Source organism: Coregonus clupeaformis, chromosome 39 (genome assembly GCF_020615455.1).
Source record: "Coregonus clupeaformis isolate EN_2021a chromosome 39, ASM2061545v1, whole genome shotgun sequence".
NCBI classification, from domain to species: Eukaryota; Metazoa; Chordata; class Actinopteri; order Salmoniformes; family Salmonidae; genus Coregonus; species Coregonus clupeaformis.
The window spans coordinates 15870255-15942343 of NC_059230.1; the positions used below are offsets into that span (position 1 = coordinate 15870255).

The following is a 72089-nucleotide window of genomic DNA, read 5'->3' on the forward strand; positions in this document are numbered from 1 at the left end:
ACAACGGATAAAGAACCCCCATCAACAAATGTAAAAGAGCGACGTGGATGGACGTGTCTAAAGTCGAGCGAGGCGCCACTCGACACGACGCGATTAGCTACTCAACTTGGGTGATTTACAAAAAGTATTTGCATAACTGCCCACGGATTCTCCAACTCAATTCCCTGTGCATAAACAAATCAAATCGAATATAAATAAGGCCATAAAAAGCAACAAGCCGAGCGGTTCCGCATGTTGTTTCCCTGGGACTTTGCCCTTGTGGGGAAGCACGACACATGTAATTGGATGTAATAAATAACAGTGGAGAGATGTAACTCTACAGTATATCTAGGACCTTTGTGGAGAGGAGAGGTTGTTTGATGTTGGGTTTGGGTGATTGATGCTAATGTTAATGCTAACGGGCGGCTGCTTTATTTGCTTCTTTAATCAAGGACAGTATCATCGAAGCCATTGCACTGACGTATAGGGATCCGAACGAATAGACGCAATGTAATAATCATAACATCGTTCAATAACCAGTTGCTCGCACAAGGGTGGGAACGAGGTGAATGGCTCATCCATGCGTGGGTGACAAACAAGCAGGAAAAAAGATCTGACAAGACATTTCACATTGCTTTTCCCCCTCCCCATGAGAGATAATGACAGACCCGTCATCCACCGAGCAGAAAGTTACACTTTTCACATCACAACACCAGGTGACAACCTGGCGGGCTCGCTCGGTGCACTCTGATTGGTTCCCTCTCTCAGGGATTGCTGACAGAAGTCAGGTAGCATAAAGAAGAGAGAACTGAATGAAGCGCAGGACACAGACACACAGCCATTGGCCATCAGTGGCCAGGGCACCTGGCTGGTAAAGTAATTAACCCTGCCGAGTGGTTGGCGTGGAAACCGCTGACTCCAAGTGTCCCACCCCCTCCCCCTAGTTCCCTTGGCGATGATGGGGTGTCAAATCCCTCCACATCCAGCTGCCTCCTGCCTCCTCAAATCACACCTATTAGAGCCAGCAGGCCCCGTGGTGACCCAGCTGGGCCACTGTGTCTGTCTGTCTAGGGTAGTGTGTGTGTGTGTGTCCAGGGTAGGAGGGGAGGGGGGGAGGGGGGCAGCTGGCTAGGCTGAAGCATGTGGAGCAAAGCATCTCACCACCACTCCCTGTGAGAATGTGATTAGATTGCAGTGCTGCCAAAATCACCACACTGGATCTCACACAAATTCACTGAGAGGCACATATAATCAGGCAGAGCTGTGCGTACACACACACACACACACACACACACACAGTGTTAACAAATACTATTTTAAACCAAACTACATTACTATTCTAAACAAATTGATACTAACATAAGGGTTGGGTATGGGTCGGGGATGTCTCTGTCAGAGATGTGGGGCTGAGATTAGTTTTGGCAGGCGCTGCACAGTGGTGACCATGGCCTAATTTGACCTGCCGTGGCGGAGGGACAAGTCCCCACTCACAGGGGGCAACAGCAAGCTAGCCTGGCAGCGTTCTGCTCTGAGACCACCACCTGGCAACTACTTGACAACCAAAAATAGCATATATAATGAGTCTCCCAGATAATCCTGTCATAGGGAGAGGAGCAAAAGCAACCCTAGATGTCAATCAATCCGTGAAATAAGATTGTTATATTGTTGAGGCTAGATGTGTTTCTATTCTTCTAGATCAGGGATGGTCAAGCCTTCTGGGGGGGGGCTATTGGGTGTGCAGGCTTTTGCATCAGCCATGCTCTAACACACTTGATTCAACTGCAGGACATTGATTCGCTGATGTGTTAGAGCAGGGCTGGAGCAAAAGCCTGCACACCCAATAGCTCTCCAGGAAGGGTTGGCCACCTCTGCTTTGGATATTGGAATGTCACGTCTGATACAAAGGAATTGGATAACAAAGTCAAGCCATATCTAATCAGTCTGAGTCTTAATGCAATTCGTTGTAGGGACCTGAAGTGTTAAACAACGTGCATAGCTACTTTCCTTTGCAAATGAGAATAGAAATATGTCTAATATAAATTATACTGGTAGTGAGACGCGGGAGGATTCTGACTTCCCACAGTGCAAGTGGCAGGCTGTGACAGACCATCAGGGATCAGTGCAGGGAGGGGGGGACGACGAAAAAAGTGAATTGTCAACTTCAATCCATGTCACAACTTCAGCAACCCTGTGAGAGCAGCTGAAATTGTTCACTTCTTCAATGCCCAGGGCTCTCTGAGCAGCAGTCATTTTGGTTGACTAGCACAGGGCAGGGCACGCATTGTAACCTAGGTTACCGTCTCACTTCTAGAAAATGACAACTATCAGCTCCACGCCACTGCTCAGAATAGAACAAATGTGCAGTTTTACTGTTTACTCTTGAGTAGTTACATTTCACACAGACATTAAAGTCAAATTAGGCAAGACACCGGAGGATGAGGAACCCCCTTATCGTGGTGAATTGGCATGCCGGTTAGGCGTTTCGCTAAAGCCCAAGGCGCCACGTCGCTTCACAATTTCATTAGCAGCAAATCCCATCTGCTTTATAAAGTCATCAGATTCCTCGAAACGCCTCGCCAATATGCCAAATAAGCTGGCTGGCAGCACTCTCTGTGTGTGTGTGTGTGTGTGTGTGTGTACTGCATACACGCCATGGCTTCCTGGGGTTCTATATTTTTTTCTTCCTCCTATTTTGTGTCAAAGATTAAAAATAGCAAGCAGCCTTCTGCAGAATAAGCACTTCATGGATTCTGGCTTTGATGCGGTTTGCTTGGAGAGGCCAGCTGCCACCTGAATGTGGGGAAAACTGAATCTGAATACCTTAGCAGGGTCTGGACTTTGGCTGTAAGAGTGTGTGTCTCAGAATTGTGGGGCAAGTACATGAAACTTTTTTGTGTGACAAAATGTGTCTGTGTGTTTATGTACAAAAGTGTAGTGCAACCGTGTGGATGAAGTAAGTGTGTGTGTGTGTGTGTGTGTGTGTGTGTGGTTATGCAGCTGGTAAACAAAGCTTTATAAGAGTAGACAACCATGACAATCAGTTCATTGTGAAAACAAGGACATTGACATTCCTCAGGCAGCACTGAGGCCCATATTGATTATAAAAGTCTGTGCTCCTATGCAACAACTTGGACATGTAACACTGCAAGATATGACATTCAAAAAACTAAGTCTGTCAAGCTCATTCAAATGGATTTTAAATTCAAAATTATTTATAAATATTCCATATAAGGCACATGCAGTCACAAGCCAACGTCTACTTTTCCATTAGAAACAGAATAAGAAAAGGGCTCCATAATTGATTAGTGACTAACTATAATCTATATACATAAAGCTATATCAATACAAAACAAATACATTAGTGTGTTTACAAACTCTGGACCAATGTTTTTCACAGATTTCCATGCAAATCTATTACATTAATCACACTAAACTCACAGTGGCTCCTGTATGTGGACAACAGTAAAAAATAAATAAATAAACACTCTCATTTAACTAGCAACCCTTAGGAATAAACAGGAAGCAAACAGCTGGGATTATCCTACCATGGAGGCAGTTTGGGGGGGGACTTTGCTATCTTTGCTAAATTACTCCTGTAGGACATTAGACTTGCAAGTGGATTGATTTCCAGATTGTCTGCTCTTTTCAGAGCAACAACACTATCTAGATGCAAAGTACACTCCAGGCTCTGACTGTCAATGGGAGGCTGAGGAAGTGTTTTCCCTATACATTCTATAGACTCACGCAATGAATGGCTGGGAGCACAAAAGGGGGGTTGGTCTACGTTGTGGAAATGTTGCTAGTCAGTAGTAAAGCAACCAAGATAAACATCACTTTTCAATGATTGTCGCTATGGCAACTGTCACTCTGTCCTGATTGACAGTGCAGGTCCCACCCATCTATGCCGCCCCAGTCTGGGGTCTTAAATATGGAAGCTGGCTTAGAGGCATCTTCTGTCTCAGGGAGTCCAGTAGGCTCCACTGCTTGAGCATGGCAGATCGAATGACCCGCCTCAAGGGTGTAGTCTATGGTAGCTTGCCTTACAGGCAGCTGTGGGAGGTTACCCAAGTCTGACTCCACCTCTAAGGGTGGGGCGTCGAGCGCCAGGGCCGCCTCCTCTCCCTCCTCCACTGTGGAGCCCAGCTCCTCGTCCTCTTCCACTTTCACCTCATGCCCCTCCTCCTCCACGGGACTCCGCCCCTCTTCCAGCTCCGAGGCTGCCTGCTCCTCCGACAGCGTCACAATCTCCACTCCCCGCCTGTCACTCAGGCAGACGCAGTTAGCCTCTGCCCTGTCACTGGGCTCGGGTGCGCCCTCCCCGCCAAAGCCATCTGCGCCAAAGTCACCGCCAGCTGTGGCCCGTTCCCACGACGACGCTCCCATTCTGTCGTCTAGTCACATTGGGAGAGAGGAGAAGAGTTCATTGTGGGAGTGTAGTTATAATGAAGATGTAACTCCCTCTAAACTCTACCTCTCGAGTGATAAACTGTCCTCCTGTAAAGCTACTGGGTGTCCAGGCATTTCCTCCTGCTTTGCTCCACAGCTGGTTCGGCTAATCAAGGTTGAAGAAGCCCATTGGTAAACTAGGTTGAGCTGTTCCTACTACATTGCTTATACAGTACCTAAACAGTCATATCGGGGCCAGTATTCATAAAGTGCCTCAGAGTAGGAGTACTGATCTAGGATCAGTTTTGCTTTTCAGATCATAATGAACAAGATCATATGGACAGAGGGGACCTGATCCTAGATCAGCACTTCAAACACCAACGGGTTCGGTGCTAGGGGATGCAGTCTGCTGATATTTGCATGTAGCAGTAATGCTTGATAGTGGTCAAAGACTGAGTGGTGACCCAACCAAATTCCTGTTGGTCCTTAATCCGCATGCTATATCCAACCAGCCTGGGTGTATGTAGAGCTGTGTAAATGGATAATGTATGAGTATAAGCTATGTAAATCAACCAAGTTAAGTGAGTGAGTCTGCGGTGTGAACGTTACGGACATGCAAAATAACTCCACATTACTCTGAGCACCTGTAAAAAGTTGATTGTTAAATCCTTCCTTTAAAATTGACAGAGAATTAAGATGACATTACAGGATTGCATAACTAACTACCCCAACTTTTCTTTGGAGTTGGGGGGCTGTGTCAATTGACAAAGTTATTTCAATAAATTGTGACTCAAGCACTTCCATGGCAACAGGCTAAACATAGCGACGCCCCCTGCTTCCTCTCCAAAATATTCTCCCATTCCGCAGATTACTGTCCCATATTTGTGAATGTTCAGTCAAAAAGGTTAAAGACAGACCGCAGAGTACACTTGCCCCCACAAGAGAGAGAAAAAAAATGTCACGCCAGCATCCATATTTATGGTGCCCCTCCTTCCAAAAACACACCCCAACTTTTTGAATGTCAGTGGACGAGAATTGTGCTCACATTTCCAAAATGCCATGGCATTTGAGGAGCATCAGGTACTTATCAGTCAGCACCAATGAGAGGCCAGCATTGGAGGAGAGGCGGGAAAGGGGACTGGGCGCAAAATGAAGAAGGCTGTGGGGAGAGGGGGATGGAGCTAATTACAGCGTTTTAGCCGCTGCCCAAGGGCGACGTTTAACGAACGGCGAAGCCCAGTTACACACAATTACACACTCACCTTTGGGTGGCTGCATTGCTGCATGCGTGTGGGGCTGAGGTGGGCACGGCATGATGCTGGGCGATAGGAGCTCGGTTCGCTGGCTCTCGCTCAGCGTAATGGTGTCTCGTCCCCCTGTTAACCCAACAACCCCACAGCGGAACAAGAGTTACCTTCCGGGGAATTTTTCCCCACCCTGTCAGAAAATAAAAATACCCAACAGACACAGATGCTAAAAACATGAGGGTGGTTTTCTAAAGGTACTTGTGTAAGCAGGTAAGGAAGGGGCATGCTTCTACACACAGATAAAGTCATAATCATCCAAATGCGCGCGCACACACGCACACACGCACACACACACACACACACACACACGCACACATGCACACACACACACACACACACACACAACTGTGCTCACAGGAAGTGGCTGCAGTTCCCTGTCATCAGTCTTCATTAGTGATGGCTGCATGCCTCCTGGGCTGACGCCATATGCTACTCACAGGGGACCGTGCACCGTATACCAGACATCACACACACACACACACACACACCCATGCACGCACAAACACACACACACACATTCACTCGACACAAACCACTTCTAGGGCCACTCAAGTGTGAAACACGAACAAAAACATTAAAACAAATATAAATAAAAACAGAAACAGAAGAATGCTAAAAATGGATGGCAGCATGTGAAACATGTTAACTATCAAGCATGAATGGGACACAAACACTTATGTTATGAATGCAGGGCACTGCTCATATTTTCTATAGTCACCAGGGGTTGGGGTCAATTCCACTTCACCTCAATCTATGGCAATGGATGCACATCGTACTTTGATTGGCTTGTGAAGTTTCCCCTTTTTCTTTCCTCGAAAGCTGTTTATGAAAAAGGACTCTGCAACTTCGTTTCTGTACATCTCATTTCACAAATTAGCATATTCGTATTTTAAAGAATGCCCATTGGGAAACATGCAATGGCAAGGCTCAGTATTACTTCAAACTTTCATCTGGACGCTAGCCCTCATACAGGCTGAGAGCCTTGCTCGTTCTGAGTTGAGAGGGCCTTTGGTGACTTGTGAGTTTCTCAGGCTGCTTTTTAAAGCCAGTAATAAAGTGGTGATTATGTATGCAGAGCAGGGCCTGTGCTGAACGCAGCAGGTCTTCAGCACACGCCGTGCTCAGGAGGAGGTATGGAGGAGTGGGTTTATACCCTCCTGACAGCTGCCCATCCATCCGTCCATTCCTCCTCTCACAGACACACACACACACGTGCACATGCGCATACACAAACACACAGAGATGAATAACTGCACAAACACACTCTTGTATACACTCATATACACAAAACACACCAAGGCACACACACACACACACACGCACGCACGCACGCACGCACTAAGAGACAGATATCCCATCTCGCACGCACATATGCATGAAGCCATTAATCCTGTAGCCTATTTCTGCCCAAACATATCCTACATACCTTCTCCTCACACATACTAAAACAAAGATAGTAGAGAGGTACCAAAATAAGTACTACCTCCACAAATAGAATTGCATCCACCTTTACACTGACACCCACACAATAACACCCAATACTGTAGGCCTATCTCCCTCATCCAAACAGACATCTGACATCTCTCTGGTACCCAGCTTCTCTAGTCCCTACAGTCACACCGGGGGGGGGTCACCCGTCTCCTATTTTGACAACAAGGCAGGTCTGTCACATCCGAGACACCGTCTTCGTGAGATGCCGGCCCGCGCCATCACTGACGTTAATCCGCGGAGAGGTGGCAACAACGACAGGGAAAAGTGAGGGAGAGAAATCTTTGTTCAAAAATACCTGGGTAATGATATGTCTTTCTATCAGGGCATTGCACCCTGTATCTTCTCCAGTGTAGTAGGCTGCTGTATATGCGAGTCTCGCCCCGTTTGCAATCGAGTCTGGTTGATGCGCCCAGACAGGCTTTCAGTCTGCATGTATTCCAGCGCTCATTGAACAGGGGATCGCTCCCTGGGGGGTTTGGGTAGTCGAGTCAATCACAAGTCTATTTGAGTGAATCGCTGTGTTTTTTTCTGTCCCTTTTAACTTGTCTTTCGGGAACAACGACGCATGGCACCTCTAATGTTTTGACTCGGGGCCTGCCCCCAATCGGCCCCTCTTTCTGTTGTTGTTTTTTCCTCGCCCCGTCGTGTCTGTCCATCTCGACAAAGCCACTCTCTCTCTTAATCTCCATCTCGTCCTCTCTCTCTGCCCCACGCCGGTTGTGGTGGTGGACAGAGTCATGAGGCACTTTGGGCCTCGTCTACAAATTCCCTAATAACAGCACATTCCCCTAAATGTGTTTGTAATGTGGGCAATCATTTTCAGTAATGGATGCTTGTCAGTTTTATGGCAGGGAGAATGACAGGCGAGCTTCATCGAGCTACAGCTCGCCGCCTAAATCCCGCCGGTGCACTTTAAACACAGCACAACACCCCCCTCTGGTGCACACTGGAGAAACTGTTCTATAATCTCAAGGTCTGACTGGCACGTCTCTGCATTGTACATTTGCTGTTCTTTCCATTAGATTGAGGGAAGCTATGTTAAGCTAGTTCAGGTATTTACTAATCATACGCTTAAAAAGTTACAGTCTATTTCAGTATTTGAAAGCAGTGGGAATTGCCCATTTATCAGGACTCTGGCTTGATGCTGTTATGGGATTTGTCCTTGCGGGGGAAATAGCTCCCCAAATTACCTGTCATTCATTACCAGTATTTTTGGAACGCATATATTTGTCCTGTTTCACTGCATGTTCAAGAGTTGTGTCACGGCAAGGGATCAGCCATTATTTACGGCGACCCTGGAGCAATTAGGGTTAAGTGCAGATAAACAGGGCTCAAGGGCAGATCGACAGATTTTTCATCTTGTCGACACGGGGATTCAAACTATACTGAACAAAAATATAAACACAACATGTATAGTTTTGGTTCCATGTTTAATGAGCTGAAACAAAAAACGTATTTCTCGCAAATTTGGTGCACAAATTTGTTTACATCCCCGTTAGTGAGCATTTCTCCTTTGCCAAGATAATCCAGCCACCTGACAGGTGTGGCATATCAAGACGCTGATTAAACAGCATGATCATTACACAGGTGCACCTTGTGCTGGGGACAATAAAAGGCCACTCTAAAATGTGCAGTTTTGTCACACAACACAATGCCACAGATGTCTCAAGTTTTGAGGGAGTGTGCAATTGGCATGCTGACTGCAGGAATGTCCACCAGAGCTATTGCCAGAGAATTTAATATTAATTTCTCTACCATAAGCAACAGCCAACGTCGTTTTAGAGAATTTGGCAGTACGTCCAACCAGCCTCACAACCACAGACCATGTGTAACCATGCCAGCCCAGGACCTCCACATCCGGCTTCTTCACCTGCAGAATCATCTGAGACAAGCCACCCGGACAGCTGATGAAACTGTGTGTTTGCACAACCAAAGAAATTCTGCACCAACAGTCAGAAACCGTCTCAAGGAAGCTCATCTGCGTGCTCGTCGTCCTCACCAGGGTCTTGACCTGACTGCAGTTTAGCGTCGTAACCGACTTCAGTGGGCAAATGCTCACCTTCGATGGCCACTGGCACACTGGAGAAGTGTGCTCTTCATGGATGAATTTCGGTTTCAACTGTACCGGGCAGATGGCAGACAGCGTCGTGTGGGCGAGCAGTTTGCTGATGTCAACGTTGTGAACAGAGTGCCCCATGGTGGCGGTGGGGTTATGGTATGGGAAGGCATAAACTACAGACAACGAACACAATTGTATTTTATCTATGGCAATTTGAATGCACATAGATACCGCGACGAGATCCTGAGGCCCATTGTCGTGCCATTCATCCGCCACCATCACCTCATGTCTCAGCATGATAATGCATGGCACCATGTTGCAAGGATCTGTACACAATTCCTGGAAGCTGAAAATGTCCCAGTTCTTCCATGGCCTGCATACTCCCCAGACATGTCACCTATTGAGCACGTTTGGGATGCTCTAGATCGACATGTACGACAGCGTGTTACAGTTCCCGCCAATATCCTGCACAGCTGTTGAAGAGGAGTGGGACAGCCAATATCCAGCACAGCTGTTGAAGAGGAGTGGGACAACATTCCACAGGCCACAATCAACAGCCTGATCAACTCTACTGTATGCGAAGGAGATGTGTCACGCTGCATGAGGCAAATGGTGGTCACACCAGATACGGACTGGTTTTCTCACCACGCCCCTGCCTTGTGAAATCCCACTTCCCAGTCATGTGAAATCCATAGATTAGGGCCTAATTAACTTATTTCAATTCACTGATTTCCTTATATGAATTGTAACTCAGTAAAATCTTTGAAATTGTTGCATGTTGCGTTTATATTTGTGTTCAGTGTAGCAACCTTTTGGTTACTGGCCCAGCGCTCTAACCGCTAGGTTACCTACCTGTAGTTGTACCTACATTCAAATATACACAAAAGATGGATTCACCTTTTATTCTGATAAAAGGAACAGTAAGTAGTCTCTCAGGACAGACTGTTAACACAAATGTTATGAATCGAGTAACCAAACTGAGTAGGTGGCCATTGTGCAAGTGTGATTTAGCTCTGGGTTCCAAGGTTAAGCTGTAAATGACTATGTACAGCAGGTGAGAAGATCCCAACAGGTGACATGAATGCACAAGGAGTGGCCTTGGGCTGGAATGGAGGTAGCATTAGGACGGTGGGTATGAGATGGCAGTTTTGGGAGGATGCCCAGGTTTGTTCTGGCATGGCACAATGGAGGGCATGGGCTAAGAAAGGCAGTATATACAGAACACATACTCCGTATTCCCAGAGAAACGTGGTAGGTCATGCCTGTAGGCAGCCGCAGCCAGGGAGGAGATACCCAGTTAATAACACACCATTTCATTGGTCAGTTCACCACCAATTGGTCAGTTCATTGGTAAATTGTCAATTTAGTTTTTCTCAGTAGGTAAAGCTGGGTAACATTTCATCATACAGACCCATTGGAGCTAGCATTAACCAGATATTTGCAAAGAAATGTTGGTAGACACAGTGTGTTTGCTAATGGTGTGGTGCATTGTTCTCTATAGTGTTATTTAGCTGCTAAATCTAGTATTATCCACCCAAGCAAAACCCCACTGTCTATGATTTACACTCATGTCAAAAACAGTCAATGCGTTTGAACAACATTATTGTAACCAACCTGGAAGACTCCACAAGCCGGACACCTCTAAGGTCTTCAACTTCCCCTCCAGCTCAGCAACTCGATTCCCCAGAATCCTGTGTGGAGAAGATAAGCTGGAGGGTGAGTCACATGGTCCCTTATGGCCCAGTGGCCAGACTGTAAACTAAGTGTGTCTCCACTGTTTGACTAGGAGGAGTGGAGAACATTGTGTGGCGAGGTATATGAACTTACTATGGTTAAAGGTCAATGGAGATGAAGCACACCAGACGTAAATAAAGGATATTAAAGAATAAGAAAGGGACTGTGTGGACTGTGTGTGCGTGTGTGTGTCTAGGCCTGTGTGTATTGTAGAAATGTGTATGTGCCAGTGTGTATACCGATTGGTGTGTCTCTGGTGCTGAATGACCAGGTTCTTCTCATGGATGGTCTCCAGCAGGGCCGTGGCCAGGGACTTGAGGTCAGAGATGGACTTGGGCGTGGCCGGGAGACTGCAGCCCTGCTCCTCAGACAACAACTCCTGCACTGCAGACAGACAGACAGACAGACAGACAGACAGACAGACAGACAGACAGACAGACAGACAGACAGACAGACAGACAGAGAGAGAGAGCAAGGGAGGGGGGGATCGCAGTAAGAGGGGTAAAGAAAGGGGGAATAGAGGGGAAAGAGGAGTAAGTGAGGAGAGAGTCGGTGAGAAGGAAATGAAAGAGAGGAAGGGAGAGACGGGCATAGAGAGAGTAGAAGAAGAGAGGGGGAGGACGGAAGTAAATCAGTGTGAGGAGGGAGATGAAAACAGATAGCGAGACCGACAAAAATAGGAGAAACAGTATTTAGACAGGAGCGACACACAGGATAGATGAGAAGGATAAAGAAAGAAAGAAAGAAAGAAAAAGCGAGAGAGTGAGTGAAAGAGTGACAGAGAGATAGAAACAGCTGTCTGTATAATAGGTTACCTCCCTGCTTCCTCTAGCTTTAACTGCTGCCCTACTGTGCTGGCTCTGCCGAGAACTGTCAATTAAGACCTATGCTTTGTGTCTCTGCCAGAACTCTGAATACAAAGTAGGACAAGTCTCAGGTGTTTCAAAAGTTAGTCACTGGAGACTAACATAACTCTAATGTTGAAATAATGTCTACTTAAGACAGAATGGGAATTAGAGGTGCTTTTTTATCTGGAACTCTGGTGCAGTAGAATACATATGATAGGCTTTCACAAGAGCTGAAAATGGTTTCCACACATCAGTGTGCTAATGTAGCTTGATTTCTTCAAGTAAATAATGTAATGCAACTCGCACTGCCACGCTACAATACCTGCTATACAGGTTCTAGAATAGATCCTTCGAATCTCAGAGAAGGTTAAATCATTGCAGTGGGCTTGCACTCACTAGCTAGTTAGTTCACATCTTCTATACTTATGCTTCACTGGGCTATGCATGACCTAGATTCAATGACAGAGGGACAGAGGAGATCACTTAGAAAGTTCCTAACTGCTGTTCTCGGATCAGTTGCTCTGACCAGCATCCTTAGCTTACTCACTACAGAGCTACCAGTCTGAATTTGGACCTGCCATGTGGTAGCTGGACATATCTGTATGCGACGGTGGTGTACCTTGTTTGGCAGAGAGCACTCCTGTTAGAGCACTGCTGTTGGACTTCCCAGACAATTTAGAGCTCTTCCTCCTCTCCAATGCAGTCTGCAAAACAAACACACCCACCTTTATCAGCTGTCATCTCTATCAACTCTAACTTTCTTTGGGACTGTCAAGCGACACTAGCTAGAATTAAATGTAATTGCAATGCAATGTTGACACAGCGCCTTTGTTTACTGCATGCAAACACACACACCTTATTCTGAAGTATCTACCCGTGAGGGGAGTCTAACTGATGGTAAAATAGTTGTTACTGCAATGCGGGTAGGATCGAATTGAGCCCACTGTCACAGACAGACAGACAGAATGACAGAGACAGACACCTCACTACCTTGTATTTCATGATATTGGACTTCAGCAAGTTGACCTCCTCTTGGACTTGGTTGAACCTCTCATGTAAATACCTGACAGAGGGCAAAAATAGCCTTAGATTAATTTATTCAGCAAAAAAAAAAAAAATGCCGCAAACAACAATTCTTCAACTAGAAACACACACAGAACACCCTATGCCAACCTGGAATAACATGACATTGAAATAGTGCCAACCTCGCAGTGTATGAAAATGTCTCCTTTTATGCTGTACAGTAGTAAAAAAAAATGTGTGCATAGCCTAATATACATTGGGGGTAATTGAATTGTGTTGAATACTGTGTGACATGTGGCATGTCGTTTTTACCTACCTTAATTGAATGCACTGACTGTAAGTTGCTCTTAATAAGAGCTTCTGCTAAATTACTCAACTGTAATGTAAAATGTAATACTAGCAGAGAAAAGTCCACCACCTTTCCCCCCCTCACCTGTTTTCCATACAGAGGGCGTCCACATCGATGATACGGGTCTCGTGGCCGCCCAGGATATGGTTGAGCTCCAGGTTGAGGCGCTCAGCCTTCTCACTGAACACAACACGTTCTGCCTTAACGTCCTCCAGCTCGTCAGTCAGCGCCTTAACACTGTTCTCCAGCTCCTCCATCTGAACACACACACACACACAGACACAGAGAGAGAGACACACACAGACACAGAGAGAGAGAGAGACAGCGAGAGAGAGAGAGAGAGAGACAGTGAGCGAGAGAAACAGCGTGAGAGAAAGTGAATAGGACACGGTTGTCTCCTATCTTCCATTTTTGAACTATTCTGAAAGTGCTGAAGAAGGAGAGGCACTTGTCGTGTTCATTAGGGCACGATGTAGCATAGCGTTTTTGGACAAGATCCCTTCCTACCTGTAGCCCTGCCTTCTCCAGTTGGTGGACCAGGTCTTCTCTCTCATGGGCGGGGAAGTGGCGTGCCCCCACCTCTTCATCCCCTAGCCTCTGTCTGGTGATGGTCATCCTCAGCAGCTGTGGACCAGGGAGAGACGGGTCAAATAGAGGGAGGAACAGATTCACTTTGAGTTAGTATGAGAGCTAGAGATGCGTGTGTGTGTGTGTGTGTGTGTATGTTTGATGCCCTACCTTGTTATCCCCCTGGGCCTCTACCAGTCTCTGATTCAGCTCCTTCAGCTCCTCGGCTAGCTGTTTCCCTCGCTCCCTTGCATTTCTCAACAGCTGAGCCAAGTTCACCTGGGGAGAGGTCAGAGAGATCGAATGCTTTTATTAATCCATACGAGACATAAATATCTTCTGCTGTACCCAACCCCTCAGACACACACACACACACACACACACACACACACACAAGGTTGGAGAGGCTGGAGCAGAGGGCAGCCACAGTGCAGCGCCCAATGTGCAGTTTAGAGAGAGAGGGGGAAATAGGGTTTGATTAACCTAATGTAGCAGGCGTAGAAAAATGCCTGAGCGGAGTCACTACTTCCGTTTTTCAGGGGAAACGGAAGTTACGTTAAATATATTGTATCCCTGAAAACCAGAAACATCCACTTTCTGCCAACGCCGCTAAGGGTGGGATTAGATAGAGTGACGAGGAATGGAACGATAGGGAAAGTAAGTGAAAGAGCAGGAGCAAGTCAAGTCAAACCGGGAAAGCGTCAGATAAAGCTTTGTCCATCATATAAACATTGTGATTAAAGTATAACATACAGTACCAGTCAAAAGTTTGGACACACCTACTCATTCCAGTTTTTTTAAAGTAAAAAAAAAAACTATTTTCTACATTGTAGAATAATAGTGAAGACTTTATGAAATAACACATATGGAATCATGTAGTAACCAAGAAAGTGTTAAACAAATCAAAATATATTTGATATTTGAGATTCTTCAAATAGCCACCCTTTACCTTGATCACAGCTTTGCACACTCTTGGCATTCTCTCAACCAGCTTCACCTGGAATGCTTTTCCAACAGTCTTGAAGGAGTTCCCACATATGCTGAGCACTTGTTGGCTACTTTTCCTTCACTCTGCTGTCCGACTCATCCCAAACCATCTCAATTGGATTGAGGTCAGGGGATTGTGGAGGCCAGGTCATCTGATGCAGCACTCCATCACTCTCCTTCTTAGTAAAATAGCCCTTACACAGCCTGGAGGTGTGTTGGGTCATTGTCCTGTTGAAAAACAAATTATAGTCCCACTAAGCCCAAACCAGAAGGGATGGTGTATTGCTGCATAATGCTGTGGTAGCCATGCTGGTTCAGTGTGAATTCTAAATAAATCACAGACAGTGTCACCAGCAAAGCACCCCTTGACCATAACACCTCCTCCTCCATGCTTTACGGTGGGAAATACAAAATGCGGAGATCATCCGTTCACCCACACCGCGTCTCACAAAGCCACGCTGGTTGGAACCAAAAATCTCAAATTTGGAATCCAGACCAAAGGACAGATTTCCACCAGTCTAATGTCCATTGCTCGTGTTTCTTGGCCCAAGCACGTCTCTTCATATTGGTGTCCTTTAGTAGTGGTTTCTTTGCAGCAATTCAACCATGAAGGCCTGATTCACACAGTCTCCTCTGAACAGCTGATGTTGAGATGTGTGTTACTTGAACTCTGAAGCATTTATTTGGGCTGCAATTTCTGAGGCTGGTAATTCTAATGAACTCATCCTCTGCAGCAGAGGTAACTCTGGGTCTTCCTTTCCTGTGGCGGTCCTCATGAGAGCCAGTTTAATCATAGCGCCTGATGGTTTTTGTGACTGCACTTGAAGAAACTTTCCGGATTGACTGACCTTTATGTCTTAAAGTAATGATGGACTGTTGTTTCTCTTTGCTTATTTGAGCTATTCTTGCCATAATATGGACTTATGCTTTTACCAAATAGGGCTATCTTCTGTAAACCCCCCCTACCTTGTCACAACACAACTGATTGGCTCAAATGCATTAAGAAGGAAAATAAATTCCACAAATTAACATTTAAGAAGGCACACCTGTTAATTGAAATGCATTCCAGGTGACTACCTCATGAAGCTGGTTGAGAGAATGTCAAGAGTGTGCAAAGCTGTCATCAAGGCAAAGGGTGGCTATTTGAAGAATCTCAAATAGAAAATATATTTTGATTTGTTTAACACTTTTTGGGTTACTACATGATTCCATGTGTTATTTCATAGTTTTGATGTCTTCACTATTATTCTACAATGTAAGAAATAGTAATAATAAAGAAAAACCCTTGAATGAGTAGCTGTGTCCAAACTTTTGACTGTTAGTGTATATAACATATGCTATAGTTTGAGGGATATAGCATGGGCATTAGAGACAGCTCAACTTACCTGGTTGCGTTTTTCAGGTGGTAAAGAAGGATCTCCATCCTGAAAGAAATACAAACATTTTACTATAAGGTGATTTAGACCATGAACAGTGGTCCCATTGTTTTGCACTCAAAATACTAATGCTAAGCTCTATCAAATTTAACAAACATTCATGGGTCATTGATTTTCCAGGTCCATAAACCACATTTTAGAAACCATAAAAAAAAGTCAAAGTAGTCATTTGGCCGGACTATCACTTTAAGACAAATCATTACAGATAAAGAAGAGTTCTAAACATTGAACATAAATCCTATAGACAGACTCACAATGAGCTCCCTGTACTTCTTCTTGAGTCCCTGGTGGTGTTCTCGCAGCTGGTTGGCCATCAGCTTGTACTGGTCTCTCTCCTGTTGACAGGTGTCCAGCTCTTTGGACAGGATCAGAAGGGCCTCCTTCTTGCTGTCCAGCTTACGCTTACACACCAGGAACTAAGAAACAATATAGGGGAGGGTACGGAATGGGACGTAACACTGGTTCCTATTGTGAATGCTTAAGTTACATGTTCAGATGTCAAAGGAAAAAACTATTGTTCCTGTTGTGATAAAAAGTGTAAGGATAGGTTTGTATTTCAGAAAGTGTGGGCTTTGCGCCAATAGTGTTGAATAGCTTTCATCTCATTTGATTCAAAGCTTTGAAAGGTGAAAAGAATATGGTGAAAAACTATCACGACCCTTTCATTAAGTTATTTAACAGGAAAAGGAAATTAGGAAACTGTAAATAGTTCAGCAGTTATAACCATGGTACTACTTTCCAATTAATCTCAACATCAGGACATGGCCAAAGTGCTTTGGTAGAAAAAGTTTAAAGTTGAAGTTAGGCAAATACAATACAGTCTATCAGATATCTGGGTGGATGTAATTTACATTCGATGTGCTTTTATTTCCATAAGAACAGTTTGTTGAGTTAAGAGCTACCCAGAAGAGTGGCTTACGTGTTTGATGTGTTGAAATTAATACGTTTCCTGTATGACTCTATGGACCTGTACTTGTGACAACTAGCTTCAACATCTTTTAGTGAAATTCCCAGTGAATTGCAATTCACCTTTTATAGTTGTGTATCCCATAGATTCCGTCTGCAGCAGACAACTGAATTAAATACTTCTGATGTAAGACCAAGTAGCAGTTTTTAAGATTTGGTGAAAACCACAATTTTTTGCATACACATTATACTGACAATTCGAGACCTTGGGACTATAATGTTCTATCTGCGCAAAGCATAGTTCTGAGATATTCAGTATTAAAGTTTTCACATCCCAGATCTCAGAACTGTTTTGTAGTGAATTCTTCTTTCATAACCCATCAAGGTTCTAACCTTAAAAAGGTACACAAAGTGCAGAGCATCAAAATCCTAAGACATTCGTAAATCCATTTTTTTTATGGGGGTGCAATCGCAGACCGAACCGTATGCCTCTGAAATGTCATTTAGGATTCAGCCATAACGTTCTATCTGGCCCAGAAAGTTAACCTTATTTCAATAGAAAACACCAGACATTTAATGATTAAATAAAGACAATACCCTTCCTTCTTTCTAATCACATCATCAAATTCATGTTCATCACACATTTGTTAAAGCGATATTTCCCTAAAATGATAAATACACCTTATCCTATGGATAACTAGCAACATTGCTAAAGTTTAGCTCTGAATGAGTAAACTGATATATTTTTCTGGTCTCTGACACCCAAAGTCAGTAAACTTGGTAATAAAATGTGGTAAGTTTGTAATTTCTGTGAAATACCTCTTCCATGGAGGTTTTCGTATTGAAATAGGACAAGACAAAAACAGCAATGCCTCTTCTAAGGGCCTTAAACATGCTCTAATGCACCTGTATTGGGGGGGTTACCATAAAGAGCTTATTCCTCTGAAAAAGTGATTTAATTTTGTTTATATAATTTCAAAAGGAGGACCAGAACCTATGATATTAATAATCAAGGACTTGAGACTATAAGGTTCTATCTGCAAAATGCATAGTTTTGAGATAGAGTATTTTTCAAGTCCCAAATCTCAGAACTGTTTTGTGATGTCTTCCTCTTTCATGACTCAATAAGTATATCACCTTACATACAAGTACAGTGCATTCGGAAAGTATTCAGAACCCCTTGACTTTTTTCACATTTTGTTACGTTACTGCCTTATTCTAGAATGGATGAAATTATTTATTTTTTCTCATCAATCTACACACAATACCCCATAATGACAAAGCAAAAACAGGTTTATAAAATTCTTTGCTAATTTATATTTAAAAAATATATTTGAAATCTAATTTACATAAGTATTCAGACCCTTTACTCAGTACTTTGTTGAAGCACCTTTGGCAGCGATTACAGCCTCGAGTCTTCTTGGGTATAACGCTACAAGCTTGGCACACCTGTATTTGGGAAGTTTCTCCCATTCTTCTCTGCAGATCCTCTCAAACTCTGTCAGGATGGATGGGGAGCGTCGCTGCACAGCTATTTTCAGGTCTCTCCAGAGATGTTAGATCGGGTTAAAGTCCGAGCTCTGGCTGGGCCACTCAAGGACATTCAGAGACTTGTCCCAAAGCCACTCCTGCGTTGTCTTGGCTGTGTGCTTAGGGTCGTTGTCCTGTTGGAAGATAAACCTTCGCCCCAGTCTGAGGTCAAATCAAATCAAATTTTATTTGGCACATGCGACGAATATAACAGGTGTAGACATTACCGTGAAATGCTTACTTACAGCCCTTAAACAACAACGCATTAATTTTTTTATAAAAAAGTTAAATAAAACAATAACAACAAAAAAGTGTTGAGAAAAGAAGAGCAGAAGTAAAAGAAAATAACAGTAGGGAGGCTATATACAGGGGGGTACCGGTGCAGAGTCAATGTGTGGGGGCACCGGCTAGTTGAGATAGTTGAAGTAGTATGTACATGTGGGTAGAGTTAAAGTGACTATGCATAAATAATTAACAGAGTAGCAGCAGCGTAAAAAAATGGGGTGGGGGGGGGGGGGCAGTGCAAATAGTCTGGGTAGCCATGATTAGCTGTTCAGGAGTCTTATGGCTTGGGGGTAGAAGCTGTAGAGAAGCCTTTTGGACCTAGACTTGGCGGTCCGGTACCGCTTGCCATGCGGTAGCAGAGAGAACAGTCTATGACTAGGGTGGCTGGAGTCTTTGACAATTTTGAGGGCCTTCCTCTGACACCGCCTGGTATAGAGGTCCTGGATGGCAGGAAGCTTGGCCCCAGTGATGTACTGGGCCGTACGCACTACCCTCTGTAGTGCCTTGCGGTCGGAGGCCGAGCAGTTGCCATACCAGGCAGTGATGCATCCAGTCAGGATGCTCTCAATGGTGCAGCTGTAGAACTTTTTGAGGATCTGAGGACCCATGCCAAATCTTTTCAGTCTCCTGAGGGGGAATAGGCTTTGTCGTGCCCTCTTCACGACTGTCTTGGTGTGTTTGGACCATGATAGTTTGTTGGTGATGTGGACTCCAAGGAACTTGAAGCTCTCAACCTGTTCCACTACAGCCCCGTCGATGAGAATGGGGGCGTGCTCAGTCCTCTTTTTTTTCCCCTGTAGTACACAATCATCTCCTTTGTCTTGGTCATGTTGAGGGAGAGGTTGTTATCCTGGCACCACACGGCCAGGTCTCTGACCTCCCTATAGGCTGTCTCATCGTTGTCGGTGATCAGGCCTACCACTGTTGTGTCGTCGGCAAACTTAATGATGGTATTGGAGTCGTGCCTGGCCATGCAGTCATGGGTGAACAGGGAGTACAGGAGGGGACTGAGCACGCATCCCTGAGGGGCCACCGTGTTGAGGATCAGCGTGGCAGATGTGTTGTTACCTACCCTTACCACCTGGGGGCGGCCCGTCAGGAAGTCCAGGATCCAGTTGCAGAGGGAGGGGTTTAGTCCCAGGATCCTTAGCTTAGTGATGAGCTTTGAGGGCACTATGGTGTTGAATGCTGAGCTGTAGTCAATGAATAGCATTCTCACATGGGTGTTCCTCTTGTCCAGATGGGAAAGGGCAGTGTGGAGTGCAATAGAGATTGCATCATCTGTGGATCTGTTGGGGCGGTATGCAAATTTGAGTGGGTCTAGGGTTTCTGGGATAATGGTGTTGATGTGAGCCATGACCAGCCTTTCAAAGCACTTCATGGCTACGGGTCGGTAGTCATTTAGGCAGGTTATCTTAGTGTCCTTGGGCATGGGGGCTATGGTGGTCTGCTTGAAACATAATATAAATAATATGCCATTTAGCAGACGCTTTTATCCAAAGCGACTTACAGTCGTGCGTGCATACATTTTTGTGTATGGGTGGTCCCGGGGATCGAACCCACTACCTTGACGTTACAAGCGCCATGCTCTACCAGCTGAGCTACATGTTGGTATTACAGACTCAGTCAGGGACATGTTGAAAATGTCAGTGAAGACACTTGCCAGTTGGTCAGCACATGCTCGGAGTACACGTCCTGATAATCCGTCTGGCCCTGCGGCCTTGTGAATGTTGACCTGCTTAAATGTCTTACTCACATTGGCTACGGAGAGCGTGATCACATAGTCATCTGGAACAGCTAGTTCTCTCATGCATGCTTCAGTGTTGCTTGCCTCGATTCGAGCATAGAAGTGGTTTAGCTCGTCTGGTAGGCTTGTGTCACTGGGCAGCTCGCGGCTGTGCTTCCCTTTGTAGTCTGTAATAGTTTTCAAGCCCTGCCACATCCGACGAGCGTCAGAGCCGGTGTAGTACGATTCAATCTTAGTCCTGTATTGACTCTTTGCCTGTTTGATGGTTCGTCTGAGGGCATAGCGGGATTTCTTATAAGCGTCCAGGTTAGAGTCCCGCTCCTTGAAAGCGCCAGCTCTACCCTGGCTTCTGGTTGGGGTATGTACCTACGGTCACTGTGGGGACGACGTCATCGATGTACTTATTGATGAAGCCAGTGACTGATGTGGTGTACTCCTCAATGCTATCTGAAGAATCCCGGAACATGTTCCAGTCTGTGCTAGCAAAACAGTCCTGTAGTTTAGCATCTGCGTCATCTGACCACTTTTTTATTAACCGAGTCACTGGTGCTTCCTGCTTTAGTTTTTGCTTATAAGCAGGAATCAGGAGGTCCTGAGTACTCTGGAGCAGGTTTTCATCAAGGATCTCTGTACTTTGCTCCGTTCATCTTTCCCTCAATCCTGACTAGTCTCACAGTCCCTGCCGCTGAAAAACGTCCTCACAGCATGATGCCGCCACCACCATGCTTCACCGTAGGGATGGTGCCAGGTTTCCTCCAGACGTGACGCTTGGCATTCAGGCCAAAGAGTTCAATCTTGGTTTCATCAGACCAGAGAATCTTGTTTCTCATGGTCTGAGAGTCCTTTAGGTGCCTTTTGGCAAACTCCAAGCGGGCTGTCATGTGCCTTTTATTGAGGAGTGGCTTCCGTGTGGCCACTCTACCATAAAGGCCTGATTGGTGGAGTGCTACAGAGATGGTTGTCCTTCTGGAAGGTTCTCCCATCTCCACAGAGGAACTCTAGAGCTCTGTCAGAGTGACCATTGGGTTCTTGGTCACCTCCCTGACCAAGGCCCTTCTCCCCCGATTGCTCAGTTTGGCAGGGCAGCCAGCTCTAGGTAGAGTCTTGGTGGTTCCAAACTTCTTCCATTTAAGAATGATGGAGGCCATTGTGTTCTTGGGGACCTTCAATGCTGCAGACATTTTTTGGTACCCTTCCCCCCGATCTGTGCCTCGACACAATCCTGTCTCGGAGCTCTACGGACAATTCATTCGACCTCATGGCTTGGTTTTTGCTCTGACATGCACTGTCAACCATGGGACCTCATATAGACAGGTGTGTGCCTTTCCAAATCATGTCAAATCAATTGAATTTACCACAGGTGTACTCCAATCATGTTGTAGAGACAGCTCAAGGATGATCAATGGAAACAGGATGCACCTGAGCTCAATTTCATGTCTCATAGCAAAGGGTCTGAATACTTATGTAAATAAGGTATTTTTTGTAAAAAAAAATTAATACATTTGCTAAAATTTCTAACAACCTGTTCTCGCTTTGCCGTTATGGGGTAGTGTGTTGTAGATTGATGAAGAAATAAATAAATGTAATCCATTTTAGGATATTGCTGTAACGTAACAAGATGTGGGAAAAAGTCAAGGGGTCTGAATACTTTCTGAATGCACTGTGTGTTTTATTGACAATCCAGCAGTGTGATTGCAGATAGAACCTTATAGCACCAAGTAAAAAGGTGTTTGCGCGGATAGAACTTTCTGATTCAATGTTTTTCATCGTAAATGTACATATCTCACATGTAAAGGACCACCTAAAAGAGCAACTCTATGTGAATAATTATTTTTTAACCAAAATGTCAGATGGGACTATAAGGTTCTAAGGTCATGAATTGGTACAGAAAAAACAAGTTCAAGAAATGAGCCCAATTATCGACTAAAATACATCTCATATACTGTAACACTCGTCAGCTAACAGTAACAGGTAAATCACCTGTAACTTGACTTATCACCAGTGTGGCTGCTAGCTCAGCCAGTTCAGCACTGATGAAAGAATAAACAGTTGGCTATGCACAGTATGCAGTGTGTAAAGAGAGAAGATAAGAAACACTGTGTGGACTATTAATGTGCAAACTTCCCCACACATACAGGAAGTCATGATAACGGGCATACTCAGTTATGCACAGGATATAGAAGTGAAAACCAGTAGTAGCCAAGTGTAATATCCGTAGTAAGGACAAGACACAGCCTTCTCAATGAATGGACTAACTGTGTTCCCTCAGCCATCACACCTGGTGTGGTCCAAGCCTGCAATATCTTCTGACCAAGCACTAAGTTCCCCAAGTTTGAGGGATGACTGTGTGATTGGTACACTTTTTGTGCATACATTGAGTGTGTGTTGATTCTGAAGCCCAACACAATTAGTTGGGGAAGGGTAGGAAGATTAAAGGTTATAGATTATTATTATTAAATCGAGCCATTTTCTAATTCTAACCCGGGGAGAACGACTGCACCCTATCTTTGAAGCCAAGGAAATTCAAGTCCGACTGCGGTACTGCAGGCATTGTTTGCAGAAAACAGGATCCCCATTTTAGTAATTGGAAAAATAGCAATCGTCGTGGTCAATCTGTGTAAAATAAAATATAATTGCTTCTAATACACCAGATGTATATCCTTGAACCGATATATATATTTTTTTAATCGCACACAGAAGTAGTTATCTCCATCACTAACTTTAAGCGTCAGTTGTCAGAGCAGCTTACCGATCATTGCACCTGTACACAGCCTTTCTGAAATTAGCCCACCCAACTACCTCATCCCCATATTGTTATTTATTTTGCTAATTTGCACCCCAGTATCTCTATTTGCACATCATCTTCTGCACATCTATCATTCCAGTATTATACGAAATTGTAACTATTTTGCACTATGGCCTATTTATTACCTTACCTCCATAACTTACTACATTTGAACACACTGTATATATATTTTCTGTTGTATTTTTGACTTTAGGTTTTGTTTACCCCATATGTAACTCTGTGTTGTTGTTTTTAATCGCACTGCTTTGCTTTATCTTGGCCAGGTCGCAGTTGTAAATGAGAACTTGTTCTCAACTGGCTTACATGGTTAAATAAAGGTTAAATAAAGGTGACATAAAATAAAATAAAAAAATGTGGTTGCTAATGGCAGCCTGCAGTACCCTGGTCGGCCTTCAACTTGAGTTAAAGGCGCTGCATGGTCAATCCAACGACTGCATTGGCCATGCAGCATTTACAGTGATACAGCCTGTGCAGAAGTCAGGACATTCATACGGACATTCATACTTCTTGTGCTTTGCGGCGCAGCGCAGAACTGTTGAGCAGAGCTATTGTGAAGGAAATTGTCAAGGAAGTGAGTTTGTGTTTATACAGGACCTCCCGCCCCAACCTACTGTCAACCAATCATGTCAATGCGGAGCTCTCCGCATTGTTACAACATTTGGGAGGCGCACAGCGATGCGGTACGGAGCTCAATTTGGCCTCTGCATGCCTCCGGTGGCTCCGCAATTGCGACACACCCTCCATACGGAGCCTCCGACCACATTTTCCGATCAAGCATAATTGGCTCTTACTCAATGAGAGGGGGCAGCACTGAGCTAGCCTGCAATGTCACTTCCTGGAGTTGCCAGAGAGGAAGAGGCAAGCAAAGCGAGAGGGATAACTGGGCCCAAAATCTGTCTTCTCCAGCAGGTGGTGTTTAAATTTTTTTCCGCTCAACAAGCGAGGAGTTTTTGTAGAGGTCAATGAGAGTGTCGAATTTGGTTTACTGATTTTTTTGGGGATTATTTGCTACGTGTGGCTTATTTAATCGAATAGAAGTTTAGTAATAATTAGGTTGTTATGAGGGTACTGATATAAATAGGACACGTGACATCCTGGCAACTTTGAGAAGAAAAAAAACACTATAATCTGAGTTGTACCTGGTCGTCACTAGTTACCACAGCCACAAAGTCATAAACCCTGCCTATTTTTACAATTTATCTTCTTAAAATTTGATTTTAAACCTAACCTTAACAACACTGCTAACCTTATGCCTAACCCCAACCTTAAATGAAGACCAAAAAGCAAATTGTTGTTTCCATTAATTTTTACGATATAGCCAATTTTTACTTTGTGCCTGTTGTTGTGATTCTGGATGGCCAGATTGGGGAATCTTAAATGGCTTGTTTCAGCTTGTTATTGATACCATGTCTTGTTTTGAGGTGTTTTGACTGATTTCATGTCAATGCTAATATGGCTCAAATTCGCTAGCTAGCTAACCAACAGCTGTAACTATGTATTTGAGAGACAATTAAGTGGTCATTGTGCAAATGTATTTATGTTTTCAATAAACATTGGAGACTAAATATAGCTTACATGTTGTCAACATTCTAAGCCAACCTCATCTGTTTTGCCCCATGGTGCGCATGCATAATTTTTGTTGCTAAACAACCAACCCGTCTATTCATGGGTTGCATGTTTCTTCACAATGTTGTTTTGAACGTTCGTTAAGGACTGATGCCCGACTGAGCATTCTACTCAATGCAATGTCAATGAGCGCTGATGAAGATTGCATCAAAAGTGCATTATAGTGGCTTGGAAATACAATGACATTCAGAAGGAGGCAAATAATTAGTAGGAAAACCTTTTGTCATCATTTTGATGTTGCCAGATTGACTTTAGATGCAGTATAACGTTAGCTAGCTAGCTAAGATTGAGGGCACCGGATTTTAGCTAGCTAACGTTCGCATTGCTAGCTATTTTTGACTAACTTTAGTAAAAAATGGGCTATTCATGAAAACATTGCCAAGTGTCACACCCTGATCTGTTTCACTGGACTTTGTGATCATCTCCACCTCCCTCCAGGTGTCACCCATCTTCCCCATTATCCCCAGTGTATTTATACCTGTGTTCTCTGTCTGTTGCCAGTCCGTTTTGTTTCGTCAAGCCTACCAGCGTTTTTCCCCTTGCTCCTGTCTTTCTCAAGTTCTTGTTTTCTAGTTATCCCGGTTTTGACCATTCTGCCTGCCCTGACCCTGAGCCTGCCTGACATTCTGTACCTTGTCACACCACCCTGGATTATTGCCCTCTGCCTGCCCTGACCCTGAGACTGCCTGCCGTTCTGTACCTTTTGGACTGTGATCTGGATTACTGACCTCTGCCTGCCCTTGACCTGTCGTTTGCCTGCCCCCTGTTTTTGTAATAAACTTTTGTTACTTCGACACTGTCTGCATCTGGGTCTTCTCCCGACACGTGATAGTACGAACTGGCCATGACTGACCAATCAGACTCGGACCAGCTCCGCAACGCCATCTCCTCCCAAGGAGCCACCATTGGAAGCAACGAGGAGTTGCTTCGTGGTCTCATGGAAGGGTTCCAGACCTTGGCCGAACGCCATGACCGAGCGTTTAACACATTGCTGGAGCAATTCTGCGGGTTGTCTTTTAGGCAGCCTACCACGACGGTAACCTCCCAGCCCCTCAGTAACCCAGCTGTTAGCAGAGCGACCTCCCCGGCCACCCCGGTTTCCCGAGAACCCCACTTACCTCCCCCGGAACGCGTCGCTGGAGAGTGGGGAACCTGTCGGGCATTTCTCGCTCAGTGTTCGCTCATCATCGAGCTGCAGCCCACATCCTTCCCCTCGGACCGCTCTAAGATAGCGTACCTCATCACGCTGATGTCCGGGAGGGCTCTCGCCTGGGCTACGGGAGTGTGGGAACAACAGTTGTTCGACACGTTCCTGCACGGAGTATCGGAGGAAGTAAAGGACGAGCTTGCAGCCCGGGAACTACCGACGGATATTGACTCGCTCATCACCTTGACCATTCGGATCGATGGGATCAGAGGCATCCCGGAAGTCCCTGATGGCTCCGTTGCCGAGAGAACCCAAGGCTACCCGAGTTCCCCTGAAAAACTCAGAAGTCTGCAGATTCACCTCATCCCGAGCCGATGCAACTAGGCAGAGGTAGGCTGTCTCCAGCCGAACTGCAATACAGGCTTCACACGAAGAGTTGCCTGTATTGTGGGACTACTGGTAATTTTGTGTCCACTAAAAACCAGGTTCACCGGTAGGAGCGAGGACTCTGGTGGGCCATACGGTGAACTTTTCCTCTTCCCTTACTTGCACCCCCTTTCATGGATGCCCAGTCGAAATTTCTCCGGGTACTCATTGACTCTGGTGCCGATGAGAGCTTTATGGATGCTACCCTGGCGTCCGAGCTGGGCATCCCCACTCAGCCCCTCTCCATTCCCATTGACGTTAGAGTGCTGGACGGGCGCTCTATAGGCCGGGTCACCCACAATACCACCCCCATCAACCTATGAGTATCAGGGAACCACAGCGAGACAATCCAATTCCTGCTAATTAAGTCTCCTCAGGTTCCCGTGGTATTGGGTTTCTCTTGTCTCCAGCGACACAACCCCTTTATTGACTGGTCTACTGGTGCCATCATGGGCTGGAGCCCGTTCTGCCACGCTCATTGCCTGAAGTCAGCGCAGTCTGCCCCGGGACGTCTTCCTGGGGGCTCTGAAGTTGCCTCGGACCTCTCCACCATTCCCGTGGAGTACCAGGACCTCCGGGAGGTGTTCAGTAAGGCCCGGGCCACTTCGATTCCGCTGCACCGCCCCTACGACTGTGGAATAGACCTTCTCCCAGGCACCACTCTGCCGCGGGGACGTCTGTACTCACTGTCGTGTCTGGAGACAAAGGCTAAGGAGACCTACATTGAGGACTCCCTAGCTGCCGGGTTCATCCATCCTTCTGCCTCCTCCACTGGCGCAGGGTTCTTCTTTGTGGAGAAGAAGGACAAAACCCTGCGCCCGTGCATCGACTACCGGGGCCTCAACGACATCACGGTGAAGAACCGCTACCTGCTACCACTCATCTCCTCGGCCTTCGAGCCGCTCCAGGGGGCCAACGTGTTCTCCAAGCTGGATCTACGGAACGCCTACCACCTGTAGCAGATATGGGAGGGGGATGAATGGAAGACTGCCTTCAACACGGCCTGCGGTCACTATGAGTATCTGGTCATGCCATTTGGCCTTACCAATGCTCCAGCTGTGTTCCAGGCCCTGGTTAATGATGTTCTCCGCAACATGTTGAACCGGTTCGTCTTAGTCTACCTCGACGACATCCTCGTTTTCTCCTGCTCCACCAAAGAACACGTGCTCCACGTCCGACAGGTCCTACAACGCCTCCTGGAGAACCAGCTTTTTGTTAAAGCGGAGAAATGCGAATTCCACCATCCCCTTCCTGGGCTACATCATCGCTGCAGGGAGTGTACAGATGGATCCCGGGAAGGTGAGAGCGGTGGTGGATTGGCCCCAGCCTACGTCCAGAGTGCAGCTGCAACGTTTCCTGGGATTCGCCAACTTTTATTGCCATTTTATCCGGGGTTACAGCAACCTGGCACATGGTCCCCAGCTGCTGAACGGGCATTCTGGGACCTCAAACACTGTTTCACCACTGCGCCCATCTTGGTTCATCCTGATCCGTACCGCCAGTTCATGGTGGAGGCCGATGCTTCGGATTTCGGAGTGGGGGCGGTCCTGTCCCAACATTCGGCCCTGGACCTCAAGTTACATCCCTGCGCCTTCTTCTCCCATCGCCTCAACACTACGGAGAGGAATTATGATGTGGGTAATCGTGAGCTTCTCGCGGTGAAGATGCCGTTGGAGGAGTGGAGGCACTGGCTGGAGGGGGCGGAACATCCGTTCATTGTGTGGACAGACCACAAGAACTTGGAATATCTACGCACCGCCAAGCATCTCAATTCCAGGCAAGCGAGTTGGGCCCTGCTTTTGTTGTGGAAAATAACCACCATACTTTATTACAAATAAGGTCTTACAGAGTTTTTGTTGCATCAAGAAATGACTTTATTAAAGTTTTCAACAAAGCCGATACCCGTCTGCAGAGGGGCACCCATTCTTAAGGTCTCCCTCCATCTTATATAGTCCTCTTCAGTTTTCCCGCTCTTTTATTGCTCCGCCCACTTCCTTTGTCCCTGAGGACGGCTGAACTATTACTCCAACCAATCACCCGCTCCCCTGTCTTGCACACACACTCATGTTTAGCTTAAACATGACAGGCCCTAAATCACACAAACCTCACCCCCTCAAGCTGTAATCAATCAAGAAGATACCAAGGAGACAAAGGTCTAGCCCAAACTCTATTCAACCCTGGTGCCGCTCCCTTCACTGTGTTTGAAGAGAGAGACAAAAACAAAACGGCCCAATTCAGTTAGCCACAAAGAATGTTAACTATATGTTCATGATTAACTCAATTTCATCTGATAATCCATTAAAAATACACATCACTTTTCACCCGGTTCAACTTCTCCCGCTCATACCGCCCGGGATCCAAGAATGTCAAGCCAGATGTGCTGTCACGCCACTATAGCCCCGTGGCTAAACCCCTGGAATCCGAGACCATCCTTCCCACCTCATGCTTGGCGACGGCACTCAGTTGGGGAATAGGGAAGCAGGTCCGGGAGGCGCAGCGTTCCCAGCCGAACCCCGGGGGGGGGGGGCCCAGATAACCGGATGTTTGTTCCTGACGCTGTCCACTCCGCGGTCCTGGAGTGGGCCCACTGCTCCAGGCTTGCCTGCCACCCGGGCTCCTGTCGGACCCTGCCTTTGTGCGACAACGCTTTTGGTGGCCTACCATGGTTCCTGACGTCTCCGCGTTCGCCGCCACCGGCACGATCTGTGCGCAGAACAAGACTTCTCGGCAAGCTCCGGCTGATCTCCTCCAACCTCTGCCTGTTCCCGGAGCAAGAGGAAGAGGTCGGCACACCCTCGGCCCAGATGTTTGTCCACCACTGTCGTTGTACCTGGAGGAGAGCCCGGTCGGCTCTTCTCAAGACCACCTCCAGGTATCGACGACAAGCGGACAGCCACCAGACCCCGGCTCCCTGGTCTCGTCTCGTGCAGAAGGTATGGCTGTCCACCCGAGATCAGCCCCTCTGGGTGGAGTCCCGCAAACTTTCCCACCGGTTGATTGGCTCGTTCCCCATCTCCAAGATCATTAGCCCCTCTGCTGTTCGTCTTCTGTTGCCCCGTACCCTCCGTATACATCCCACTTTTCATGTGTCTAGAATCAAACCCATGTCTCACAGCTCTTTGTCTCCTGTTTCCAGGCCCACCCCTCTCCCCCGTCTCATCAGCGGTCAACCGGCGTACATGGTGAGTAAATTTGACGACATGATAATGCTGGCAAAGTTGTTTCCTACTAAATGTTTGACTACTTAAGCAATGTCATCGTATTTCCAGGCACTATAGTGTAATTTAGATGAAACAGTAGTTAACATCTGTCCAGAACGACTGGGTTTATCACCACTTTTGGGCACCTTGAGAACGTTCATAACAATGGCATGACACGACCGAGTGACGGAGGTGCAACCTATGAATAGAGTGTTGAGGAGGAGCTCCGCAGACAACTCGAGAAAATAGCAGCTCGAGGGTTCTCGTGTCAATTAACTTGTGACATTCCTGGATTACTCATATTAATAAAGTCAGATTTTTCTTAGTTACATGATTGTATAACTAGCAGTTTTGAAGTTGAGGGTGCATTACTTATGAAGTTTGGCAATGAGGATGGAAACTAGCATAGTTTAGCTACCCAGCCAGTTTAGCTCAGGAAAACGAGCTTGGGCCTAGTGCGCCCATGCGCAGTAGGCTAATTTAGGATACATTTTTATGCCCTAATATCAGGAGCTGGAAGTGAAAAGTTTTATTAAATAATTCAGAGACTGAAACGAATAAATCAGATGACATTAAAGGAGAGCGAATTTATATACAATCGACTGTAAAAAACAGTTAGCTAGAGCTCGTCTAAGCGGTTGGCTGGATATGCCCTAACCCGCTATATACTTAATGCTGATTAGTTTTGGTTCTGCCCACTATAGTGCTGTCCGGCCAGAACACAATGTTGAGGTCCATACTGAACACTTGGTCACCACCACATGCACACACAGACACAGCTGATTCCATTAAAGTTCTTTATATAAGTTATTTTATTGAATTGTGGTTATGTTCGATAGATGCACAACACTTTAAGAAAGAAAACAGCAGAGTCCTTCACTACACAACTTGCATCTTCTCGAGACGGCAGGTAAACATGCTCTGATTTGAGGTGTGCGGGTCGGAGCCATGGAATGCGTCCAATTGCCGTGATTGGGTGGAATGATTGCTGATTGACGGGTCTGGCCTTTTTTACACCGACATCAGCTGTAACTGTCGATATTAAAACAAAAGTTTAAAATTATGTTTGAGTGAACCCTGCATACAGAAAATGAATGGTGAAGTCGCTTCCGGACACAGTAGACTCCTCCTCCTCACCACTCTATTGAGTCTTCACATAGGAAGGAATAGCGTCACGTGATCGATGGCTTTGTCCATTAATATATAGTAATTGTTATAACCAGACAACAAATGAAAGTCCTTGTATCATTATAGCCTTCCCTTCCCTACTGTAGCCTATGTTGTCTTGTGGCGCTTTCTGGAATTTGTACCAATTAATGAGCTACAATTTGGGGCATCTGCTCTGCAGTTTCACACAAACAAACATTGCACTATATGAACTATTTTTTTTAAAGCACCAAAACAAAGATCTATTGAAGGAGGCAAGATTTAAAGGCATATGAAGCTTGATGGAAAATATAGGCTATCAAGATTAGACTCTCCAAGAGCAAAGCTCACATTTTTGCAGGTCAATTAAAAGGCTGTCAAATGCTGCCCTTATGAAAATAATGTAGACCTAGGTTAAAACAAAATACTTCTGTAAGGGATGCTGAAGAGTGAGGGTGCTATAGTGAATTTCTAGCACAGTACGAATAAAGAGATTGTTTTGGATGGTACAGGTGGGCTACCAATTGCGTCATGGAGAGAGAAACTTAGCATATATATTCTGAGAGAGCAACTTGGCATATATAACAAGGCAATTAGAAATGCCAGACGGGCTAATTTTTCTAACTTGATCACTAATAATCAGAATAATTTGAGAGTGCTCTTCTCGACCATTGATGGCATGACAAATTCTGCACCCGCAAACCTATGTGAACTTTCCTCCACATCTAAATGTGATGAGTTTGCGGCATATTTCAGAGATAAGATAACAAACATTAGGCTGGGTATCAGTCAACCAAGACCTGATGAGAAGTTTGATGATATGTGCCCTAGCCCACCACTTAAAGGTACTATGGATGTATTTTCCCTGGTGACACAGGCATGCTCAGGAAAGTGATATCACAACTTAAGCTTTCTACCTGCCTTCTTGATCCTATCCCCACCACCTTCTTCAAAACAGTTTTAAATTGCATATCTGAAGAAGAAGTGCAAGCTATTGTTAATCACTCACTATTTACAGGCACTTTCCCCACTGCACTAAAAACTGCTATGGTGAAACCCCTTCTGAAGAAAAGTAATCTAGATTCTTCAGCTCATAGCAATTTTAGGCCAATCTCCAACCCTCCATTCATATTTTTATTTTAGCTCCACAGATAAATTATTAGACTGTATTAGTGATTTCAATATTTGGATGGCACACAACTTCCTCTAGCTAAATCAAGACAAGAACTAGGTACTTAATGTTGGAGCCAAAGCACAGAGAGAGAATATTGCCACACATTTTAATTCACAGGCAATAAAGATAAAAACCAGTCTGCATTCCAATTCATCCCAAAAGTGTTCGATGGGGTTGAGTTCAGGGCTCTGTGCAGGCCAGTCAAAATCTTCCACACCGATCTCAAAAAACAATTTCTGTATGGACCTCGCTTTGTGCACGGGGGCAATGTCATGCTAAAACAGGAAAAGGCCTTTCCCAAACTGTTGCCACAGTTGGAAGCACAGAATTGTCTAGAATGTATGCTGTAGCTTTAAGATTGCCCTTCACTGGAACTAAGGGGCCTGCCCAAACCATGAAAAACAGTCCCAGGCCACTTTTCCTCCTCCACCACCAAACTTTACAGTTGGCACTATGCAGTCGGGCAGGTAGCGTTCTCCTGGCATCCGCCAAACCCAGATTTGTCCGTCGGACTGCCAGACAGTGAAGCGTGATTCATCACTCCAGAGAACGCGTCTTCACTGCTCCAGAGTCCAATGGCGGCGAGCTTTACACCACTCCAGCCGACACTTGGCATTGCGCATGGTGAACTTAGGCTTGTGTATGGCTGCTCGGCTATGGAAACCCACTTCATGAAGCTCCCAACGAACAGTTATTGTGCTGACGTTGCTTCCAGAGGCAGTTTGGAACTCTGTAGTGAGTGTTGCAACCGAGAAGAGACGATTTTTATGCGCTTCAACACTCGGCGGTCCCGTTCTGTGAGCTTGTGTAGCCTACCACTTCGCGGCTGAGCCGTTGTTGCTCCTAGATGTTTCCACTTCACAATAACAGCACTTACAGTTGACCGGGGCAGCTCTAGCAGGGCAGACATTTGACGAACTGACTTGTTGGTAAGGTGGAATCTTATGACGGTGCCACGTTGAAAGTCACTGAGCTCTTCAGTAAGGCCATTCTACTGCCAATATTTGTCTATGGAATTTCATGGCTGTGTGCTCGATTTTATACAGCTGTCAGCAACGGGTGTGGTTGAAATCGCTAAATCCACTCATTTGAAGGGGTTTACACATTCTTTTGTATTTATAGTGTATGTACCCAGTAGGTCCCTCCGGTCCTCTGGAACTAGCCTTTTAACTATCCCAGAGCCTAGGACCAAGAGGCATGGAGAGGCAGCTTTAGTTACTATGTACTCATCCCCTGGAATAGCCTGCTAGTGAACCTGAGGGGTGCTGAAATGTGGACATTTTTAAAAGAGATCTTAAAACACAACTTTTTAGCTTTGCTTTACCTTTGGGTGCTTTTAAGTAATTCCGTTTTTATTGTTATTGTTTTGTTTTTTATCCTCTCATCTTTGTTGTGTAGTAAATATTTCAGTTTTTATTTTAATCGTTTTTTCCAGTGAAGCACATTGTGTTACATTCCATGTTTGAAATGTGCTGTATAAATAAAGCTTGATTTGATTGAGGATTATTGTGTTAAAAATACGTTGTGATAGGCTATATTGACACACACACACACACAACCAAATAATTATTAAAATAGGCTAGATAATAGTAACAAAATATGTATCTCGAAGTAGACATTTAATTTTTCTTTCCATATGGCAACCCAATTCTATATGCTAAGCATCACTGATGGCTCACGCAACCGATTGTCACAGGGCTTTTGCAGCGCACTCACCTCGCTCACCAGGCCTTGCCAGTCACTTTCACTCCTTTTCGAAGAATTCATAATTTCGCAGCCTCTTCCAACACGCAAATGTCACGGTTTTTCCTGTATCAGTTGTTAGGCTACTGTGTTCAGCAAGGTGACTTCTCTTCATTTGACTCCTCCTCCGCTCGGCTGCATCTATGGCAGAGTTCTATTAAGCTGGCCCGGGTTGAACCAGCCTCTGGCCTATCACGTGACCGGGAGAAGTCGGTGAGGGATGAGCGCACAACTCAAATCGAGGAGCAATCTGCGCCGCTTGGTTATGTTGTCAACAAGGCAGCATGGTCCAGCGTTCAGAAACATATATTACTTTTGTTTTGAGCTGTCGGACAGAGCGGGGTACCTGGCTCAAGCCCGTGAGGCAACCTGGTTCCATATCGAATGCAACCAACTTTCAGCCGGAGAAAAACACGCCTACACGGGCGCCCGGGCGAGATTAATCGAATCCCCTCTGTTATTACTCACGTCAGCTGTTGCAGGTGGGCGGGGAAGTCCGGGTGGGTCCGCAGAGGACGGAAATAATAAATTTCTATTTTATCCTAGGCCTATTGTACTGAGAGGGGTGATCAGCTTATATAAACAGAGATGGAACATTTTGTCAAAGAGGATATGAGGAAGTCCTTGTAAGATATTTGATTTACCTTAGAATTAAAGAGACTACAGGGACTTGCTCTGGGGTTGCTCTAGCTGACTAAACTATTTTTGATGAACTCCTCCAATGGAGTGGAGCTGAGATCAGGCTTTGTGGAATTCAGCTCTGACTACTTGATTCGCCCAAGATCAATACTTCCAAAAATGTAACATTATGAAACGCTAACCTTGTACCTATGTTTGTCCTTTGTAGTTACATGCCTTTCTTTGTTTGCTGAAAGCCATACATTTTCAATAAACGTTAATCAAATACAACCACCGACTGTTTCCTTATTGAGATTCCATTGTCACGTGCATTTGCGCTGAGTTACCATCTTAGAGTCACAAGTTGTATTTGATGAAAGTTTAATGGCTGTGATAGGAGATAACAGAGGATGGATCAACAACATTGTCGTTACTCCACAATACTAACATACATGACAGAGTGAAAAGGAAGCCTGTACAGAATAAAAATATTCCAAAACATGTATCCTGTTTGCAATAAAGTAATAGTGCAAAAAAATGTGGCAAAGAAATTAGCTTTTTGTCCTGAATACAAAGCGTTACCTTTGGGGCAAAACCAACGCAACACATTTAAAAAAAAAACATTTTACAGTCATTTAGCAGACGCTCTTATCCAGAGCGACTTACAGTTAGTGAGTGCATACATTTTTCATACTGGCCCCCTGTGGGAAACCCACAACCCTGGCGTTGCAAGCGCCATGCTCTACCAACTGAGCTACAGGAGGCCTACACATCACTGAGTACCACTCTTCATATTTTCAAACATGGTGGTGGCTGCATCATGTTATGGGTATGCCTGTCATCGGCAAGGGAGATCTTTAGGATAAAAAGAAAAGGAATTGAGCTAAGCACAGTCAAAATCCTAGAGGAAAACTTGGTTCAGTCTGCTTTCCAACAGACACTGGGAGACATTCACCTTTCAGCAGGACAATTACTTCAAACACAAGGCCAAATATACACTGGAGTTTCTTACCAAGACAACATTGAGTGTTCCTGTGGGGCCTAGTTACAGTTTCACTTAAATCTATGGCAAGACTTGAAAAGGGCATTCTAGCAATGATCAACAACCAACTTGACAGAGCTTGAAGAATGTTTTAAAGAATAATAGGAAAATATTGTACAATCCAGGTGTGCAAAGCTCTTAGAGATTTATCCAGAAAGACTCATAGCTGTAATCGCTGCCAAAGTTGATTCTAACATGTATTGTCTCAACGGGTTGAATTAATACTTACCTAATCAAGATATATTACTGTTTTATTTCCATAAATAAATACCAAAAAATGTTTAAATGTTTCTTGCACTTTGATATTACAGGGTATTTTATGTAAATCCATTTGAATCCCACTTTGTAACATAACAAAATCTGGAAAAATTCAAGGGGTGAATACTTTCTGTAGGCAGTATTGTTTTAGACCAAGTGCGCACGCGCCAAATTATCTTCGATTTTCACATGTGGGTGGGGTTAAATGTCGAATGCCTGTCATTGGACAGCCAACACTTCCTGTCCCTTCAAAATAGGAGTTCACCCTTCGAACTAATAGCTGCCTATACTGTGCCACAGTGCCAAGGTGAGATTTCTCAATTTTACTTCAGATTTTATGAAATAAATGAAAAATACACTTCACTTTTTGTCTGGAAATAAAATAAACTTCTCTCAACTGCGTTACCCACTCTAGTCAGCAGATGGCGATGTGCGTCTTTAAGGCCATGCTGCTAGTGTGACGTATAATTTAGTGGACGGGACCAGACGCAACAGCTAACGGTAGTCAGCCACCTCGGTAGGTTGATAGCCATATAGCTGAAACATTAAAGCTCTTTACTGTAGACTGTTTTGGTGTATATTAGTCACAGTGTTTTAAACACACCGCTGTTGTATCTACTTGTTACCCCATTTAATGTCATACTTTGTTGTTAGTTAGCTAAGTGGCTGGTTAAGTTTGCACTAGCCTAGCTAGCTAGCTATCGTCCCCGACCATGAGCTCACTCAGCTACTCTCCCCCTGCAAAAAAAGAGGTCTGCTGGACGGAGAAAGAGGGTCTGTGGCTGAACATTGTCGTGAAAGAAGAGATGGAAGAAGTGAAAAAAGAAGTAGTGGGTGAGGCTGTTACAGTGAAAGAAGAGAAAGAAGTTACAGTGAAAGAAGAGGAAGATGCGTTCAGAGTGAAAGACGAGGAGGATGTTACCATGAAAGAGGATACTGCAGTTCATGGAGTGAAGAAGGAAGGGGAGATTATTGTCACATTGAAAGAGGAGGACGAGACCGGTGATCTGATTAACACCAGTAAGTACCGCCGTAAATGTGTTTTCACTTTTTGATATTCAGAGTTCGCTCGTCAGTAGTTAGGTTTCCATCGAATTTGCAACAGATTTTCATGCGAATATGAATCAAATATGGGCATTTTCCCACCAGAGATGTTTCCATCAAATTTCAGATTGACTTGTTGTGGATAAAAGTCTGTGCGTGATGACGTAGTGCACATAAAAATACCTTTCGCTTTAAATTCCCATGTACCGAATAAAAAAATACAAGTTAAATGGGTTTCCATCGCATTCTCAACTCTACTGATGACTTCGTCACAAACATTTTAAAGTTATATAGCGAATATTATATTATGGACAAAAGAGCGAGATTATTTTAATTTGTCAAATGGCAGCCAAGCATTGATCATCATATCAACCGAATAAGACCCTCGGTATTTATTGGAAATTAGCATCAAGCTCATCACCTTGCACTTTCACTACCCTGTGAAGTTCATCATAATTTATTTAATCAGTAGCCTAATAAATTGCATGCTCTCCTGAGTCATAGTGGGAGGACCACACACCCATATCATCACGTGACTCCAACTTTACTTAGAAATTATGGCTATTATCAGGGGTTGGAACCGGTTAAGGGAACAAAACCGGAAAATAGCTAAATTTTTTAAGGAACATAATCTAAGTTGGGAACGATAGTGATCTATATTGTTTCGGAACAGAAGCGTTATTTTTAAAAGCATGGGATCCGGTTAATAACGTTATTTTACATTCCAGGCATTTTTTCCAGTCCCACCAAAAATGCAACAAAGCACCTAAGCAAGGCTCTCACTAGAAACATATTCCAGTGTCTGCCAGCAGAAAATGTTTGCCAGTGTGGGTGCGTGTAGGCTATTATATCAATATTTGCGCATAAATCAATATTGTCCACAGACAATTTGTGCATAATGAATTTTACCGACACAAAAGATCCCACTATGTCAAACGAACCATGTGTGTTATGATGTTACCTACCATATGCTTAACGATTATTTTACATTTTGATCCAAGACCACCTTTTTTCCCTTTCATTTATCAGTGTCATCCCATTGGCCATTATGCCACACCGTTGGACAATACACAACAGGCATTAGGAATTTACGGTGAAAGCATATTAATGACACTTTCAGGAGTTTCTGACCACTGTAAAATGCAACTTCTAAATATTAGCAATGGATCTGCATTAAATAGTTTAAAGCAGGGATCATCAACTAGATTCAGCCGCAGGCCAATTTTCTTTTTTTCTTGAGCGGATGGTCGGGGGGCCTGAACATAATTACAAATAATTTGTAGACTGTAAATTGACCGCAAGAAGCCCAAACAGATATAATATTTGACTAAAACATAATAATTTCAAACCTTGCTTACATTTGTATATGATCACAGGTGTCTCTCTATTATGTGTGGGGAATACTTGGCAACAGATTTCCTAAACTAAAATAACTTGGAGCTGATTTCCTGGTGTTTACAGTCTTATGTCCAACCATGAAAATAAATACATGTTTTATTTTTGCTCAGAAAACTTGGGCCAAATAAAACCACTGTTGGGCTAAAATGTGGACCACAAAGATAGACATGCTGAGTGCCCTTCCCTATAAGCGTGCTGAAAGTCGGTTGTTAATTTGTTTACTGTGAAATAGCATTGTATCTGGTCAAACACTTTTTTTCTCCAAAAGTTTACAAAGGGTCGGTAGCAGGCTGAGTGGTCTGCTGTTTGAAGCAGTAAAGGGTGCTTTGCTATTCGTGGGTAGTGGAATGACTTTTGCTTCCCTCCAGGCCTGAGGGCACACACTTTCCTGTAGGCTTAGATTGAGGAGATGGCAAATATAGTCCGCTACCGTTCTCAGTAATTTTCCATCCATGTTGTCAGTACCAGGTGGTTTGTCAATATTGTTAGACAACAATCATTTTTTTCACCTCTTCTACACCCACTTTACAGAATTCAAAATGACAATGCTTGTCTTTCATAATTTGGTCAGTTATGCATGCATATGAAGGTTCAGCATTTGTTGTTGACATGTCATGCCTAATTTTGCTAATCTTGCCAATGGAAAAAGTTAAATAGTATGGTTGGCAACATCGCCCCTGAACCCTGGCAATATCAGAGGGTTATGTGATGAATGAGCCATCTGATTCAATGAAGGATGGAGCTGAGTTCACCTTTTTTCCCAAAAGGATGGAGCGAAGTTCACCTTTTTGCACAACATTTCATTTAAGGTGCTCCAAAGTTTTTACTTTCATCCTTTATATAATTGATCTGTGTTTCATAGTATAGTTTCTTATTCTTTTTAGTTTAGTCACATGATTTCTCAGTACAGTACGTTTGCCAATCGGCTGTGCAGCCAGACTTATTTGCCATTCCTTTTGCCTTGCCCCTCTCAACCATACAATTCCTCATCAATCCACAGGGATTTAGCAGTTTTTACAGTCAGTTTCTTAATGTTTACAAATTAGTAACTGAATGAAGCAATTTCATGAATGCTTTAAGTGCGGCGTCTGGTTGCTCCTCATTACACACAACAGACCAGCAAATATTCTTTACATCTTCAACATAGGAATCACTACAAACCTCTTGTATGATCTCTTATGAACTAGTTTCGGCCCAGCCTTTGGAATTTAGGTTTTTCTAGATATGGCTACTATATTATGATCACTACATCCAATGGGTGTGGATACTGCTTTAGAGTAGATTTATGCAGCATTAGTAGAGATGTGATGAAAACACGTGGATGATTTCATTCCTATGCTGTTTGTGTATACCCTGGTAGGTTGACTGATAACCTGAACCAGATTGCAGGCACCGGTTACAGTTTTAAATATTTTTACATTTACATTACATTTTAGTCATTTAGCAGACGCTCTTATCCAGAGCGACTTACATGAGCAATTAGGGTTAAGTGCCTTGCTCAAGGGCACATCAACAGATTCTTCACCTAGTTGGCTCTGGGGATTAGAACCAGCGACCTTTCGGTTACTGGCACAACGCTCTTAACCACTGAGTAGACAGTTTGATTAAAGCAAGTCAATATTTTGGTCACCTAGAAAATATACCGCTCTGTTGAGATCACATACGCTATCAAGCATTTCACACATACACTACATTACCAAATGTATGTGTACACCTGCTCATCGAACATCTCATTCCAAAATTGCTTCCAGAGGCAGTTTGGGACTCGGTAGTGAGTGTTGCATACGAGGACAGATGATTTTTACGCGCTACGCGCTTCAGCACTCGGCGGTCCTGTTCTGTGAGCTTGTGTGGCCTACCACTTCGCGGCTGAGCCGTTGTTGCTCCTAGATGTTTCCACTTCACAATAACAGCACTTACAGTTGACCGGGGCAGCTCTAGCAGGGCAGACATTTGACGAACTGACTTGTTGGTAAGGTGGCATCTTATGACGGTGCCACGTTGAAAGTCACTGAGCTCTTCAGTAAGGCCATTCTACTGCCAATGTTTGTCTATGGAGATTGCATGGCTATGTGCTCGATTTTATACACCTGTCAGCAACGGGTGTGGTTGAAATAGTCTAATCCACTAATTTGAAGGGGTGTCCACATACCTTTGTGTATATAATGTATTATCCAGATACTTACTGTTAGCGCTCGGTGGTCTATAGCAACTTCACACAAGAATAGACTTTAGGTGAGGCAGGTGAACCTGTAGCCATATTACTTCAACAGCATTTGATGTGAGATCCTCTCTAAGCTTTACAGGAATATGACTGAATATTCCTGAGAACCATGCGTGGGAGAATAAGTAGGATTTGCATTCAGAACAACTTAAAATAATACAAATAAATGTTATTTGTGAAAAATAAGCCTAAAAAGGTTATCAGACAGTATACGTTTATGAATGGGTTATGTCCCCCGGAGTGACAACTGTTTCCTCTGGTGTGACACCATCTTACTGTCACACCATCATTGGCCATCTCAGGGTATATGGTCCATTTTTGGCATTATTGTTAACAGTAAGCCATCGATTTGATTTCACTGCAACATGTTTTTATAGTTCAATAGTACAAAAAATAAGATATTTTTCATATTTAGTGTCACATATGGCGTCACACCAAAGGCAATGGCAGAAAAGTGTAACATTTTGATGAATATTTCTGATAGAGCTTAGCTTACAGACTTTTCAGGCCATGTGCTCCAGCAATGTCTTCTGTACTTCCTCATTGCAAGAGAACCCTCCCCTGCGCAATGGTGCCCAAATCCAATCCCATTTTTTTATCACAGAATTGGAAATAGCATAAATTGGGGATTTTATAGATTTTTACATTTAATATACTTAAGTAAAAAATTGTAACAACCAATTATTCAGTGCATGAATTATCTTGTGATCCAAGTAAAAAAAAACTGTTTTTATTAATGTCACCATTTTAATCAATTTAAATTAGGTTATATTTGTGTTTGCCATTATGAACAAAAAAAAGTGACGTCGCGTCAACTACTCACAGTAGAGTACAGTACATTGCAGTACAGTACAATACAGTAAATTACCTAAGCATGATAGGATGTCTAATCTTGTGTGCTCTACTGTACTAAACTCTACTGTATTGTACTGACCTACTCTGCTTTTCTTTACTGTACTTTACGGTACTGTACTGTGTTCTGCTGTGCTGTAATGTGCTGTCCAAACTTGTGAAACAGACGTCTATGATTGGTTCAGATTTGACCAAATTTCTGTAACTGATCAATGTCCAGTGTCAGTCAGTGCTTACTGGGTGAGGGGGCTGGTTACAGTAAATGAGGGGACTTATGGGTAGGTGTCAGTAAGAGCCGGGAGAGGTAACATTAACTGAAGGTGCCATGTAGCTCAGTTGGTAGAGCATAGGGTTGTGGGTTCAATTCCCACGGGGGACCAGTACGAAAAAAAAGTATAAAAATGCTTTGAATAAGAGCGACTGATAAATGACTAAAATATAAAAGGATATGTTCATCGTTCGAACCCTGGTAGGAGCATCGTTAACTCCAAGCTGTTTTCCAAAACCATTGTTACTAAAGGTGCACTTGAAAACGCTTGTGAGTTACAGATCTACTCACTGTGCTGTGGATATACATGGGCAATTCCACGTTAACAGAATGACTCTGAGACTCAGATTTTTCACTTTGAAGGTATGACAAACAAAAACTATTGATTGCAAAGTTAAACCATACAACTCTATACACAATAACTACTTTGAACAATTTCCACTGAACATTTAACAAAAATATATTTACTTGAAGAACAGTGCAGATGTAAAGTTTGGTAAGGCTATTTCCATGTAAAAGGACCAACACATGAGCACCAAAATGTGAAGTTCATAGGAGCACATAACATTTGGTGTCCAATTGAACCGGAGACAATATATTTTTTTTATTAAGGCATATATACATTTTTTAACAATCTTCCATCCTAAAATTAGGAATAAGCAAAGGATTAGATTTCTGGTCAAACATGGAAAAGGGGTCTTAGAAAACATCTACCAGAAAAAGTCTTACGGTATTAGAAATGCATCAAAACACAATGTAGAAGTTTAAACCCTTGCCAACTAATATCAACATTTATACAGTGCCTTCAGAAAGTATTCACACCCCTTGACTTTTTCCACATTTTGTTGTGTTACAGCCTGAATTTAAAATTGATTAAATTGTGATTTTGTCTCACTGGCCCATATACAATACCCCATAATGTGAAAGTGGATTAATGAGTCAATAAGTGTTCAACACCTTTGTTATGGCAAGCCTAAATAAGTTCAAGAGAAACATGTGCTTAACAATTCACATAACAAGCTGCATGGACTCACTCTGTGTGCAATAATAGTGTTTAATATGATTTTTTGAATGATTTCCTCATCTCTGTACCCCACACATACAATTATCTGTAAGGTCCCTCAGTCGAGCAGTGAATTTCAAACACAGATTCAACCACAAAGACCAGAGAGGTTTTCCAATGCCTTGCAAAGAAGGGCACCTATTGGTAGAAAAAAAAGCAGACATTGAATATCCCTTTGAGCATGGTGAAGTTATTAATTACACTTTAGATGGTGTATCAATACACCCAGTCATTACAAAGATACAGAGTGATTAGAAAATGTAGGCATGACATGCCAGCAAAAAACGCTGACACTACACATCCAAGTATATCTGACCAAATTATGAAAGACAAGCATTGTAATTTTGAATTCCGTAAAGTGAGTGTGGAAGAGTTTTATTTTTTTATTTTTTTGTCTATCAAAAATGACAAGCCACCGGGGTCTGACAACTTGGATGGAAAATTACTAATAATAGCGGACGATATTCCTACTCCTATTTGCCATATCTTCAATTTAAGCCTACTAGAAAGTGTGTGCCCTCAGCCTTGGAGGGATGCAAAAGTCATTTCCCTACCTAAGAATAGTGAAGCCCCCTTTACTGGCTCAAATAGCCGACCAATCAGCCTGATACCAACCCTTAATATAATTGTTTGACCAGATACAATGCTATTATACAGTAAAATAATTGACAACAGACCTTCAGCACGCTTATAGGGAAGGACATTCAACAAGCACAGCACTTACACAAATGACTGATGATTGGCTGAGAAATTGATGATAAAAAGGTTGTGGTGGCTGTTTTGTTAGACTTCAGTGCGGCTTTTGACATTATCGATCATAGTCTGCTGCTGGAAAAACGTACAGTGGGGAGAACAAGTATTTGATACACTACTGATTTTGCAGGTTTTCCTACTTACAAAGCATGTAGAGGTCTGTGATTTTTATCATAGGTACACTTCAACCGTGAGAGACGGAATCTAAAACAAAAATCCCGAAAATCACATTGTATGAATTTTAAGTAATTCATTTGCATTTTATTGCATGACATAAGTATTTGATACATCAGAAAAGCAGAACTTAATATTTGGTACAGAAACCTTTGTTTGCAATTACAGAGATCATACGTTTCCTGTAGGTCTTGACCAGGTTTGCACACACTGCAGCAGGGATTTTGGCCCACTCCTCCATACAGACCTTCTCCAGATCCTTCAGGTTTCGGGGCTGTCGCTGGGCAATGCGGACTTTCAGCTCCCTCCAAAGATTTTCTATTGGGTTCAGGTCTGGAGACTGGCTAGGCCACTCCAGGACCTTGAGATGCTTCTTACGGAGCCACTCCTTAGTTGCCCTGGCTGTGTGTTTCGGGTCGTTGTCATGCTGGAAGACCCAGCCACGACCCATCTTCAATGCTCTTACTGAGGGAAGGAGGTTGTTGGCCAAGATCTCGCGATACATGGCCCCATCCATCCTCCCCTCAATACGGTGCAGTCTTCCTGTCCCCTTTGCAGAAAAGCATCCCCAAAGAATGATGTTTCCACCTCCATGCTTCACGGTTGGGATGGTGTTCTTGGAGTTGTACTCAAAGCTCTATTTTTGTCTCATCAGACCACATGACCTTCTCCCATTCCTCCTCTGGATCATCCAGATGGTCTTTGGCAAACTTCAGACGGGCCTGGACATGTGCTGGCTTGAGCAGGGGGACCTTGCGTGCACTGCAGGATTTTAATCCATGACGGCGTAGTGTGTTACTAATGGTTTTCTTTGAGACTGTGGTCCCAGCTTTCTTCAGGTCATTGACCAGGTCCTGCCGTGTAGTTCTGGGCTGAACCCTCACCTTCCTCAAGATCATTGATGCCCCACGAGGTGAGATCTTGCATGGAGCCCCAGACCGAGGGTGATTGACCGTCATCTTGAACTTCTTCCATTTTCTAATAATTGCGCCAACAGTTGTTGTTTTCTCACCAAGCTGCTTGCCTATTGTCCAGTAGCCCATCCCATCATTGTGCAGGTCTACAATTGTATCCCTGATGTCCTTACACAGCTCTCTGGTCTTGGCCATTGTGGAGAGGTTGGAGTCTGTTTGATTGAGTGTGTGGACAGGTGTCTTTTATACAGGTAACGAGTTCAAACAGGTGCAGTTAATACAGGTAATGAGTGGAGAACAGGAGGGCTTCTTAAAGAAAAACTAACAGGTCTGTGAGAGCCGGAATTCTTACTGGTTGGTAGGTGATCAAATACTTATGTCATGCAATAAAATGCAAATGAATTACTTAAAAATCATACAATGTGATTTTCTGGATTTTTGTTTTAGATTCCGTCTCTCACAGTTGAAGTGTACCTATGATAGAAATTACAGACCTCTACATGCTTTGTAAGTAGGAAAACCTGCAAAATCGGCAGTGTATCAAATACTTGTTCTCCCCACTGTATGTGTTATGGCTTTACACCACCTGCTATATTGTGGATAAAGAGTTACCTTTCTAACAGAACACATAGGGTGTTCTTTAATGGAATCCTATCCAACATAATCATCATTCTGTTACCGGATGTTGATCCACTTCACTTAATGTAGTTCTATAACCAAAATAGATTTTTTCCAAACTCAAGGTGTCATATAACTGACACCCCATTCTTTCTGCAGACATGTTTGAATCTTAATTCAGAGTAGATGTTTAACAGAGTTTTTGGAAAACTTGGTCACATAAAAAACTGAGGGAGATTTTACTGTCATTCTGTTTGTTCTTCAAGTAAATGTTTTTGTAAAATGTTCAGTGGAAATTGTTGAGTAGCCCTTGTGCATAGTTGTATGGTTTGTTTAACTTTACGATCATTGTTTTTTTTTGGGGGGAAAGATACATTTTAATGGGAAAGATTTGAGTCTCGGCGTCATTCGGTTATCATGGAATTGCTCGTAACAGAATGACGATAATATCTACCTCAGTTTTTTATGTGACCAAGTTTTCCAAAAACGGTTAAATATCTGTACTTGAATTAAGATGCAAACATGTTTTCAGAATGAATGGGGTGTCAGCTTTGCAGTGCTGCGGATTATTTTTTTGTGGTAACGAGTAACTTAACGTGTTAGTTTTTCAATTGAAGTAATCAGTTACTTTTTCAAATAAGCAAGTTGTTACTATGATATGACACATTGAGTTTGGAAAAAATCTATTTTGGTTATTGAACTACAGTAAGTGAAGTGGCTTAACACCCGGTAACAGAATGACGACATGGGTCCATGAGCTGTACTATACAGAAATGCATAATAATGAATGTCAATATCTTCATGGTGATGTATCCTTAATAGGTACACAAAGGTAGAAAAATGTAATATCCTCTTTTGCATGTTTATTTATTATTCTACACAATAGTTATTATTCTAATGAGCTCCCCCCATCAAAGTAAAGCTAAGTAGAGTACAGCACAGAACAGTAGATTTGAGTTCAGTAAAGTATTTTATAGTTCAGTACAGAAAGTATAGTGTAGGACAGTAGAGAATAGTTCAGTACATTATAGTGTACTGAACTCTACTGTACAGTACAGGCATAAATAATTGGCATACATTTTAAAGTGAGTCTCAGCGCAATTCCGTTACCGTGGAATTGGCCAATAGCAATAAAGCACCTCAGGGGTTTGTGGTGTATATGGCCAATATACCACACCCCCTCGGGCTTCATTGCTTAATTATAGTGCCCTGCTGAGCCTAAAAACATGACATTCCAAGAGAGCAAGATTATATTTGAAGCCCCCCACACACACAAAAAAAAGGAGAGAGAAAAAACACCAAGTTTTATTTTTAGTGATGAAATGTTGTGAAAACTAGCCTTCGGTTTTTGAGCGATCTAGTTTGGATTAAACCTCATATGAAGACTGTTTTATCATGTGGAGGTTTCGTTCAGGTCTCTGTTTAAATAACCTCTCCATTTGTCTTTGGCAGGAGAAAGACCTGACTCTCACCATGACAGCGGGAAGAGTCCTTCAGGGGAACCAGAACCAGAGACACCCAAACCAGCGAGACGACACCACTGTTCTCAGTGTAGAAAGAGTTTTTTACCAAGTTAGGGAGCCTGAAAAAACATGAGAGGACACACACAGGAGAAAAGCCTCACCACTGCTCCCAGTGTGTAAAAAGTTTTATTTGGTTATGTGACCTGAAAAGGCATGAGAGGACACACACAGGAGAAAAACCTTTCCAATGTTCCCAGTGTGGAAAGAGTTTTAATGACGTAGGGTACCTATTAATACATAAAAGAATACACTCTGGAGAGAAGCGTTACTGCTGCGCCAAATGTGGAATGACTTTTACCTGGTTAGGGAGCCTGAAAACGCATGAGAGGACACACACAGGAGAAAAGCCTTTCCAATGTTCCCACTGTGGAAAGAGTTTTACCCAGTTAGGGGGCCTGTATAGGCATGACAGGGCACACACAGAAGGGGATAAGACCTACCACTGCTCCCTGTGTGGAAAGATATTTAACCGGTTAAGGCATCTGAATAAGCATGAAAGAATACATACACAGGAGAAGACATACCACTGTTCTCATTGTGAAAAGACATTTTCCCAGTTAGAAAACCTGAAATCGCATGAGAGAATAGAAAGGCTGTGTTCTGACTTATGTTTTTGACTGAGAATTTGTGTTTGTGTTTATGCCTCATGAAATCAAATGTTTGAAAGCTTGCTTGAAAATAGGCTTTAATGTTATTTTTTGGGGGACATTATTATATCTAAAATCAGATGTATTTATTTTTTATTATGAACTTTGATTGATTGGATACAAGTATAAACCCCTTAGATGTCCATTTTATGATTTGGATATTTTCAAATGTAAATGATTATGTAAGTAGCCTTGTACAAGGCTTGGCTATTCTAAGCCAGAAGGCTGATAGGCTCCTGCTCCTATCTCCTAATTATGTAGGTTGAAGCAGCTTGATGTACAAGTACAGTGAGGGAAAAAAGTATTTGATCCCCTGCTGATTTTGTACGTTTGCCCACTGACAAAGACATGATCAGTCTATAATTGTAATGGTAGGTTTATTTGAACAGTGAGAGACGGAATAACAACAACAAAATCCAGAAAAATGCATGTCAAAAATGTTATAAATTGATTTGCATTTTAATGAGGGAAATAAGTATTTGACCCCCTCTCAATCAGAAAGATTTCTGGCTCCCAGGTGTCTTTTATACAGGTAACGAGCTGATATTAGGGGCACACTCTTAAAGGGAGTGCTCCTAATCTCAGCTTGTTACCTGTATAAAAGACACCTGTCCACAGAAGCAATCAATCAATCAGATTCCCAACTCTCCACCATGGCCAAGACCAAAGAGCTCTCCAAGGATGTCAGGGACAAGGCAGGAATGGGCTACAAGACCATCGCCAAGCAGCTTGGTGAGAAGGTGACAACAGTTGGTGCAATTATTTGCAAATGGAAGAAACACAAAAGACCTGTCAATCTCCCTCGGCCTGGGGCTCCATGCAAGATCTCACCTCGTGGAGTTGCAATGATCATGAGAATGGTGAGGAATCAGCCCAGAACTACACGGGAGGATCTTGTCAATGATCTCAAGGCAGCTGGGACCATAGTCACCAAGAAAACAATTGGTAACACACTACGCCGTGAAGGACTGAAATCCTGTGGCGCCCGCAAGGTCCCCCTGCTCAAGAAAGCACATATACATGCCCGTCTGAAGTTTGCCAATGAACATCTGAATGATTCAGAGGAGAACTGGGTGAAAGTGTTGTGGTCAGATGAGACCAAAATCGAGCTCTTTGGCATCAACTCACCTCGCCGTGTTTGGAGGAGGAGGAATGCTGCCTATGACCCCAAGAACACCATCCCCACCGTCAAACATGGAGGTGGAAACATTATGCTTTGGGGGTGTTTTTCTGCTAAGGGGACAGGACAACTTCACCGCATCAAAGGAACGATGGACGGGGCCATGTACCGTCAAATATTGGGTGAGAACCTCCTTCCCTCAGCCAGGGCATTGAAAATGGGTCGTGGATGGGTATTCCAGCATGACAATGACCCAAAACACACGGCCAAGGCAACAAAGGAGTGGCTCAAGAAGAAGCACATTAAGGTCCTGGAGTAGCCTAGCCAGTCTCCAGACCTTAATCCCATAGAAAATGGGAGGGAGCTGTGGAGGGAGCTGAAGGTTCGAGTTGCCAAACGTCAGCCTCGAAACCTTAATGACTTGGAGAAGATCTGCAAAGAGGAGTGGGACAAAATCCCTCCTGAGATGTGTGCAAACCTGGTGGCCACTACAAGAAACGTCTGACCTCTGTGATTGCCAACAAGGGTTTTGCCACCAAGTACTAAGTCATGTTTTGCAGAGGGGTCAAATACTTATTTCCCTCATTAAAATGCAAATGAATTTATAACATTTTTTTACATGCGTTTTTCTGGATTATTTTGTTGTTATTCTGTCTCTCACTGTTCAAATAAACCTACCATTAAAATTATAGACTGATCATTTCTTTGTCAGTGGGCAAACTTACAAAATCAGCAGGGTATCAAATACTTTTTTCCCTCACTGTACACCCCCTGGTTAGTTCATAAAAATTATTATATAGATTAATGGTATTTTGTATATCTTCATTCTAACCTTGAAAACCTCTTGAATTTGATATATGATCTGGATATTGCTAAATGAATTAGAATTTGATTGGATAAATGATTAGGATATTTCAAAATGTATTTGATAATGATTTGGATATTTCAAAATCTAAATGATTAAATCAATGAATAGTGTGCATTTCTTGGTTCTAACTGTTAAGAAGCACAATATCTCAATATACAATAAACATGTTGATCATACAAAAGAGCCCAAACTCAGAGCGATGTTTCAAATGTTTACTCAGCGAAGATGTACCAGCTGAATACATACATTCAATACAGTACAGTGTCCATTTATACCCTTAACTCTCACCCCCTCCCTTCCACAAATATGTACTTTTTCATCACCCAGGATTTCTCTGCTCCTCTGCTCCTCCATGCATATTTTATCAGTCAGGAGAGGCCTTGAGTTATTGGGAGTAGACATTCCTGCAGTCCACTAGATAATTAACCCTCTCATACACAACGAGCTTAACCTAACACTACTTTCAATCTCTAAGGATATCTAAAAACAATCTAGTCATACTAAGATTATATAATGATATAAAACAGTAAAGATATAAAACAGTAATATGGGGCCTCCTGTAGCTCAGTTGGTAGAGCATGGCGCTTGCAACACCAGGATTGTGGGTTCGATTCCCACGGGGGGCCAGTATGAACAATGTATGCACTCACTAACTGTAAGTCGCTCTGGATAAGAGCGTCTGCTAAATGACTAAAATGTAATATAAAAGTAATTTACAATCTATCATAACCTTGAAACCTCTTGAATTGTGTCGATTTATTTTATTGAGTTAATTTGTGTATTAGTCGTCAAGCTAAAGGTGTATGAAAATGTGATGTTGTTCTGAGAACATTGATAAGTTGTTGAAGTGAAAAACATTCACTACCTCATGAATGTTCCCATCAGTATTATTATACCATGTCAGAGAAAATTCTCAGTCATTAAAAGTCTGCACTAATCAACACATGCGTCTTTTTGTACGTTTTCGTGTAATATTATTCTTTAATGGGGCAATCCACAGTAGAAAACAACAAAGCGTTCTAACCGCCCATGTTGCAGTAAAAAGCTTAGAGATGGGTGTGGAGAAATTCATAGACCGGTATGGATGCAATGACTAACCATCTATGATATCTAAATGATAGTTTTAACCATGTTTTGAGGCTATACAGTAATTTTTTTAATATTTAGTTTTCTAACAAACATTGGAGTAAAATAAGCTTATTTTGGGTTCTGATCGTGTACAACAGTTGAACTAAGCTCATGAGGCATTTATACAATGAACAAAAATATAAACAGAACAACCAACAATTTCAAAGATTTTACTGAGTTACAGTTCATATAAGGAAATCAGTCAATTGAAATAAATTCTATTGGCCTTAATATATGGATTTCACATGACTGGGAATACAGATCTGCATATGTTGGTCACAGATACTTTTAAAAAAAGGTAGGGGAGTGGATAGGGCTGTGGCGGTCATGAAATGTTGTCCGGTGGTGATTGTCAAGCAAATAACTGCCGGTCTTTAGTTGCATAAATATTATTTTAAATCAATTTTAAGGCTGCATGATGCGACTCTAATGATGATTTGAAAAAGTTGAATGAAAGGCATGAGCTCTGATTTGTTTCTTGTGCAGGCTGCACACACTTCATCAGTCTCTCATTCACAATTTGACAAACACTTGCTAATATTCTCACCAGGCCTCGAATTTCCTGGCGGCATACCCCTTGTGTGGCCTTAATGCCCACTAAAAAATCCATGTATTTTGCATCCAAAGTGGCCGTTCTGCCCTTGGGCTGAATATAGTAATTATAATTCCCTTCTCCCAGCTGCTGTGCTCCGAATCACCTCTCACTCACATGGCTCGCTCAGATATCTCAATTCTTATTAGCCAATGCCTGTCACGTGATCGGGTCCTTCTCACAGGCATCTCAGCTAAGAAGTAGGCTACAAGCGAAGAAAGACCCATTGGGGACGCAACTGCGCGCATCCCTCTTATCAAATTCCCGAGGCGAATATTGAAGATGTTAGAAGAACTGTCCACATTTAGCCTACTTTTCGTCAGCCAACAAGATGAGTAGGCCTAACGAACAGCAAAAGCACTAGCCTATGTCAATCTACTATCCCCCATAGTACAAAAGTTTACCTATTCTATTGGTCAACTTGTCCTTCTGTGCAATAAATAAATATCCCAAACATACTCTTTGACAGTTGTGGGATGCGATAGATCCCAAATTAATACAACCACTCGCATAAAAAAAATTCAACAGATCAGAACGTTTTGCTTAAAATGTTGATAAACTATTAGGCTATTTCTTCACATTATAAGCGCAGCACTGCGCACATGGCAGTAGGCTATAAGCGTGAATGTTTCAAAATGCAATCAATTAGCGGGAAACCACTGTACTGTATGTAATGCTTTATTATAAAGGTGTATTTTTATGGTGAAAATTATCTTCCCCAAACTTGAAACTCACGCATTGCCTATGTATGCCAGTTAGGCTCTACACCAGTTGTAAAGCAGATTAATGTGCTTAATTTTAAGAAGTTATTTGGCCACTTTAGTTGTGATACAAACCTTATCAAAACATCAGAGCGTGCAACAGATCAGTGTCCAGTCTATACTCGTTCTGTTGTTGTTATGAAATAGTTTTAATTAAAATAGTTTTTAATCATGTCAACAGCAACAACATCTTTAACCATTGGAAGTTCTGATAGCTAAGGATTCCGCGACGCAGTTAGCCTTTTCGGCTGGGAACGCAAGTTTGTGTCCTGGATTCCTGCAAAAATATATATATAGTTAGCGGTTAGCCATCAAGCTAACAGAGCAAGATAACGTTAGCAGTGCTAGAGTCAAAACACCAGTGGTATTTGTGTCTACGTCTGGGCTGAAATGCACTAGGTGCGAGATGATAACAACGCAAGAGGAGGAAAATAAGGTGAAACTGATAAACATAAATTCTTTGTCCTTTCCTAATGTATCATCATCAAGCAGCTTAGGGAAGAGATTCTCCGGCTGATAGCTCAGCTGCGGGAAAAACAAGATGTGCTTTCTAAGTACGTTGATGCAGCCCAGGCACACATAATTTCAGTTCTGAATGCCTCCTACAGCCAAGGGGTTGATGAGTCGGGTGGTACTGACCTGCTCCAATCCACTGGACAGATGGTAAGCTCAACTCTGTAGCCAGTGGGAGACTGGACACTGGCAAGGCGAAGGAGGTCAGGTGGGAGGCAGTCTGGTCGGCCTCCATATATCCTAGAAGATCAGATCCAGCTATTAAACAGTTTTGCCCCGCTGGAGGCGGACATACCGGCCCCGGGAGTCAGCTCTGATCCTGGGAGTACACTAACAGCTAGCAGCTGTCCAGGGGCAACCTCCACAGCTCAGCCGGTCGCTGACCAAAGGAAACAAGGTCTTGGGCCCTCCTCATCTCCCAGAGGATTCCGACGCCATCCGCTGCTACTGGTACATGTGCGGTGAGTCAGGCTGGCATAAGTCATTCTGTTCCCTCTTTTCCTTCTTCATCGGATTCCATCACCACCACCATCGTCGTCGGCAGCTCGATGGTGAGAGATTTTGGCCTGCCTGCGGCCTGTGGGCTGACCAAGGTCCACTGTCACCCAGGCGTCCGTGTCCAAGACATCAACTTCTTCCTGCCCACAGTTCTAGCCAACTACTCTAATATTCGCACCATTGTCACTCATGTTGGATTTAACGACATTCGCTTTCGGCAATCTGAGGAACTGAAGAAGAACTACAACATTCTCTTGAACACCCTTGTATGCACAGGGAAGAGAACAGTAATCTCTGGCGCCCTGCCGTGCTATAGAAGGGGTTTGGAACTTTAAAGCCACCTCGCTGCCCCTGAAGAAACTCTGCAAAGACAGGAATGTCTATTTTTGTGACAATTTTGACTTGTTGTGGGAGCAACCAACACTCTTTAAAAGAGATGGGATTCACCCTAACCGCAGGGGTTCCAGGATTATCTATCAACAAAGTGAACTGCTTAAGAGACTGACAGTCTGGGTTTGGTAGCGCTCCAGTCCTCCCTGTCAAAATAAGCAACAGAGGACATGAAAATCATATTATATCAAATCAAATTGTATTTGTCACATGCGCCGAATACAACAGGTGTAGACGTTACCGTGAAATGCTTACTAACAAGCCCTTAACCAACAATGCAGTTCAAGAAATAGTTAGTAAATATTTTCTTAAGTAAACTAAAATAAAAAGTAACACAATACAATAACAATAACGCGGCTATATACAGGGGGTACCGGTACCGAGTCAATGTGCGGGGGTACATGTTAGTCGAGGTAATATGTACATGTAGGTAGGGGTAAAGTGACTATGCATAGATAATAAACAGCGAGTAGCAGCAGTCTAAAAACCTAGGGGTGGGGTGTCAATATAAATAGTCTGGGTGGCAATTTGATTAATTGTTCAGCAGTCTTATGGCTTGGGGGTAGAAGCTGTTAAGGAGCCTTTTGGACCTAGACTTGGTGCTCCGGTACCACTTGCCGTGCGGTAGCAGAGAGAACAGTCTATGACTTGGGTGACTGGAGTCTTTGACATTTTTTTGGGCCTTCCTCTGACAAAGCCTAGTATATAGATTCTGGATGGCAGGAAGCTTGGCCCCAGTGATGTACTGGGCCGTACGCACTACCCTCTGTAGCGCCTTACAGTCGGATGCCGAGCAGTTGCCATATCTGGCGGTGATGCAACCGGTCAGGATGCTCTCGATGGTGCAGCTGTATAACTTTTTGAAGATCTGAGGACCCATGCCAAATCTTTTCAGTCTCCTGAGGGGGAAACGGTGTTGTCATGCCCTCTTCACGACTGTCTTAGTGTGTTTGGACCATGATAGTTTGTTGGAGATGTGGACACCAAGGAACTTAAAACTCTCGACCCGCTCCACTACAGCCCCGTCGATGTTAATGGGGGCCTGTTCAGCCCTCCTTTTCCTGTAGTCCACGATCAGCTCCTTTGTCTTGCTCACATTGAGGGAGAGGTTGTTGTCCTGGCACCACACTGCCAGGTCTCTGACATCCTCCCTATAGGCTGTCTCATCATTGTCGGTGATCAGGCCTACCACTGTTGTGTCGTCAGCAAACATAATGATGGTGTTGGAGTCGTGTTTGGCCACGCAGTCATGGGTGAACAGGGAGTACAGGAGGGGACTAAGCACGCACCCCTGAGGAGCCCCAGTATTGAGGATCAGCGTGGCAGATGTGTTGTTGCCTACGCTTACCAATTGGGGGTGGCCTGTCAGAAAGTCCAGGATCCAGTTGCAGAGGGAGGTGTTTAGTCCCAGGGTCCTTAGCTTAGTGATGAGTTTTGTGAGCACTATGGTATTGAACGCTGAGCTGTAGTCAATGAACAACATTCTCACATAGGTGTTCCTTTTGTCCAGGTGGGAAAGGGCAGTGTGGAGTGCGATTGCGATTGCATCATCTGTGGATCTGTTGGGGCGGTATGCGAATTGGAGTGGGTCTAGGATTTCCAGGATGATGGTGTTGATGTGAGTCATCACCAGCCTTTCAAAGCACTTCATGGCTACCGACGTGAGTGCTACGGGGCGGTAGTCATTTAGGCAGGTTACCTTCGCATTCTTGGGCACAGGGACTATGGTGGTCTTCTTGAAACATGTAGGTATTACAGACTCGGTCATGGAGAGGTTGAAAATGTCAGTGAAGACACAGTTGGTCCGCGCATGCTCTCAGTACATGTCCTGGTAATCTGTCTGGCCCTGCGGCCTTGTGAATGTTGACCTGTTTAAAGGTCTTGCTCACATCGGCTACAGAGAGCGTGATCACAGTCGTCCAGAACAGCTGGTGCTCTCATGCATGCTTCAGTGTTGCTTGCCTCGAAGCGAGCATAAAAGGCATTTAGCTCGTCTGGTAGGCTCGCGTCACTGGGCATCTCGCGGCTGGGTTTCCCTTTGTAGTCCGTAATAGTTTGCAAGCCCTGCCACATCAGACGAGCGTCAGAGCCGGTGTAGTAGGATTCAATCTTAGTCCTTTATTGACGCTTTGCCTGTTTGATGGTTCATCTGAGGGCATAGCAGGATTTCTTATAAGCGTCCGGATTAGTGTCCCGCTCCTTGAAAGCGGCAGCTCTAGCCTTTAGCTTGGTGCGGATGTTGCCTGTAATCCATGGCTTCTGGTTGGGATATGTATGCATGGTGACTGTGGGGACGACGTCGTCAATGCACTTATTGATGAAGCCGGGGACTGAGGTGGTATACTCCTCAAAGACATTGGACGAATCCCGGAACATATTCCAGTCTGTGCTAGCAAAACAGTCCTGTAGCGTAGCATCCGAGTCATCTGACCACTTCCATATTGAGCGAGTCACTGGTACTTCCTGCTTTAGTTTTTGCTTGTAAGCAGGAATCAGGAGGATAGAATTATGGTCAGATTTGCCAAATGGAGGGTGAGGGAGAGCATTGTATGCGTCTCTGTGTGTGGAATAAAGGTGGTCTAGAGTTTTTATTCCTCTGGTTGCACATGTGACATGCTGGTAGAAATTAGGTAAAACTTATTTAAATTTGCCTGCATTAAAGTCCCCAGCCACTAGGAGCGCCGCTTCTGGATGAGCATTTTCTTGTTTGCCTTATACAGCTAGTTGAGTACGGTCTTAGTGCCAGCATGAGTTTGTAGTGGTAAATAGACGGCTACGAATAATATAGATGAAAACTATTTTGGTAGATAGTGTGGTCTACAGCTTATCATGAGGTACTCTACCTCAGGCGAGCAATACCTCGAGAATTCTTTAATATTAGACATCGCGCATCAGCTGTTATTGACAAATGGACACACACCCACACCCCTCGTCTTATCAGACGTAGCAGTTCTGTCTTGCCGATGCACGGAAAACCCAGCCAGCTCTATATTATCCATGTAGTCGTTCAGCCACGACTCGGTGAAACATAAGATATTACGGTTTTTAATGTCCTGTTGGTAGGATAATCTTGAACGGAGATCATCCAGTTTATTTTCCAGTGATTGCATGTTGGCCAATAGAACAGATGGTAGAGGCGAGTTACCTACTCGCCGACAAATTCTCACAAGTCACTCCGATCTCTTTTCTTCACGCGAATGACAGGGATTTGGAGCTGGTCTCGGAGAAGCAGTATATCCTTCGCGTCGGACTCATTAAAGAAAAAATCTTTGTCCAGTTCGAGGTGAGTAATCGCTGTTCTGATATCCAGAAGCACTTTTCAGTCATAAGAGACGGTAGCAGCAACATTATGTACAAAATAAGTTACAAACAATGTGAAAAAACAAACAAAATAGCACAGTTGGTTAGGAGCCCGTAAAACGGCAGCCACCCCCTCCGGCGCGATTATTATATCTCAGAGAAATAGAAGTGCAGTAAATGTAAGTAACTTAATCTATGTTCCTTTAACTCTTAGCTTCGAGGGTATTGTCTGCAATAATCATATGTACATAGAATTTAATTCCACTGAAACTGTCTGCCTTCAGACGAAGCCCACTGTGGGAAGCCCACTCAGTACCATTGACTCAAATGTAAATGTCACTGACATGTCTACCTCAGGTCAGCCTCTCAGAATAGCACTGAAAACAAAACAAGCAACCCAGAAAAGGACTAACAATAGCCCATATTAACGTATGTAGCCTGCGAAACAAGGTTAATGAAATTGACAACTTATTAACATCAGAAAACATTCATATTCTGGTCATCTCTGAAATACACTTAAATAATTAATGTGATGATGCAGTAGTAGCTATACATGGTTATAGAATATATAGGAAATATAGAAATGTAAATGGAAGAGGTGTTGTCATGTACAGTACCAGTTAAAAGTTTGGACACACCTACTCATTCAAGGGTTTTTCTTTATTTTTACTATTTTCTACATTGTTGAATAATAGTGAAGACATCAAAACTATGAAATAACACATATGGAATCATGTAGTAACCAAAAAGTAATGATGGACTGTCGTTTCTCTTTGCTTATTTGAGCTGTTCTTGCCAAAATATGGACTTGGTATTTTACCAAATAGGGCTATCTTCTGTATACCAACCCTACCTTGTCACAACATATTTACATTTACGTCATTTAGCAGACGCTCTTATCTGGAGCGACTTAAAAATTGGTGCATTCACCTTATAGCCAGTGGGATAACCACTTTACAATGTTTTTTTTTTTTTTTTTTTTAGCCAACATAACTGATTGGCTCAAACACATTAAGAAGGAAAGAAATTCCACAAATTAACTTTTAACAAGGCACACCTGTTAATTGAAATGCATTCCAGTTTGGAACGCCTTACCTAAAGCCTATTCTCGTAGGAAGTTGCTATAGACCACTAAGTGCTAAAAGTCAGAATTTGGATAATGTACAGTGGGGGAAAAAAAGTATTTAGTCAGCCACCAATTGTGCAAGTTCTCCCACTTAAAAAGATGAGAGAGGCCTGTAATTTTCATCATAGGTACACGTCAACTATGACAGACAAAATGAGAAAAAAAAATCCAGAAAATCACATTGTAGGATTTGTAATGAATTTATTTGCATATTATGGTGGAAAATAAGTATTTGGTCAATAACAAAAGTTTCTCAATACTTTGTTATATACCCTTTGTTGGCAATGACACAGGTCAAACGTTTTCTGTAAGTCTTCACAAGGTTTTCACACACTGTTGCTGGTATTTTGGCCCATTCCTCCATGCAGATCTCCTCTAGAGCAGTGATGTTTTGGGGCTGTCGCTGGGCAACACAGACTTTCAACTCCCTCCAAAGATTTTCTATGGGGTTGAAATCTGGAGACTGGCTGGGCCACTCCAGGACCTTGAAATGCTTCTTACGATGCCACTCCTTCGTTGCCCGGGCGGTGTGTTTGGGATCATTGTCATGCTGAAAGACCCAGCCACGTTTCATCTTCAATGCCCTTGCTGATGGAAGGAGGTTTTCACTCAAAATCTCACGATACATGGCCCCATTCATTCTTTCCTTTACACGGATCACTCGTCCTGGTCCCTTTGCAGATGTGTGTCCCTTTGCAGAATGTTTCCACCCCCATGCTTCACAGTAGGTATGGTGTTCTTTGGATGCAACTCAGCATTCTTTGTCCTCCAAACACAACAAGTTGAGTTTTTACCAAAAAGTTATATTTTGGTTTCATCTGACCATATGACATTCTCCCAATCCTCTTCTGGATCATCCAAATGCACTCTAGCAAACTTCAGACACGCCTGGACATGTACTGGCTTAAGCAGGGGGACACATCTGGCACTGCAGGATTTGAGTCCCTGGCGGCGTAGTGTGTTACTGATGGTAGGCTTTGTTACTTTGGTCCCAGCTCTCTGCAGGTCATTCACTAGGTCCCCCCGTGTGGTTCTGGGATTTTTGCTCACCGTTCTTGTGATCATTTTGACCCCACGGGGTGAGATCTTGCGTGGAGCCCCAGATCGAGGGAGATTATCAGTGGTCTTGTATGTCTTCCATTTCCTAATAATTGCTCCCACAGTTGATTTCTTCAAACCAAGCTGCTTACCTATTGCAGATGCAGTCTTCCCAGCCTGGTGCAGGTCTACAATTTTGTTTCTGGTGTCATTTGACAGCTCTTTGGTCTTGGCCATAGTGGAGTTTGGAGTGTGACTGTTTGAGGTTGTGGACAGGTGTCTTTTATACTGATAACAAGTTCAAACAGGTGCCATTAATACAGGTAACGAGTGGAGGACAGAGGAGCCTCTTAAAGAAGAAGTTACAGGTCTGTGAGAGCCAGAAATTTTGCTTGTTTGTAGGTGACCAAATAATTTGCAAATAAATTCATAGAAAGTCCTACAATGTGATTTTGTGGATTTTTTTTCCTCAATTTGTCTGTCATAGTTGACGTGTACCTATGATGAAAATTACAGGCCTCTCTCATCTTTTTAAGTGGGAGAACTTGCACAATTGGTGGCTGACTAAATACTTTTTTCCCCCACTGTATGTGATATCAAGAGAGAGGTATATTTTCTGGGTGACCTAAATATTGACTGGTTGTCATCAAGCTGCCCACTCAAAAAGAAGCTCCAAGCTGTAACCAGTGCCTGCAATCTGGTTCAAGTCATCAGTCAACCTACAAGGGTATTTACAAACAGAACATGAACTAAATCATCCACGTCTATTGATCACATCTTTACTAATGTTGCAGACATCTGCTCTAAAGCAGTATCCACACCCATCGGATGTAGTGATCATAATATAATACAGTGAGGGAAAAAAGTATTTGATCCCCTGCTGATTTTGTATGTTTGCCCACTGACAAAGAAATGATTAGTCTATAATTTTAATGGTAGGTTTATTTGAACAGTGAGAGACAGAATAACAAAAAAAAAATCCAGAAAAATGCATGTCAAAAATGTTATAAATTGATTTGCATTTTAATGAGAGAAATAAGTATTTGACCCCTCTGCAAAACATGACTTAGTACTTGGTGGCAAAACCCTTTTGGCAATCACAGAGGTCAAACGTTTCTTTTAGTTGGTCACCAGGTTTGCACACATCTCAGGAGGGATTTTGTCCCACTCCTCTTTGCAGATCTTCTCCAAGTCATTAAGTTTCGAGGCTGACGTTTGGCAACTCGAACCTTCAGCTCCCTCCACAGATTTTCTATGGGATTAAGGTCTGGAGACTGGCTAGGCCACCTCCATGTTTGACGGTGGGGATGGTGTTCTTGGGGTCATAGGCAGCATTCCTCCTCCTCCAAACACGGCGAGTTGTTGATGCCAAAGAGCTCAATTTTGGTCTCATCTGACCACAACACTTTCACCCAGTTCTCCTCTGAATCATTCAGATGTTCATTGGCAAACTTCAGACGGGCATGTATATGTGCTTTTTTGAGCAGTGGGACCTTGCGGGCGCTGCAGGATTTCAGTCCTTCACGGCGTAGTGTGTTACCAATTGTTTTCTTGGTGACTATGGTCCCAGCTGCCTTGAGATCATTGACAAGATCCTGGCGTGTAGTTCTGGGCTGATTCCTCATCGTTCTCATGATCATTGCAACTCCACGAGGTGAGATCTTGCATGGAGCCCCAGGCCGAGGGAGATTGACAGTTATTTTGTGTTTCTTCCATTTGCGCTAGAAGTGAGAGCAAAGAATGTAACTGAAGAAGTAGATGCAGTGGTTGGTGCACGCCGACTGACCCGTATGGTGGATGGAGTGAGGAAGTCCCCTGCATCCATTCGTTTTTCTTTGAAGTGATACCCTGAACGAGCCTTCATGCCCAAACCCATGCAGTGTGATAAATGTAAAATATTTGTCCAGTGTATGTAGTGTCCGCAAGGTTCCCAGCGACGCGAGCCTACCAGACGAGCTAAATGCCTTCGATGTTTGCTTCGAGGCAAGAAACACTGAACCATGCATGAGAGCACCAGCTGTTCCGGACGTAGCTGAGACATAGCTGATGTGAGTAAGACCTTTAAGCAGGTTAACATTCGCAAGGCCGCGAGGCCAGACAGAATAACAGGACGTGTACTCAGAGCATACGCTGACCAGCTGGCAAGTGTTTTCACTGATATTTTCAACCTATCCCTGACCCAATCTGTAATACAAACTTGTTTCAAGTAGACCACCATAGTGCCCGTGCCCAAGAATGCCAAGGTAACCTTCCTTAATGACTATCGCCATGTAGCACTCACATCTATAGCCATGAAATGCTTTGAAAGGCTCATATCAACACCATCATCCCAGACACCCTGGACCCACTCCAATTTACATACCGCCCCAACTGATCCACAGATGACGCAATCTCTATTGCACTCCACCTGGCCCTCACCCACCTGGACAAAGGGAATACCTACAGTGGGGAGAACAAGTATTTGATACACTGCCAATTTTGCAGGTTTTCCTACTTGCAAAGCATGTAGAGGTCTGTAATTTTTATCATAGGTACACTTCAACTGTGAGAGACGGAATCTAAAACAAAAATCCAGAAAATCACATTGTATGATTTTTAAGTAATTAATTTGCATTTTATTGCATGACATAAGTATTTGATCACCTACCAACCAGTAAGAATTCCGGCTCTCACAGACCTGTTAGTTTTTCTTTAAGAAGCCCTCCTGTTCTCCACTCATTACCTGTATTAACTGCACCTGTTTGAATTCGTTACCTGTATAAAAGACACCTGTCCACACACTCAATCAAACAGACTCCAACCTCTCCACAATGGCCAAGACCAGAGAGCTGTGTAAGGACATCAGGGATAAAATTGTAGACCTGCACAAGGCTGGGATGGGCTACAGGACAATAGGCAAGCAGCTTGGTGAGAAGGCAACAACTGTTGGCGCAATTATTAGAAAATGGAAGAAGTTCAAGATGACGGTCAATCACCCTCGGTCTGGGGCTCCATGCAAGATCTCACCTCGTGGGGCATCAATGATCATGAGGAAGGTGAGGGATCAGCCCAGAACTACACGGCAGGACCTGGTCAATGACCTGAAGAGAGCTGGGACCACAGTCTCAAAGAAAACCATTAGTAACACACTACACCGTCATGGATTAAAATCCTGCAGCGCACGCAAGGTCCCCCTGCTCAAGCCAGCGCATGTCCAGGCCCGTCTGAAGTTTGCCAATGACCATCTGGATGATCCAGAGGAGGAATGGGGAGAAGGTCATGTGGTCTGATGAGACAAAAATAGAGCTTTTTGGTCTAAACTCCACTCGTCGTGTTTGGAGGAAGAAGAAGGATGAGTACAACCCCAAGAACACCATCCCAACCGTGAAGAATGGATGTGGAAACATCATTCTTTGGGGATGCTTTTTGCAAAGGGGACAGGACGACTGCACCGTATTGAGGGGAGGATGGATGGGGCCATGTATCGCGAGATCTTGGCCAACAACCTCCTTCCCTCAGTAAGAGCATTGAAGATGGGTCGTGGCTGGGTCTTCAAGCATAACAACGACCCGAAACACACAGCCAGGGTAACTAAGGAGTGGCTCCGTAAGAAGCATCTCAAGGTCCTGGAGTGGCCTAGCCAGTCTCCAGACCTGAACCCAATAGAAAATATTTGGAGGGAGCTGAAAGTCTGTATTGCCCAGCGACAGCCCCGAAACCTGAAGGATCTGTTGAAGGTCTGTATGGAGGAGTGGGCCAAAATCCCTGCTGCAGTGTGTGCAAACCTGGTCAAGACCTACAGGAAACGTATGATCTCTGTAATTGCAAACAAAGGTTTCTGTACCAAATATTAAGTTTTGCTTTTCTGATGTATCAAATACTTATGTCATGCAATAAAATGCAAATTAATTACTTAAAAATAATACAATGTGATTTTCTGGATTTTTGTTTTAGATTCCGTCTCCCACAGTTGAAGTGTACCTATGATAAAAATTACAGACCTCTACATGCTTTGTAAGTAGGAAAACCTGCAAAATCGGCAGTGTATCAAATACTTGTTCTCCCCACTGTATGTAAGAATACTGTTCACTACAGCACTACAGCTCAGCATTCAACACCATAGTCCCCTCCAAGCTCAGGACCCTGGGACTGAACACCTCCCTCTGCAACTGGATCCTGGACTTCCTGAAAGGCCCCCCTTGGCGGTGAGGGTAGGCAACAACACATCCGCCACACTGACCGTCAACACAGGGGCGCCTCAGGGGTGTGTGCTTAGTCCCCTCCAGTACTCTCTGTTCACCCATGACTGCATGGCTGCACATGACTCCAACACCATCATCAAGTTTGCTGATGACACGACGGTGGTAGGACTGATCACCAACGACAGTGTAGCAGCCTATAGGGAGGAATTCGGAGACCTGGAAGTGTGGTGCCAGGACAACAACCTCTCCCTCAGCATCAGCAAGACAAAGGAGCTGATCGTGGACTACAGGAAATGGAGGGGAGCACGTTGAGGGGCTGTAGTGGAGCTGGTTGAGAGCTTCAAGTTCCTCGGTGTCCACATCACTAAGGAATGAACATGGTCCACACACACCTGCACAGTTGTGAAGAGGGCACGACAGCACCTGAGGCTGAAAAGATTTGAAATGGGCCCTCAGATCCTCAACATGTTATACAGCTGCGCCATTGAAAGCATCTTGACTGGCTGCATCACTGCTTGGCATGGCAATTGCAAGGCACCTGACCGCAAGACGCTACAGAGGGTGGTGAGTAAGGCCCTGTACATCACTGGGGCCGAGCTCCCTGCCATCCAGGACATCTATACCAAGCGGTGTCAGAGGAAGGCCCAACAATATATTTTCAAAACTCCAGCCACCCAAGCCATAGACTGTTTTCTCTGTTACCGTACGGTACAGCTTCTACCCTCAAGTCACAAGACTGCTGAACAAGACTGCTAACTAACTCCCCTGCACTGACTCTACCCAAACATTCACACATACACACACACTACCCCCCTCTGCATTGTTGGAAAATGACCCGTAAGTAAGCATTTCACTGTTAGTCTACACCTGTTGTTTGCGAATCATGCGACAAATAAAATGTTATTTGATATTATGTAGACTGGGGGAGTATCGTATGCCAGTTGAGGTGAAATGCTGCAATTGTGGTGGCGAACATGCGCCCAAATTACTGAAGTTCCCTGTTAGAGTGAAGGAGGTGCGAGGAAAGGGACGGAAGCAACACTGTTACATTGGTGCCGTGACCCGGATCACTGGTTGCTGCGGAAAAGGAGGAAGTCAACGAGGGGTGAGTGTAACCGGTGTGAAATCGCTAGCTAGTTAGCGGTGCGCACTAGTAGCATTTCAATCGGTGACGTCACTCGCTCATGGGACTTTGAAGTAGTTGTTTCCCTTGCCCTTGCACTGGTTGCTGCGGAAAAGGAGGATGTCAACGAGGGGTGAGTGTAACCGGTGTGAAATGGCTAGCTAGTTAGCGGTGCGCGCTAGTAACATTTCAATCGGTGACGTCACTCGCTCATGGGACTTTGAAGTAGTTGTTTCCCTTGCTCTGCAAGGTCAGCGGCTTTTGTGGAGCGATGGGTAACGGCAGGTGGCTTAGTGGGCAGCAGGTGGCTTAGTGGTTAAGAGCGTTGTGCCAGTAACCGAAAGGTTGCTGGTTCTAATCCCCGAGCCGACTAGGTGAAAAATCTGTCGATGTGCCCTTGAGCAAGGCACTTAACCCTAATTGCTTCTGTAAGTCGCTCTGGATAAGAGCGTCTGCTAAATGACTAAAATGTAAATGTAAAATGTAACGGTGCTTCGAGGGTGACTTGTCGATGTGTGCAGAGGGTCCCTGGTTCAAACCCAGGTAGAGGCAAGGAGAGGGACGGAAGCAACACTGTTACAGTTGGATTAGAGATACCAGTAAATGTTCCTCACCAACAGTATCCTGACATGTTGCGTGTTAAAAAGATGGACTTTGTATAATTTATTGCATGGGTTATAAAACTGCACATAGCAAAGAAAGAGGAAACTGAGAAAATAGGCATTGTGAGTTTGGCTGAAAGTTTTTTGGGACTCTGGGATTTTACAGCAGAGGCATTACAAGGAATCCTATCGACAAATGTTCCATCCTCACAGGCCCCTGAGCCTGTGTAGGGATGTGAATTTGATTTCTTGTATTTTGTTGTTTTTCCCCCAAAGGAAAAAAAAAAATCTAATTCACTAACCATACAGTAGGTGGCGGCAATACACCTTCTCGGTTGTATTCTGTCAATAAGCCTCAAGGAAGAAGAAGAAAAACAACAGCTAGTCACCAACATCGGTAGTTTGCTAGCCAACAGCCGAAACGTACAAGCTCTTTAGACTGTTTTGGTGTATATTATTAACTGTGTTTTAAACGCACTCCTGTCGTATCTATGTGTTGCCCCATTTAATTTCATATTGCGTTGTTTCAAGCAGACCCGCAGGCTGGTTAAGTTACCAGCAGCACTAATTTAGGCTAGTCGCTAATGCTAGCTAGCTAGCTAGCTAACATCTCCGACCATGAGCTCACTCTGCTACTCTCCCCCTGCTAAAAAAGAGGTCTGCTGGACGAAGAAAGAGGGTCTGTGGCTAAATATTGTCGTAAAAGAGGAAAGTGAAGAGGGGAACGTCACAGTAAAAAAAGAATTAGATGGTGACGCTGTTCGAGTGAAGGAAGAAGAGAAAGACGTTTCAGTGAAAGAAGAGGAAGACGCGTTCAGAGTGAAAGAGGAGGATGCAGTTTTTGGAGTGAAGGAGGAAGGGGAGATTACAGTCACATTGAATGAGGAAGAGGAGACAGGAGATCTGATTAACACCAGTAAGTACTGCCGTAAATTTGTTTTCACTTTGGATATTCGGAGTTCGCTCATCAATACCTCCAACGGAAGGCCCTATGATGATGAGAGTTACCGTTATGTCTAGAATCAGATGACAGTAGAGAGCAAGCTACACCCTTTGTTTTCTCAGTTCCGTTTCCGTTTCCACATGACATGTACATCTAAAACTACTTGACGTCATGTCACTGACCTCACTCATACATACTACACCAATTCCCAGCTAGCAATGAGGACTCAGCCCAATCGCGGCCCGCCGAAAAAAGTGATAAGTACAAATAACAAATAATTAAAGAGCAGCAAGAAAATAACAGTAGGGAGGCTATATACAGGGGGTACAGAGTCAATGTGCGGGGGCACCGGTTATTCGAGGTAATTTAGCTAATATGTACATGTGGGTAGAGTTAAAGTGACTATACATAGATAATAAACAGAGTAGCTGCAGCATAAAATAGGGGTTGGGGTGGGGGGACAATGCAAATAGTCTGGGTAGCCATGATTAGCTGTTCCAGTGAAGGGAAATCATAACGCTACAGCATACAATTACATTCTAGACGATTCTGTGCTTCCAGCTTTGTGGCAACAGTTTGGGGAAGGCCCTTTCCCTTTTCAGCATGACAATGCACCCGTGCACAATTTTATTTATTTCTTTATTTCACCTTTATTTAACCAGGTAAGCCAGTTGAGAACAAGTTCTCATTTACAACTGCGACCTGGCCAAGATAAAGCAAAGCAGTGCGATAAAAAAAAACAACGCGAGGTCCATACAAAAATGGTTTATTTCGAGATCGGTGTGAAAGAACTAGACTAGCATGCACAGAGCCCTGATATCAACCCCATCAAACACCTTTGAGATTAATTGGAACGCCGACTGCCACGACTAATCGCCCAACATAAGTGCCGGACTTCACTAATGTTCTTGTGGCTGACTGGAAGCAAGTCACTGCCACAATGTTCCAACATCTAGTGGAAAGCCTTCCCAGAAGAGTGGAGGCTGTTATAGCAGCAAAGGAGGGACCAACTCCATATTAATGGCCATGTTTTTGAAATGAGATGTTCGACGAGCAGGTGTCCACATCATTTTAGTTATGTAGTGTATATTACAGTATATTTTAGGCTATCAATGAGTATGGCTAACAGCTTATCAACCAGCTAATTATTGAATCAGACGCGCTAGATTAGGGTTGGAGTGTGAACTTACAAGATGGTAGCTCTCCAGGAACAGGGTTGGATAGCCCTGTCCTAAGCAATAGATCACAAAGCAGCATCCCCGCTAAACCTTTTGGAAATGGCAAGTTCACTTTCTCATCCATAAACAAAGTCAAGTGCAAATACGGTTCAGCAGCTCAAATCAGCAGGATGTGGGGCATTGTTTTTAGGAAGGACGTCTACCATGGATGGATCGCTAAAATAATGATTATGTTCACACTTTATCAATTTAAATATTATGGGAAGACCTATACATTTGGCAGCCAAGCACGAGTTATCAGTGTAGCCTATTATCGTCTAGATGTGACGTTGACATTTCTTCACGCCTACAATAAAAACCTCCAGGCTTCCGTCATAAGAGTCAATTCAATTTGAAAAAATTAAGAATTACAGGGGGCAGTTTGGAAAAACTAATCCTGTGTGAATCGTCCTCTGGAATAACGCACATGCTTGGATAATAATTACAAAACCAACATCTCTAGTAATACCCATCTGAATAGGGATATAACGTGGCAAAGAATAGGCTTATCAGTGTAGAGTGTGCCGCATTATCCCATGGGATCTGTCAAGGCTGCACACAGCAGAAAAATATCACTGAAATATTATAGTTCCTACACATCACCTTCTATATTCAAACAAAATAGGCCTTTTATAGGCAAATGGAAAGCATCATGGTCCTGTCAGCCCTCTAGAACGTAAATGTAGTCTTCCTAGTAGGACTTTGCAATAATAAAGTGGTGTATATGTGTGTGAGCATCCATTTCAGCGTGTTTTGGGAGTCGAGCAAGAATAGACTCCTACGACTCCAACCACAGGAGTCGGAGTCGAGCAAGAGTCGACTCCAATCACAGCAGTCGGAGTCGACTCCAAAAATCCTGGTGTCGTGCACCATTAGCGCTGGCCGGGGCTCGGCCCGATGTCATATTGAATGACTGCACAGAATCGAGGACATCTGGCCGATTCCGTCTGCCAGAACTAAGCCGACACTGCCGGCGTCTTGCCACAATCCCCGCAGAGGCTGCCTGATGCAAATTCATATTAATATTACCCATCCAGCCCCTGATAGTTTTCAATTCAGTTGCATTATACTATATCAAAATAAAACAGTTGTAAACTAACAACCTTAAACAATGAGCAAGAATACATTTACTCTTTGCTCAGAATTGTATTTTATATATAAAAAAGATATTATTACAATTCATACAACAAAATACAAGGTAGGGAGCAGAGCCCTGAGCCACAACAGCACACATACACTCAGAGAGGAGTACAGGTCTAGGCCCGGGATGATCATGGTTGGTCAAATCAAATCAATTTTTATTGGCCGCATACATATATTTAGTAGATGTTATTGCGGGTGTAGCGAAATGCTTGTGTTCCTAGCTCCAACAGTGCAGTAATACCTAACAATGCACAACACACATCTAAAAAAGTAAAATAATGGAATATAGAAATATTAGGACGAGCATTGTCGGATTCTGGAGTGAGTGAGTGTGTATGTGTATGTGTATATACACTACCAGTCAAAAGTTTTAGAACACCTACTCATTCAAGGGTTTTTCTTAATGTATTACTATTTACTACATTGTAGAATAATAGTGAAGACATCAAAACTATGAAATAACACATATGGAATCATGTAGTAACCAAAAAAGTGTTAAACAAATCAAAATATGTGTTATATTTGAGATTCTTAAAATAGCCACCCTTTGCCTTGATGACAGCTTTGCACACTCTTGGCATTCTCTCAACCAGCTTCATGAGGTAGTCACCTGGAATGCATTTCAATTAACAGGTGTGCCAAAGTTAAAAGTTAATTTGTGGAATTGCCACAGCATTCTGCAGCGATACGCCATCCCATCTGGTTTGCGCTTAGTGGGACTATCATTTGTTTTTCAACAGGACAATGACCCAACACACCTCCAGGCTGTGTAAGGGCTATTTGACCAAGAAGGAGAGTGATGGAGTGCTGCATCAGATGACCTGGCCTCCACAATCATCAGACCTCAACCCAATTGAGATATTTTGGATGAGTTTGACCGCAGGGTGAAAGAAAAGCAGCCAACAGGTGCTCAGCATACAGTGGGGGAAAATAGTATTTAGTCAGCCACCAATTGTGCAAGTTCTCCCACTTAAAAAGATGAGAGAGGCCTGTAATTTTCATCATAGGTACACGTCAACTATGACAGACAAATTGAGATTTTTTTTCTCCAGAAAATCACTTTGTAGGATTTTTAATGAATTTATTTGCAAATTATGGTGGAAAATAAGTATTTGGTCACCTACAAACAAGCAAGATTTCTGGCTCTCACAGACCTGTAACTTCTTCTTTAAGAGGCTCCTCTGTCCTCCACTCGTTACCTGTATTAATGGCACCTGTTTGAACTTGTTATCAGTATAAAAGACACCTGTCCACAACCTCAAACAGTCACACTCCAAACTCCACTATGGCCAAGACCAAAGAGCTGTCAAAGGACACCAGAAACAAAATTGTAGACCTGCACCAGGCTGGGAAGACTGAATCTGCAATAGGTAAGCAGCTTGGTTTGAAGAAATCAACTGTGGGAGCAATTATTAGGAAATGGAAGACATACAAGACCACTGATAATCTCCCTCGATCTGGGGTTCCACGCAAGATTTCACCCCGTGGGGTCAAAATGATCACAAGAACGGTGCCAGAAGTGTCCCCCTGCTTAAGCCAGTACATGTCCAGGCCCGTCTGAAGTTTGCTAGAGTGCATTTGGATGATCCAGAAGAGGATTGGGAGAATGTCATATGGTCAGATGAAACCAAAATATAACTTTTTGGTAAAAACTCAACTCGTCGTGTTTGGAGGACAAAGAATGCTGAGTTGCATCCAAAGAACACCATACCTACTGTGAAGCATGGGGGTGGAAACAGCATGCTTTGGGGCTGTTTTTCTGCAAAGGGACCAGGACGACTGATCCGTGTAAAGGAAAGAATGAATGGGGCCATGTATCGTGAGATTTTGAGTGAAACCTCCTTCCATCAGCAAGGGCATTGAAGATGAAACGTGGCTGGGTCTTTCAGCATGACAATGATCCCAAACACACCGCCCGGGCAACGAAGGAGTAGCTTCGTAAGAAGCATTTCAAGGTCCTGGAGTGGCCTAGCCAGTCTCCAGATCTCAACCCCATAGAAAATCTTTGGAGGGAGTTGAAAGTCCGTGTTGCCCAGCGACAGCCCCAAAACATCACTGCTCTAGAGGAGATCTGCATGGAGGAAGGGGCCAAAATACCAGCAACAGTGTGTGAAAACCTTGTGAAGACTTACAGAAAACGTTTGACCTGTGTCATTGCCAACAAAGGGTATATAACAAAGTATTGAGAAACTTTTGTTATTGACCAAATACTTATTTTCCACCATAATTTGCAAATAAATTCATTAAAAGATCCTACAATGTGATTTTCTGGATTTTTTTTCCTCATTTTGTCTGTCATAGTTGACGTGTACCTATGATGAAAATTACAGGCCTCTCTCATCTTTTTAAGTGGGAGAACTTGCACAATTGGTGGCTGACTAAATACTTTTTTTCCCCACTGTATGTGGGAACTCCTTCAAGACTGTTGGAAAAGCATTCCTCATGAAGCTGGTTAAGAAAATGCCAAGAATGTGCAAAGCTGTCAAAGGCAAAAGGTGTTTAAAACTTTTTTGGTTACTTCATGATTCCATAAGCGTTATTTCATGTTTTTTATGTCTTCACTATTATTCTACAATGTAGAAAATAGTAAAAATAAAGAAAAACCCTGGAATTAGTAGGTGTGTCCAAACTTTTGACTGGTACATATATATATATATATATATATATATATATATATATATATATATACACACACACACACAGTGCATTCGGAAAGTATTCTGACCCCTTGACTTTTTCCACATTTTGTTATGTTACAGCCTTACTCTAAAATTTATTAAATTGTTTTTTTCCCCCTCATAAATCTACACACAATACCCCATAATAACGAAGCAAAACCATGTTTTAACAATATCACATTTAAGTAAGTACTCAGACCCTTTACGCAAATACTTTGTTGAAGCACCTTTGGCAGCAATTACAGCCTTGAGTCTTATTGGGTATCACGCTACAAGCTCGGCAGACCTGTATTCTGGGACTTTTTCCCAATCTTCTCTGCAGATCCTCTCAAGCTCTGTCAGGTTGGATGGGGAACGCTGCTCAGCTATTTTCAGGTCTCTGCAAAAATGTTAGATTGGGTTCAAGTCCGGGCTCTGGCTGGGCCACTCAAGGACATTCAGAGACTTGTCCCGAAGCCACTCCTGCGTTGTCTTGGCTGTGTGCTTAGGGTTGTTGACCTGTTGGAAGGTGAGCCTTCGCCCCAGTCTGAGGTCCTGAGCGCTCTGGAGCAGGTTTTCATCAAGGATCTCTCTGTATTTTGCTCCGTTCATCTTTCCCTTGATCCGGACTAGTCTCCCAGTCCCTGCCACTGAAAAACATCCCCACAGCATGATGCTGCCACCACCATGCTTCACCGTAGGGATGGGACCAGGTTTCCTCCAGACGTGAAGCTTGGTATTTAGGCCAAAGAGTTCAATCTTGGTTTCATCAGACCAGAGAATCTTGTTTCTCATGGTCTGAGAGTCCTTTAGGTACTTTTTGGCAAACTCCAAGCGGGCTGTCGTGCCTTTCACTGAGGAGTGGCTTCCGTCTGGCCACTCTACCATAAAGGCCTGATTGGTGGAGTGCTGCAGAGATGGTTGTCCTTCTGGAAGGTTCTCCCATCCCCACAGAGGAACTCTGGAGCTCTGTCAGAGTGACCATCGGATTCTTGGTCACCTCCCTGAGCAAGGCCCTTCTCCCCCAATTGCTGAGTTTGGCCGGGCGGCCAGCTCTAGGAAGAGTCTTGGTGTTTCCAAACATCTTCCATTTAAGAATGATGGAGGCCACTTTGTTCCTGGGGACTTTCAATGTTGCAGCCCTTTTTTGGTACCCTTCCCCAGATCTGTGCCTCGACACAATCCTGTCTCGGCACTCTACGGACAATTCTTTCGACCTCATGGCTTGGTTTTTGCTCTGACATGCACTGTCAACTGTGGGACCTTACATAGACAGGTGTGCCTTACAAAATCATGTCAAGTCAATTGAATTTACCACAGGTGGACTCCAATCAAGTTGTAGAAAGAAATCAAGGATGATCAATGGAAACAGGATGCACCTGAGATCAATTTTGAGTCTCATAGCAAAGGGTCTGAATACTTATGTAAATAAGGTGTTTCTGTATTTTTTAGAAATTAGCAAACATTTCTAAACCTGTTATCGCTTTGTCTTCATGGGGTATTGTTTGTAGATTGAGGGAATTTAAAAATATATACAGTGGGGAAAAAAAGTATTTAGTCAGCCACCAATTGTGCAAGTTCTCCCACTTAA

The 72089-nt window shown here is 43.7% G+C and overlaps 2 protein-coding genes and 1 pseudogene across 4 annotated transcripts in view; 2 read left to right on the top strand and 1 right to left on the bottom strand.

The window, feature by feature from the left end:
• Positions 1-2063: 2063 nt before the first annotated feature.
• Positions 2064-34026, bottom strand: LOC121554610 (coiled-coil domain-containing protein 149). Of its 3 annotated transcripts, XM_041868253.2 has the most exons (13): positions 33876-34026; positions 16421-16582; positions 16116-16154; positions 13915-14022; positions 13684-13800; positions 13261-13433; positions 12795-12867; positions 12424-12508; positions 11196-11340; positions 10837-10913; positions 10452-10484; positions 5628-5741; positions 2064-4370 (listed from the first exon to the last, which is right to left on the bottom strand). In XM_041868253.2, exons 1-13 carry the CDS (start codon positions 33924-33926, stop codon positions 3817-3819), a joined length of 1731 nt encoding a protein of 576 aa, XP_041724187.1. In that variant the 5' UTR covers positions 33927-34026; the 3' UTR covers positions 2064-3816. The 3 variants fall into 3 exon arrangements, with proteins under 3 accessions (XP_041724187.1, XP_041724188.1, XP_041724189.1); XM_041868254.2 differs by lacking the exon at positions 10452-10484; XM_041868255.2 differs by lacking the exons at positions 5628-5741; positions 10452-10484.
• Positions 34027-36290: 2264 nt separating this feature from the next.
• Positions 36291-47635, top strand: LOC121554731 (annotated as a pseudogene).
• A 17279-nt stretch (positions 47636-64914) lies between these two features.
• The window catches only part of LOC121554730 (zinc finger protein 135-like), a 19682-nt gene continuing 12507 nt past the window's right edge, over positions 64915-72089 (top strand). The window contains exon 1 of the mRNA XM_041868455.1: positions 64915-65454. Within this exon, the coding sequence (XP_041724389.1) occupies positions 65157-65454 (298 nt within the window). The 5' untranslated portion in view covers positions 64915-65156. The remainder of the gene's footprint in view (positions 65455-72089) is intronic.

Excerpts from the sequence above, each read along its gene's own strand:
- LOC121554610 (XM_041868253.2), bottom strand. The coding sequence starts at position 33,926 with ATGAATTCTTCGAAAAGGAGTGAAAGTGACTGGCAAGGCCTGGTGAGC. Across the intron at positions 13,801-13,914 it reads AGGCCCAGGGGGATAACAAG|CTGCTGAGGATGACCATCAC; the intron begins GTAGGGCATCAA and ends CCTGGTCCACAG. Across the intron at positions 10,485-10,836 it reads CGGCTTGTGGAGTCTTCCAG|GCATGACCTACCACGTTTCT; the intron begins GTTGGTTACAAT and ends GGCTGCCTACAG.